The sequence below is a fragment of the Thalia democratica genome, chromosome 4 (assembly GCF_965202585.1).
Source record: "Thalia democratica chromosome 4, ktThaDemo2.hap1.1, whole genome shotgun sequence".
NCBI classification, from domain to species: domain Eukaryota; kingdom Metazoa; phylum Chordata; class Thaliacea; order Salpida; family Salpidae; genus Thalia; species Thalia democratica.
The window spans coordinates 48,113,850-48,185,938 of record NC_139168.1 but is presented as its reverse complement, the minus strand read 5'-3'; the positions used below and the strand labels follow the sequence as shown (position 1 = coordinate 48,185,938).

The window sequence follows — 72,089 nt, the reverse complement described above, 5'->3', positions numbered from 1 at the left end:
GAGAGTAATAAAAACAGGTACATAGATTTGATTAAAAAAAATATGATAATAAATAAATAAAATATAAATTATTCTTGTAATAAAAACTTTATTAAGAGAATAGTAAAAAAAAAATTAAAGTTTCAAGTTATATCTTGACAAAAAGTTTGAATTTCAAAAAAAGAAAAATGCACACATAGGTCTGATTATTATAATAATGATGGTAAAAAAAAAATCAAAATAAATCAACAATTGAGTTTTGATTTATAAATCAGAATTTAAATAGTCGGAATTTGAATTGTCTGAATTTGAATGTAATGTTTAAATCGTATAATTCTTAATAAACTTTCATAATCATGACGTAAATAATCTACTCAAATCAAGGTAAAAAAGATACTTAAATTTCTATTAGAAACTCAGAAATAGAAAATAGAACTTTTGTTTTAATAGATACTGACTGTTTTTTTTATATAATTAAATTTATATTTAGAAATAACTTTTTCTTTTTCTTTAAAAAAATTTCTCAATTATTTTAATCAATAGTTTTCTAGCATTTGTACTGAGAAAAACTTAGATTCTTAAATTTTTAACTAAAAAAACTGACTTAGCCTGATGTTTTTCAACTTTTACCAAAAAAACTGATTTAGCCTGATGCGCACGAACCCTGAAGTAATACAAAAAAGTGTCTAGTAGTAAGTCTGTGCTATTTTAGATGCATTTACTAGTTGTTTTAATTTTATTGTTGTTGTTAGATTATTATTATTGTATTATTTACAATTAAAGAAAACATCAATGAGAGTCTAACAGAGTCAACGCGTGGTATTACATATACCGTGAGACAAGCTCAAATTAACATTTAAGACTAGTTTAAATGACAAAATATCATTCTTAAAAAAATTGTAAATAAAATGTTATTTCTTAAAGGTTTTTTTTTAGAGCAAAAAAACAAACCGAACTGGTTTATAACATAGTTTGTATTAAATATTTTTATTGAAACTTTAAAAAAATAACTGAAATAGCTTTTTCTCTATATTGGTAAATGTTAAATCAAAAAACTATATAGAGTTGTTTAATAACTTTTAAAAATAAATTACTGAGTTTATAAATTTTAATGAACTTAAATATACAATTTTTCGACAGATAAGCTTTTGAAGAAGTAGTTTTGTTTTGTTAGTTGTAGATAAATCTGCGTTTGTTATCAAAAAATAAAATTTGTAAATAGTTAACAAATGATATAATTTAGTTACATACAATAGTCATCCAATCAAACTTGAATGAATCAAACTATGAATCTACATAAAAATATTTATTTATATACGTAATACTGCTTAAGAAAATACTTGTGTATTGTATAAATAAAGGTTTTTTTATATTTTTTAACTCAAGTTATACTTACTTACTTTTTTAATTTATTTTTTAAAATGTTTTAAAAATTCATGCGTACTATTTTTAAACAATTTCATATATACAGATAATTGTTTATAAATATATGTTTTAATTCATTCATATGAAAATATATGTTTTAAGCAAGTTATCGTAAAGTAAGATTTTTCGTACTTTTCAATTACATTTAACTACTTGAAAAGTGTAAATGCTATTATTTTTGAAAAAATTCACTGCGAACAGCTTTTATATCAAAATAAACAAAATGAAGCACCAGTAGTTATAACTACAGTTAGTTTGAAGTTAAACTAAAAAGTTCTAAAAAAAAATTAAAAACAATATTCAAACGTGTTTCTATGACCAAAAAAAAAGTAAAAATTTAGTGAACCACATAAGTACATAAACGTAATGAAATTAACAATGATAATTTTATAAATAGATAAAGGAAAACTTTATGCTATCCAGTTTTATATATATATCTTAAAAATATTCTCAAACTGTTGATAACATTATAATAATCTCATTACATTTAGTGTTTCAAAATTGATATAAAGTTTTTGTATTAACTTTATCAAAATTTTAAATGAGTTAATTTCAATTCTTTCAAAAATAGATTTATTAAACATTCTTGCAATATCTGTGCACTACTAATTTTATTACTAATTTCATTAAAATTCAAATCCGTTGTAACAATTTTTTTAGAAAATAATTGAAGATGCTTTTTTGGTTTCATCTCACCTAGATAGACATTTAAAGTATGGTTCTTGTAGAATTACTATATATGCAAGTCTAAAATAAATTCATAAGTACAACTCGTCGCTAAAATTTATAATGTTTTTATCTCAGCCTTCATTCAGTTTAGTAATAGTTCAGAATAGTAAATAGATTTAGTTTTTTTAGTTAACAAAAATTATTTCCTGGTTATTTTCGATACTTTCATCTTTGTTAACTTTTTTAATTGGTTTGTAAGCAATAGGAGCCGAAGCTGCAGGTGTTGACGAACGTGTCATAGTTGAAACGTAGTCAACATTGTTGTCTATTTCATCAATAGTTGAATTTAGTTTCCAAGGCCACAGTCTCTTGTTCCAATTAGCAAACGATCCGTTAATAAAAACTATGTTTAAGATCAAGTCAGTATCATAAATGTAATTGATAACAATTGATTTTGTTATCAAATCTGATGGTATCACCATAGATACTATGAAAGATAATGTATCAGTTGCCACACATAAAGCTGTAGATATAACACATCTTCGTACTAATTTCTTTAACCGGTTATCTTTACCTTTACTGCATAACAAAACTTTATTTTTATTTTTTTGATGCATAAGTTATACTTTTAAATATATATTTGACTGAGTATTTTAAATATACATTAAAAAAAAATTACATTAAAAATTACTAAGTAAGCTGTAAAATATATACAGTACAAAAATGAAATGCCGGTTTAAAGTACAATATGATAAAACTCACATTCCATCGGAAATATTTAAATTTTTTGGTGCGAAAGAAATATGGTGTTTGAGAGGTTTGAGAAATAAAGTTAAAAGAACAGAGTGCATTACTACCGATGCCACGTACATAACAATTATAGGCGTTTGAGAGTGAGAAGTTTCCAAGCATCCTTCTAGACTTGTTTCAAAATCCCAGACTGTACAAGTCAAAATAATCCCTGATAATGATTATATGTTAACAACTTAGATGAGCTAAGTTTTTAAATGAGTAAAAACTTTGAATAAAACAAAATATTTAAACTAACTATATACAATAATTAACCCTTAATAAAAGTTAATTTATATATCTGAATTATTTTTAGTGTTTATTTTTGTTTATCAATAAGCAATTCAAAATTAAATATTTTTTTTAAACAATGAGTCCCGATCCGGACCAATGGGAACGCGTGAAGTTTTTGTTAGGGGTGCCAAAAATTCACAAGTATTAAAAAAAAACCTAGTTTGATATTTTGTAAAACTAGTTTAGCAAGATAAAAGTACTATAACAAATCGTTTGTATACAAAATTTTATTTAAAGCATAAAATATTTTTCAATTTTAAAACATTGTGATAATTTTTAAGTATCTTTTAGGTAGAGCATCTACTCCAATGCTCCACTTCACGCGACACCCTTGATCCGGACTAAAACTAGTTAATTAAATAGTTTTTATTTTTTCAGACAAAAGTTCTATAAAGTTTTGTTGACGTTTGTACTAATATATAGAAACATAGAAATGGAATTAAGTAGCTGTAAATAAAATTAAAAGAAGCCTACTAGATTTTTGTAAATATGTACTTTATATATTTTAATAGAAATTACTACAAGTTAAACCAGTATGATACTACCTACAGTTTTTAGGGCAATGTAGATAGGTAATACAAATTTGCTTAGTAAGTTGGTAAGACGACTTTGCAAAACACGTAGTGATCTGTTTCTATAACAAGCTCGCTGCCTCAACCACAAAAATATGTACAAAGAAAGAGTTCCCAAAGAATACAAAAATGTTGATGCTCCCTATGCAGTTTTTGAATAATTTCTAAGCTTATAAAATAAAAATGCTTTAGTGCATTTTAGTTTCAATCGTTTTATCTTTTCTCATAATTTATCGATTTAAAATTGTTTATAAAGATAACTGCATATGCTATAATATCATGTACTATATATATGTAATTTAAATATTTTTTTAATTTAATACTTTACAAAAAAAAAGTTCGTACATTTTGAGAAAAAACGATTGGTAATATTTATAAAGCGTTTGTGTTATAACCTTAAAAAAGTTATTGTGCATGTCGTCGTGTGAAAAACAAAAACGCAACTTAAAGTTAGTTATAGAAAAAATACTTTGCGGTATAATTTAAATTGATGCTTCATTTTTTATTTTAATAATCAAGATAACAAAAAGTTACAACACATACGTTTTTGATTCGATAAAACTTTTAAAATAAAAAAGTATTTAAAATTATTAACGAGCCATTTTCTTAGCAAAAAAAAAATATATCAAGAATAGAATTGTAAAGTACTATATTTCTAAAAATATCAATTCTTATATTTAATCAAAAAAAAGTTAAGCATGCCATTATTATTACTAATTTGTTTTTAGTTAGTAATCACGTGTTTTACAACATAATCTTTTAACTAACTTGTAAAATTTTGCAAGCCAAATTTGATGTTTTATTTAAAGAGGCAATCGGTGAATCCATCATACTCGTAAGAAATCCGAAAAAACATGTCAATAGACAAAACTCATTCAGTTTCCATTTTAGAGCTGTTTTGTTTCATGTTTATAATTCAAGTTGTAATAATAAAACACACATTAGTTAGGTAAGTTCAAAAGCAGCAAATTTTTGATTTTTTTAAAGTCAAAAGTTGTCCAAAAATGTTGCATTTTTTAACATTAAAATTAGCATGTGATTTAAAACTACACAAAATTAGGTAAACTACCTTACAGAAAATAAATAGTTTATTGCCTTTTTTAATGGTAGAGAGCTACTGAAAAGTCAGAAAATTAGTATGAGAACACTAGAACTGAAATATTTTTATTTTCAACTTGTGTAATTTTTGTTTATTAGATCTAGCTAGAGTGCTTTTAAGACAATTCAAGTGTGTATTGACATTAGAGTAATTAAAAAACTAAACCAAAATCTCACTTTTTTTCCCAGGCTAGAACACATACAGTAAACTACTAATAACATACTTAAATAAGTTTCTTTGGATGAAAAAAAAAGTGTTTTGAGGTTTTTGTAAGCAATTTTTTATGTCTTGAGATCGACACGTTTTAAACTCGAGGTTAGAAAATATCAGTGTTTATCAAAATTTAGTAATATTGGTCATTTAAAGAGGGAAAGTTTGAAAGCTGCAAAAGCTGTTCTTTGTAGGACTGTAAAAAATTAAACAAAAATAATTCTTGAAAAAATTGATCCATCAGGCCTTCGTGGAAATTCTACAATAAGAAATGCGGTCAAAAATCAACGACACTAATAGGTACTTGCTAAACATAGTTTCGGTCATGGTTTGAGAGAAAACTAAGGTTACATGTATCTGAGCTACACCGATTGTGAAAAAAATAGTAGTGATTAAATTGTTTCAGAAAAACTCTTTATATGAAAAATGTAAAGACTGTATTGATAGACAGTGGGATAAAACAACGTTAGTGTCATTAAGAGTTTGTACAGACTAATATGCACTAGTTTAAAAAGGTTACTCTTTGTAGAGTTTTTGCAGTTTAAAAAAATCGATTAGCGATAAACTTTATAAAAAATCATAAACACTGGTTTGTATAAGCTTAAACTAATTTGTACTGTTTTTTTCTAATTTTGTTTATTTCAAATTCAAATTTTACAATTATAAAAACTTAATATGTCATATTTTAATTCTTTAAAGCATATTTTAAATATTTGATTTAAATTGTTAAATATATGTTTATATTTCATTGTTTTTTTTATAAAATTTAATTTCGTTTTTTTTGACTTTAACTATTTTAAGAATTAGAAATATTCTATTATATAGCTCAAAAAAGTGTTTTTGTAATCACTAAACTACTCGTAATGTCAAGTTTTTAGAGTAGTACTACTTTTACATACAACATGTCTTAAAAATTAGTAAAATTTTAAGCGCGGTGGAAGCAACTTTCTTATCCAAATGCAAGTGTACAAACATAAGACTCATATAAATCCAAAAGTAGAACAAGTTAGAATTTTCAACATAACAAACAAATCCTGCTTAGTTAGTAACAGTTATTTCACTGAAAATTCTGTTGTGATACTTTCTATGTAGACTAAATTTAACTTTCCGCTTGAATTTTATTTTCTGCCAATTTTTTAGTATCGATCATTGTAACTAGTGTAAGTAAAATTTATTCGCATACACGTACACGAATAAAAATTTACAAAGTTTTAATAATGAAAAAAACTTGTTAGAACTGAAAACTTTTTTTTAAGTATAAAACTTTTGTACATTAAATAATTAATAATATTTTAAGACTTTGTGTAGGCAAGTAGGTGTTTTTAATTATAAACTTTTATATATATTTATTTAAAACTAACAAAAAACGAAGATGCTCAAAAAATTTTTAGTCCAAAGACCTGGGTGTACGAAAAAACCTCTCAGTCATCGAGTGATACACCACCGTATAAGTAGATAGGTCATTGTTATTAACAGACAAATTATCAAATTGAAGAACTCTGACAAGTGATACAGAAAAAATAGAATATTAAAGTAAAAAGTTGGGTGAAAGTTTATAATACTCGTTGTATAAATATTAATTTTTAAAGTAGCTTAATGAGCAAAAAGTTGAAAAAGTACTATTCTAATAGGTAAATACTACGGCAAACAATGTATAAAAAAAGTTAATAATATTTAAATAGTAAAATGGAAACGGGTCAAAATTGCACGAAGACAAAACTGCACGAGGTTATTAAGTTGCACATTAGGACTAAATTGCACGAAAACAAAATTGTACGATTGCACAAAATTGCACGAAGATACCTTTGCACGAAGACAAATTTGCACGAAGCACAAAATTGCACGAAGACAATTTTGGACCAAAGGTCAATTTTGCACGTGTTACATTTTTGCACGAGAGTAAAAAAAACAGAAATAAAAAGTAATATAAACAGAAAAAAATAACTATAAGATAAACTAAAAAAAAAAAGTTAGACCTTGACCGAGGGTAAGGGTTAGAGGTAATAATGATAGTAAAAATAAAAGTTAAATTAAATTAACAAATTTAATAAAAAAAAGGCTACCGACCGAGGATAAGGGTTAGGGGTAACAGTTATAGTAAAAAAAATAGTAATAAAAATAGAAAATTTAATTTAAAAAAAAAATTATTGATCTATGGTAAGGAGTAACAGTGATAAAAAAAAAAGAAAAAAAAATATTGGAAAAAAAACTATGTATATATTAAAAAAAATTAACCCGTGTAAAAATATCTCCGTGCAAAATTGTTTGCTTGTGCTTCGTGCAATTTTGTGCGCTAGTGCAAATTCGACAGTAGTGATTTGTTAGTTACACTGAGAAATATTCCGTGACTGAACTCAGTTGGTATTGTGGTTTTATATTAAAACTTATTTTGTTTGACTTGTTGTTTTTTTGATATATAGGTCGAGTTATTTTTGGAGTCTAATTTTATGCTATTATTAGTTTTTACTTGATCTTTAACTTTAATTGATATCATTATAGCTATTAAATTATTAAACGACAAAAAAAAAAAACGCTCAAAATGTTTGGTCCTAGGACCTGGTGCACGAAGAACCTTTCGTTTATCGATTCATACACAATGGATACCTTTCAATGTCTTGTCCAGGACAATTATAGCTTTTATTTTTACATAATTAACCTTTTTTAAGCAACTATTACTAGTTTTTTGTGTGTGCCATGATTAAACTTTGTTTAAAGTTTTTTAATCTATACCTCAATCAAGTATAAAGGGCAGCACGATTTTATTATAAGTGCTAACAACAATATATTGTCGCGTAACTACGCACTTTACAATATTTTTTTAAAACTAAGTACAAGGTGACTCTAATCTTTTATTTTTATTTTTGACACTTAATGTTATATTTTGTAAAAAATTGTAAACTTTGATTACCTGTTACTTGACTATATAAGTAATAACTTTCAAATTTAACATAGTTAAGTTAATTTCAAAAATCTATGGTATAAATTTTATGGAAGTAAGTCAATTAAAAAGTTAAAAACAAAAATATAAAAACGAAAGTTACAACATAGATTTAACAAATAGTGAATTTATAAGAACATCATAGTGTAATCAACTTGTTTTTTAGAAAAAATTAAAATAAAAAACAAAAGATCTAAATAAGTTTCACTAAAAAATAAAAATAAAAATAAAAATAAAGTTTTTGTAACAATGTGAACTGTTCAATGATAAATTAGATTTTAATTGTAAATATTTTATCTAGTATATAGTTTATTTTGGTATGATTGACTTTTGATAAACATTTTATTGCAGATATAAAGTTTCGCTTAAGTGAAGCTTTAATTTTCATATAGTTGATATTGATTTATAAACGTTACCTTTTTTAAATCTAGAGTCGCTTTTCTTTGATATTTTTCTTTGTGATTTGGTTTCATTTTTGTTTGTAATATATTGAAAGTAAGCCATTGCAGTAAGTAAATACATAGAACAAATTTTTAAAACAAATCCGTATGTGTACAGAAATATTCTAACATCGTTGTTTTTCTCAATTAAACTTACATTTTCATTGTCTATAAAAGTTTGTAGCTTGTTCAAAAATATCTTACAGTATATTTAAAAATAAGAACAAAAAATTTTCAACATAAACGAAAGTATAATACTTATAACAAAATATTTGATTTCTAAAATTAGCTTGAAAGTAGGCTTTTAAATTTGGATCACATGGTTACCATAATTTATTAAACAAAAAAAAAACGCTCAAAATATTTGGTCCTAGGACCTGGTGAACGAAGAAACTTTTAGTTATCGAGTCGCACACCACGGATACCTTTTTACGTCTTGTCCAGGACAAGAAAATGCATCTGAACAGAATATTATCATAATAAACTATCAAAATACACTCCAATAACACTTTTATCTTGACCAATAGTTTTACTTAAAAATGTTCTTGAATTAAATATTATCAATAAATTATTAATATTATATGTTTTGGTTTTAAGAAAACAAATAAAGAGATCTCAACTACTTGGATAAGAATTATTTAAGCACTGACGAGGTCTTTGACTGAAACTTAGTTTGTAAAATAATTTCTTGAGAGAATAAATTCATGAATTATTAATAAAATAAAGTTAATTTTGAAAAAGAACATCATTAAATACATCATTTGAATATAACAAAACTACTTTTAAAAGTTACTATATCTTAAACAGATTGCCATAAAATGACTATAAAAATATTTAGTATTATACTAAAGAGCTTATACTTACTTAAAATATAGTCTTTATCAATATAAGTTTATACTAGGGTATTTTAAAATTAAGTTACAACAATATTAGTTAAGAACAAATTATTAAATAAAACAAACAAAACTCACTATTCTGAAGAGTTGTAAAAAAGCCTAAACTGTTTGTGCTTTCGTTTGTCATCAATAAATTATTGCTGTTATTAAAGAAAGTATTTAAACTGTTTTGAAAAGTAAAGCTTTAATAAAGACAAAACGCTTCACATTTCTTGTTCATTTAATAGCTTGTAATAATTGTTTGTGTACATCTGATTTGTAAAAGGTTTACTTTGAATTGAGAAACATTTAAAAGTTAGATAACGTCACAGTAAGTTATTTATTAACATTTAGTGACATGATAAGTAAAAGTAAATAAAACTTTTTACAGTTATCTCTCGTTTCTTTTAGGTTGTAACTTTTTACTTGCAAATTTTAAAAAAATTCGGTCTTGTAAGATGCTGTTGAAGTTTCAGGATGAAAATAGTTACAATTGATAGTGAAAGTAAACTAGAGAACTTTGAAGATTTTGTTATAATTAAAACATATGTATACCAATCTTATATTTTAGTATATTTCTTATATACAAAACCATATGGTGTTAAAGTTTTCATATTGATATTGTTTGTATATGCCAATCAAACTGCATTAAATAAAGTATACGTTTAGTTTGGTTAAAAGATACAAAAAGTAAAAACTAAACATTTTTTTTACTATAATCATTTTATTTTTTGTTTAGAAAATCTAAACTTTAAAATTAATTTTATCACAACCTTACATTGTTATTAATCAACAAGATTTAGTTTTAACTAATGTTTAATACTTATTTATTTAATTTTATGCAGAAAATATATTGCAACACTTTACTCGTGCCATAAAAAAAATAAACTTTTTCACTATTATTTATGTGAAATCTTTGACTTAATTCACAATGCATCTTTAAATAGGCCTATAAATTTAAAAACAGTTTAATACTCAGGAGATTTGATGATAATGAATTAACATAAAATATTTTTGTAATGACCATGAACTCATTTAAAACTATAGACTTATGTCGCACTGGTTGACTTAAACTATAATAATTAATGTTTTTTGTTTAGTCAACAAAAGTATTTGCAAACATTGGGTCAAATAGTTTATTTATGTTTACTAATTGTTGATGGTTTTAAAACATTATGCAACCATTATCTTTTTTCGTTTAAAGCAACCGTTCTTAACCTTTTTTTCATGTTTTACCCCTTTTTGGAAGGTTGTTACCAAATTTACTCCCAGTATACAAAAGAGTGTTTTTTTTTTGAGGAAAAAACTAGATTTCTTAGACTTTAAGCTTATCAAACATAAAAATTCGTAAAATTTAAAGTTTTTATTTAACTTTAGAAAAATTAAAGTCAAATATTGACTTGTAAATTAAAAAGACAATTAATAAACATTAATTTACATAACTTGTAATTAAGAAAATTTACCCCTAAAACAAAGGAATTTACCTTTGTTAAGAGTCGCTGGTTTAAAGCTTTGATTTAAACAAAAAAAATTTTGATCAGAACTATTACTCTACTTTTGTCAATTATTTAAAAATCTGCTACTTAAAATCAAATTTACTTTTATCAGTTAAACTTATTGTATAATGACGTGGTTTATTTTCACAATATACTTTTTTAAGTCATTAGTTTGCATCTTCAATGAGAGGTTACAGTTATTGTGTATTTTTTTAGGAGTTCTTATCATGCGTATATCATCCTAGTTAAATCAACATATTTAATAAATAATTCATGGCAGAATTGTCATAGAAGATATCAAAAAGTAAATGAACTTAAATTTTTCAAAAAAGTATTTATTTTGTTATAGTTATTTTCTATAATAGTAAGTATATTGTTTATTAAACGACAAAAATAAAATCACTCAAAATATTTGGTCCTAAGACCTGATGAACGAAAAAACCTTTCGGTTATCGAGTCGCACACCACTTGGATACCTTTTAACGTCTTGTCCAGGACAGCCTGTTTTAATTGATTTATATTATAGGACAGCCAGTTTTTATTTGTCTCTTTTAACTTATAGCAAACTTTTGTTTAAAATAGTACACATTAAACTTTAAGTTCATCATAGAACTTTAAACTATTACAAACTAAAAAATTGTTCCAGAGTTTTTTTTTTAACATGAACTCTACACAGAACAATCGCATAGAATAGAATATACATAAATAAAAATTTATGAAAATAAGAAATAAATACAACTACTGTCCAGCACCCTAGTTGTAATGATAAACTAAAAAAAATTCAACTTGTAAACTAATTTTAAAATAAGTAACATTTTTATTTATCTAGCTAAAAGTTAAACTAAATACTATTTTGAAAATTTATTTTAGTTTAACTATTTTGGGTTAAAAGCTCAAAATATCTTTACGGCGCTAGTTTTATATTGAAATATTGTTAGTTCAACATACGTCTAAGAACTCTTAAAAATTAATTACTTTATTTAATAAACTTGTTTTTTTTTTCATTTTAGTAAAACTTTTTCAAAATAAAAATTATTAAAAAGCTTAAGGTCTTATTTAGCTAATTTAAACACCAATGGTTGTCGTCAAGTAAGTAAGTTTGAAAACTAACCCACATAAATTGTTAATATTCATCTTTATATTTTAGCTTATTTTTAACAGATTTATCTTTTTAGTAACCGAGAACCGAAAGGTATTGCACCAGGTCTTAGGACCAAACACTTTAAGCGCTATTATTTGTCGTTTAATAAACAATGTTATATAACTATTTTTAGTTTTATGAACTTCCAAAGTACAATAGTTAAGATGTTACAGTTTTCATTAAAAAGTAGTTCGTCGTACAGATACTTTAAAATATACTTTTTTATGTATAATAAATAATGTCGTAAACTTGATAAAACTTATTTTCAGCAAATTGATAGTCCATATTTAGCAATTAGTTTTCCAATTTTTTACTTTGCTTCAAAAACAAAGTTCAGACAAACTAGTTTTTTTGTTGCGCAATAGAAAACAATTAAATTTTTACAAAAAAAAAATGTCCGTATATTTAATTTTTATGTTTAAATAATTAGAATTTTTTTACTAAGGTTTAGAAAATAAAAACACTTTTAATCTTAAAATTTAAACAGTTTATATATTTACCTAATACTGTTAGAATAAACTAATCCAATCAAAAATTTTTGTAACGCTAAAACATTTTTTTGTTACTAACAATGTTTAAAGTTTTTACATTAAAAATGATAACAAACTTTTCGTATAAATACAACAGTTTGGGTATTAAAAACTTGAAAACTTTAAAAACAAGAGTTTATCGAACTTAAAGTAATTATTAATAGAATAACGTTAACAGCAAAAGTGTTTTAACAAAAACGTGCAATGTTTTTGATAGTGTTTTATTAGTTATTATAAACCAAAGCAAACATATAGCACTAAATTTTTTATTTGCTGTTTGTTAAACAAAAACTATTTTTGCTAAAAAAGTGTTTCTTTAGAAACTTTTATGGACTTGAGTTTTTTTCACGTTGTATTAGTAAACTAAAATCACTGTTTGTTTTGACTTGTTTTTTGTATAATTTTTAAAGCAAACAATGTTTAAGTTATATATGAACACTATATTAAGAAATAAAGTTTAATTATAAACTTACCTTGTTTCGCTTTATTAATTTAACTATTATTCATTTAAGGAAAATTAATAAAAGTTGTGTTCAAACTAACGTGATTATAATTTAATCTGGAAACTTTTTGTTAATACGAAGAGAGACAGAGAACCTACTGCATAGAGTAAAAAAAAAGTGAACATTTATTAAAAAAGTATTATATATACTTTTACCATTGGTGCTGGATCAGGACGGTTTAAATTCTAACAATTAAACTAATGGCGTTTAAAATAATGGCGGTTCTGTATTATTTATTGTAGTTATATCATTTAATTTGTATAAAAAACATTTTTACCATAATTTTTGATTAATTAGACTTTTTAGTACAATTTAAAAAATATAAATTTTTTTTAGAGTTATAATACTTAACAATTTTTCATTTAGATTTATGTAATTATAATATTATAATATTTTCGGAGTCTGAATAAATTTTAATACTTTAAAGCATTTAAACACGAAAAGTTAATTTGTAATCTTAAAATAACAGTTTTAAATCTTTTATGTTATAATTTTACAACAAATAAAACTAGTGAAGTTAGTTATATTTAGTAATCCAAAAAATATTTCTTCTTAAGTTTAGTTTATTGAACAAAAAAAAAATTGACATATGAATATTTTGCTGGAAAGAAAGCCCGTTCGGTCATCAGACTACACATCACTTAACTACTCTTTTTAGTTAGAGCTTAAAAAAAAAAAGAAAAAAAAAAGAAAATGTACATTTTATCATATCAAGTTTGTATTCAAAATACATCAAAATGTAAAAAAAAAACATATATTTAAAGAAAAACAAAACGCAATATGAGCATAAATTATTTAAAAAAAAAATTCAAATATAAAATAAGTTTTTGCCTATATAATAATCTAAAGCCTGTTGACTTGTTTTAAATTGTAAAATAGTTATAATCTAATAAAGGGTTTATCGTACCTGTGGATAGTTTGCCTGTGGATGACTGACCATTGCTGCTTGGGGTTGTTCTTCCTCCTGGTTACCTCCTGACTGATGCATTACTGCGTTCATGTCAATCTCGGCACTGGTTTCTATACATTCTGTCTCAGACTCAATTAAAGCATGATCAATGTTACTTGGGTCACCATATAGTACTTTCGAGGACGATACTTGTCCAGTGGGACAAGACCAGTCACGAAGTGCAGAGCATTGCGGGTCAATAGGCCGGGGCTCGACGCCTTGGTCTCGCAGTCGGTTACTAACTCCTCTTGTAAAGTTAAGCTCACTCTCATTACTAGTGGTATTACTCGCCATGATGGAAGTTATTTAGAGAATAGGGGTGCTAAAGCCACACTATTGAATTACACTGATGATATTATTTAAATAGGGTATAGGGGTGCTAAGCCACACTATTGAACTGCTGATATCAAATTTATATAAATTAGTTTGATAGAAAAATGTTAACAAGTGAGAGAGACTGCTTGCAAATTATATATTAAAACCACAATGATTTACACTTATGAATAATGGTAGCAAAAACTAAAACTTATTTACTTATAGCAACAACCAAATATAAATAAATTAACGGTTGGTTATTAGGATATTTTACTCAAATAATTCAATCATTTTAAAACTACTAGAATTAATCTTGACTGAGATAACTTTTAAGAGAAGCAAACTGTTTACAAATCTTATTAAATCTATAGCAAAAAACTTTTAACTAGTAATGTGAATGTAGCAACCACAATGTATAAACAAATCAAAGAATTCATTATAACACGAAATTACTGCAAAAAAAAAAAACCAATATTAAACATACTCACTACGTTTTATAGTCCACTTCTATGTAAAATTCTTTCAAAAAAATCCAATCAGGAAAAAACCAGACTATTCAGTAAAATTATACATTCTCAACTTTTGTTTGTTTGGCGGCAAAACAATATAAAAAACCCCTAATGTTTGCAATATTGAAAAGTTTATTTTATTTAGCCAGAGGCGTTACAGGTTGATCATGCCAATTCGATCATAAGGCCACAAGCTTCGGTAGACTGAGACCGGTTTCGTCCTCATTAGGACTCATCAGTCAGTCACAACCGAAAACCTTGCAGTCGTCAATCTAAAAACAAGCGTACCAGATGTCTTGCCTAGTGGACAATGTTTTAAACGTTGCACGGCAAATGAGAATGCGGACGTCACTGATCATTGTCAGCAAATGGTTGCTTTATATGAAAGCGTGATAAACCATTTGTAGATTGACAATTGCAAGTTTTTCGGTTGTGACTAACTGATGAGTCCTAATGAGCTTGTGGTCTGATGATCGAATTAGCATGATCAATACTTTTTTAAACTTAAGCTTGTCTCACGGCAAACCAAGTCCAGGCTTCTGTTCTGTAATGATCTATGTACTTCAAGAATTTTTATTCCTTTTTTAAACTATTTAATTTCATAAACATTAATCTACATTTGGTCGTTGCATTCCAACGAACTTGTTTTATTAGGTTCAAAAACACTATTACGAAGTAGTATTTTTCATCATTTTTACATCTAAAGCTTCCTTAAAATAACAACTACCACGTAATATAACTGCTCAAACCTTTCTGATTGACTTATTTTGTTACTTTTTATTTCATCTGTAGTTAAATTTTAATCAAAAAAACTCAATTTTTAAAAAATCTTGTCTGTTCGATTAGTGTAAATTATAAAAAAACTACTGTGGCGACCGTGAGTCACTGAAAAAAAAATATTTTCACTATAGATCTTTCAGCTGTTATTCTAAGGCGCTACTAATTAGCTAATATTCTACTTAACAAAAGTTTTTTTTTTGATTTAAAAAAACTTTTAGGTAAAGTCGGTTATGTAATTTCATTGTTAGGGATTGTTAAAGTTTCATTGTTAGGGATAGGGTCTTGCTAGAATCTATCTGTCATTAAATTACTTCTGTTTTATTATTTCACCTCGTTTGGATAATGTTATAAATTTTTTTTTTCAAAATCTTACAATTGCAGCTATAGACAGTCACCATATTGTTTTTAAAAGTCCCACATTTGAAAGTAGTACTATAGTGTTTACTTTCTATTGATACCTTAATTGCTGTTGTTTGGAAGCAATGCTAAGCTAAGAGCTCAAACCTATATACAAATAAAAGGATATGTTGAAATATAATTTTTATTCTTTAATAAACAGGCTTGCCAAAAAACCTGTAATTTTTAACAATTTTAACATGTTCAGTAGTAAAATTTCAATTTGACACAAAAAATCTATCATATAGATAAACATTTTTCTCATTGTCAAACATTTTTTTATTGACAACACATTTAAAGTAGCTTAACAGTATCTTTTCAATGTTTTTATACTATTTGACACTAACGTTTTTGTACTAATTTCTTACCTTTAACTTACTTTAAACTAAAAATAGACCTAAAAATGCGTACTCTTAAAAACCTGAAGGAAATTTCGAAAACCTGAAGAAAATTTTCCAAAAACGTTTGGCAATCTTGAATAAAAATCTTAATCAAAATTTTTATATTCAAAGCAAATTTTGCATTTCCAAATAATATAATTTAGCATTACACCCTTGGTTTCAGATTGATATAAAATAGAAGCATAAGTATAAGAAAGTTAAATATTATATTAAATAAAATGTAAGACGATTCAGGAGTGTTTTCAAATCTTTTAAGCCTTGAAATTATGTTTTAGACATAAAATATTTGGTAATTACCTAGCTCGATGTCATACCAATATTGAGCTGAAATTTTATAGTTAGCCTTATATTAATACTTTTATTCAATGTCTTATTTAACCATAATTTTAGGCTAAAAATTGATTTTAGCCGCCTAATATGTTAAGTTTATAACTATATATTCATTAACATACAAAATATGATTTTTCATTTAATGTTCAATTGTTATAAGAATAAGCTTAATACATAAAACTTAAAGCTATATAATTGAATTATATTGTTAAATAAAGCAATTAAGTATTTAAGTTTTATTTGTTTGTGATAAATAATCTTACTTTTTTGTATATTTGTTTAGCTTGTTTAAAACAAAGTATCTTTTTTTTTCATAAATGTCTTTTGGTTATATGAAAAAAGTTGTTTAAAAATTTGAAGAAAAAATAAAAGTAAAGGTATCTGCTGATAAGTGTAATCTAGACTAGGGTAATGTTGAATAAATGTTTAACTTTTACTACAAAACTAGTAAAGTAGTTTTTAAACTTTTGAATAAAAAGCTCATTGAAATATTTAGTAATTAATGTTGTTTTCATAAATAGTATACATAAAAATAAACACAATTGGGTATCTATTAATCATATTAAAATTGAAACAATTTTTTATTTGAGAAAGGAAATAAAACATTAAACATAAATTTTTTAACAGTTACTTCAGTTTTAGGTACTGAGTTTTAAATACCGTATAATATTTAGATAAGTCTTGGAATTTTTATCTTAAAATCACTTTTTAAAGTAAATATATGCTTCAACTTATACAACAAATATATAAAAAGTGCAGGTAATTTTAAGTTAGTGAACTTTAGATACAAAATTTAAAGAAACCTTTAAATATTAAAACTTTGTTTTATTTATATAATTAAAAAAAAAAATCAGATGAAGTAAACTACAGTTTGTGTTATTTCTGTGCAATAAGCTTTAAAAAAAAGCAATGTATTTTTTTTGGTTAGAAAAACATGATTAGTTCGAATGTTTTCTTATTCTAAAATAGAAAGCTATAATTTTATCCAAAATTGTGATTGATTAAAATTAACATAAGAACTTAGTTTTGAATAATTTTATTTATATTTATTTTAATTTTACAGGAACTCTTATAAATTATAACAAAATGACAACAAAAATAGGTAAGCTTCATTTTAGACATTGTGTTACTTAAAACTATATTAAAAAATATTTATTTACTATATTGTGAACAAATCATATAGTTAGTTTAAAAATCTTAATAGCTTTACTATAATTACTAGTTTTTTTAATAAATTTTCTTAATTGGATGACAGTTTATACTTTTAACTAAAACTTTACTACTGGCAAAGTTACTAAACATATAGTTGCAAAAACTTGTGTATTTACTCTGAAGACCTTTGTGTTAAGTTATTTAAGTATCAAGTCAATTGACTCCAGTGTAGTCCTCAATGGCCTATGGTAGGAACTACCTTTAACTAGGGAAAGTCCCCTTTTTTGTGCTAAACAGCTTTGAGCGTTTAGCTCTTAAGGCTTTTTACTCATTAGGTTTAACTTAGTAATTAATAAGCATTTAATAAACTTAATATAAATATAATATCTTTAATAAAGTGATATTTTATTAAACAAGTGATGTTAAAGTGAAAAATAGAATCAGAAGTGATAAAGCAGCCAATTTATCAGTAGAATAAAACTGCAAAAATAAACACAACAAATAAACACAACATTTTAAAAATTAAAATGTTCTTAATAATGTTCTTAAAATTTCTGAATGTCACAATCTTAAAATACAAAAATAGGTCTTACTAGTAACTCATAGTATTTAATTGTTATGTGCTTCTTGCACAATCTTATGGCTTATCTAAGCACAATATAATACAATAATGCAAATGAACATCAAGATCTTAAAAATGAAAATAATAGAAAGTTCTTATAACCAATTAGTGTGCTTCTCGCACAGTCTTATGGCTTAACTGAGCACAATACAGTAATACAAATAAACATATAGTTCTTATAAAATGAGAATCATATAAAAGTTCTAAAACTCAATCAGTGTCTTAAGTTCTTAAAATTGGTGTGTTTTCTGCATGATCTTATGGCTATATAAGCCAAATTGAGCTGCGCGTAGTGCGCGAGCTAGAGGCTAATGAGCGCAATAACAAACATTGTTAAAGTTTTATTGTGTGTTATTTGATAAACAATTGTCTAACGCCCCCTGGCGGTCATTTAAAATACAACAAAATGCATATTTTGTTACACCAGTAATTATGATGTCATAAAAATAAAGATTGACACAATAGTTTATTTTGATAAATGAAATTTAAATTTTATCAATATAACAAAATTGTCGTCAGTAGTATAAATACGAATTTTTGTAGCTATGTGTGCAGTAACTTTGCTAAATATAAGGTTCTTGGTCAGAACTGCCCAGTAAGAAGTCTATGCAGTTAGTTTTTATTGTAAAAACTTTAGACCTATTTTTACTCACAAGTAAGCTTATTTTACCTAAAAAGGATAAGTATTTAAAATTAAACATAAATTTATTTTTTCTATTATTAGTATGAACAACAACTGTCTTGTACAAATTGAGTTTAATCAATTAAATGGTTTAATGTAAAGCAGTATTATGTTCAACAATGTTTAGTTTGTAAAAAGTCAGTTAGTTGATATTTATCACTCAATCAATATATCATTTTCTAAGAACATAGGATATACTAACTTATATGTTCTTCTTGAACAGGGTTTCTCAAAGAAGCCAATTCAGAAGTTTCAATAAAAATTACACTACACTAAAAGATTGTAGGTAAATATTAGAAAAAAAAAACTGAAACTTAAACTATACTTTTGAGTGTGTAATGAGGGCAATCATTTTTAATTTTCTGGAAAAGAGGCAATTGTGAAAAAGAGTTTAGAAAACCCTGTTCTAGAAGTTATCTGTATATATTAAAAATGAACAAATATATTTATATAAATTACATGACAAAAGACAAGGACAATTACAAACTAAACATGATGTAGCTAATGTAAGTTATGTCTACCTACATATTGGTTTACTATCCTTTATGATAACTTAAACTCAATGATATTAAACTTGATCATTTTAAAATATATTTTTTCAAATCGTTAATGTAATACTTGATAATTTTGAACCAAATCTTTTAAAACTTTTTTTTTGTTTTATGATTTTTTTTGTTCTTTCAAAAATATTAAAACTTTTTTTGATTTTTTTTTTGATAATTTTTGACAGTAATTCTAAAATTTCAAGTCATGATTAAACCTGTTTGCTTGGTATGGTTTGAATAATTTTTTAAATGTTGTCTGTGTAAAGACTTGTATAAGTGTATAAATGAAAACATTTTTTACCTTTTTTTTTGAAGTACAGTTACTTGCTACTTGAGTATACACTTTGAATACCACACCAAAGTGTGTACTCTAAATAGTCTTTATGTTCTATTGGTGTTTATAATAGTAGACCTGCAACTCTGCTAAAAAGTCATTGGAGAAATTAACTGATAAAACCATCAAAAATGCTTTTCCGAAAACTAACTTGTGAAAAAGTTTAAATAGCGTTGTTACCAAGATCTTTGACAGAATCAGCTTTTTAAGAATTTAAACATTAATGCCACACATTAAGATATTGATGAATTTGTAGGAATTGATGGTGAAATTAGTCTAATTATTTAATAACATATATTAGGGCAATCAGTAAATGAAACAGATATTATTACATCAGACAAAGATGAGCTAATGTTGGAAGCAATAGTGAGAATTTACAAGCTACTAATGTTCTTGATAATTTTACACAAAGTCTGTGGTTCTAGAAGAGATCTATCTTCAGCACAAATGCGAGTAGCTGCAGGTAAAAACAATTATGGAAAGCTACAATCAGCTTTCAAAAGACTTAAAAAATTTTTAGAAAGAATTTACAAACAAAAAAGTGTCTGCTAGACCCAAACAAAAAGTTACACTAACATACATGTTTTCAAGTGCACCTAGTTCTAAATAAATTTCAATTTTGTTGTTCATTGTTTTTGTTAAATATCAAAATTGTAATATAGATTTTTTATACTTTTTTACATATATGTTTAAATCATGGGGTATGAAAATTTCAACTGCACTATTTGTTATTAAGTTAGATAAATAAACTTTTATATGTCTGTTATAAATATTTGATTGATATATGATTTGTTAGTTTGTAACTTTTTTTTCTGATTTCTCTAGTTTTGTATTATTTAAATTTAATACAAGAAAGTTTATTTCCAAATTATTAGTACATCAGCTAAAATATAACTTAATAAAAACACATAAGTAAATGTACATAAAATGATCAATCACAAAAGCTTATAAAGAAATAGTTGTAATATTTTTAAGTTTATAATAAACTAATTTAGCTGTGTTAAAAACTAGCTACATTTTGGTTATTTTTTAAAATCTGTGATGTTTTTTCTTCTTTTTCTTGAGTACATTGTTAAACTATCAACAACAACAATCCAGGCAACATTCTGCAACCTAGGTTTGAACTCAATAAGACTCATAAGGCAGACATAATATCAATGAATTGCTGTATCAGTCTAAATAAACGTGATTAAGTTCATTGGTACTTAAGTCATGTTTGTAATAAGTTTAAAAAATTAATGCTACCAATTTTATCTATGTTTTAGACTTTTTTTTACCTTTTTTACAGCTACTATTAACGTTAGCAACTACAACCATGCACATTACTACCATGTAAATGAAACATCAATTGGAGTTTAATTAGCCTTATTTATTATATTCATTCAATTCTTTTTAATATCATATTCTAAATGCATTTGTTGATATTGGTCAAGCATCTTGATATGTACTTTCAACCAAGAATCTATCTCTGGTAGCAATTGGTGACTACTTTTATTAAATAATTAAGCAAAAGCTATTTTCAAGTTTACTGGTTTATTGAAACTTTTATATATAAGGTAAATCATCTGACCTTCCTTGTTTGGACAAAAGCTGTAAAACGTTTTTAAACAGTGCATAAGTTGATGTAGAAATGTGCCTATGTACCTGATACTTAGTATCAGTTCTGCAAAAATTGAACTAGACAAATAGTCAACGAATATTATAAACAAATATTAGATCTATTAACTAAACCTATTAAAGTTAAAAAGTGACTAAACACAGTATTAAAATTATGGGATTTATTAAAGTATGAATGTTAGTCAATTTTGATTAAGAACAATTAAAATTAATTAGTGTGATCTCAAAATAACTGTTATCACTTTCTAAACAGGATGTTTCATATGGCAATTCAATCCTTTTATATCCCAATTAGTGACTTTAAGTTATATTTTCACTGCTACCAGGTATCTTAGCAAACTATTAGGAAAATTCAGTGGTTTTTAATTGCAAAGTGGGTATTGACGGCTAGGACCATCTTAAAGGTTTTTGTTAGCAGATATCTTGTTTTTTTGCTAATTGAAAATCATTTGTATTTAAGTATAAAATACATTGTTCCTGATGCAACTTAGAAAAACAATTTCTTTTTTTTTTATAACTGGCTTGCAGTCAATTTACTACTTATTGGAACACATGTTGTAGACTTGGCTTTGAGTAATTAAAGAACTTCATTCATAGCTAATTTGTATTAGAATTTACTTCTTATTGGTCCACAAGTTGTAAACTTGGCTTTGAGTAGTAAAAGCAGTTCACTTATAACTAATTGGGTTTGAATTTGCTGCTTATTGGAAAACAAATTTTGTATTTGGCTTTGAGTAGTGGAGGCAGTTGACTTATAACTAACTTGATTTTATTGTGCTCCTTAGTGGAACACAAGTTGTACACTTGGCTTTGAGTAGTTAAAGCAGTTAACTTATAACTAATTTGATTTGAATTTGCTGCATATTGGAACTCAAGTTCTGTATTTGGTTTTAAGTAGTGGAAGCAGTTCACTTATAAATAATTTGATTTGAATTTGCTACGAGCGTTAAGTTAGCTCGATTAGCATTTTTTTTGCAATTTTTAAGAAATGTTAAAACTTTAGATCCAACTATTTTCTTTATCTATAGAGCTGACTAAGATTTTTTTAATTTTAGAGACTGTTCCTTTGCCTTTAATTTAAAAAAAATCCATTGGATTGGGGTTTGAATTTTTGAGTGGGGTCCCTTTGAAAAAAAAGTTTTTTTTGGATATTTTTACTCCAACCCATGTTTTAGCCAGAAAATAATATTATTATATTTTTTTTGTACATTCTTACTTTGCTGTGTTTTCAAGAGTTGGTGTTTTTTTTTTGTTAATTACTAATTTTTTTAATAATATATACAAATATTTCCGATTGTAAATTTCAAAGACCCTCAATTTTCCAACAATCACTGCAGAAAAAAAAAAAAAAAACGTTTTTTAATACACTTAATTATGACTATTTTAAATGGTTAACACTTTTTTTTATCTAAACTATTTTTATGTAAGACAAAATCTATGCACATTTTAATAAAATTGCCATTGTTAAATCATAAAATCTCTCATATTGGCTTTGAATAGTTGAATTGGAACCCAGCAATTTGTTTCTAGTTCAAATAACATAACATTTTGAACTGCTGATAAATACAATTCAATTATGGCTTGTATTAATTAAAACTATTGCACTGCTAAGTTTTATATTTGACTAATTTGCTAATTTTCTAGATTTGTATTTATTTATTTGTATTGATTTAAGAGCTTAATAAATTTATTATTTAACATTGCCTTGTCTTGATTATATTTATTGATTGAATTTATCATAGACTCAAAGTTTAACCTAACATGGACCCTAATTATAAACCCCCCTTCAGTCTAGATGTAGCAAAGCTACCTTTTAGAAAACCTTCACCGCGGTTTAGCATCTGAGAAATTCCCCGCGTAGATTTCAATGTTAATAATGAAATATCCGAATAAACCTGTTTTGCAACATAAAACTATTAACATATAAAACTAACTTGTTTTTTTATTTAACTTATAACCCTACTGAATCCTTAAACTAGTAAAATGTTTTGATTTTTAAATTGCTTTCAGCTATAATTTTTTTTTAGATGCTGATATTATTGTGGTAGGATCATGTAATATGGATCTTATAACTTATGTTGATCGACTTCCTAAAGCTGGTGAAACTATACAGGGTAACAAGTAAGTTAAAAATCATAATTGGTTATAATTCTAAAGTGGGCCAAAAATAGTAGTCAAGCAGCCAATGACTATTTTTTGACTAGAAAATCAAACCAAGTGATATAGATATTCGCATAGAACTGAGTTTTTTATCTTCAACACTGGTTTTGTTTCTTTTCAAATATTTCAGAAGTTATTTAAATTATATTCAACCAAATTTTGTTTGCTTTTCTATTTAAATTGGAAAATACTCAAAATTATTCATAAATTTGTTAAAACTTGGCCTGCAGAAAACTACAAAAAATACCTGAAATAATTTTTTTAAACTCTCTTTTACTATTTTTCTTAAATATAATAAATCTTGACTTATATACCATAGAAACTGCATGTAACTTGCTGATACTGGAGCTAAAGCACTTACCCATGCAAACTTGTTTGTGCCATGTCTAGCAATCTTGACTGATGCACGAGGATGATCAGTTGTTGCCTTGGCTTTACGCAAGGACTTCTTGCTGAATATGGTGTTATTCAACATGATTCTTTTACTTGCGTGTAGTGACATTATCTGGGTATCTTGTTGCATAAAATCAGAATGATCAGCTTGAATTTGAAAAGCATTAATTTTTTTGATCAACTACGCCAACAAGATAAACAATATCTGAAAGGCTTTTTGTTTTGGTTACCTTTTTTGTTGAAAGGATAGAAAAGCTTTTTACAGTTCTGGCAAGGAACATGTTGGGACTTATCTCCTATGTTGACACGTCCCTTCTTCTGACGTTGAAAGGAAGAGACTGCAGATATAGTCCGCGAATTCTCAGTTGCATGGCGTCCCATTTTGTTACTTTCAATAAAGGAAATTATATCAAATGATGAACTGGATAAGATAACTTCTCTTCTTATGTCATCGTCCCCAACGCCAGCAAAAATCACGTCTTTTATTGCTTCTTCTGCGTAGCTCGTCACATTGCTTTTCCCACAGTCACACTCACTGACTGTAGTGAAATTGCAGGTTTTTGCTTTGCTTTGTACACATGTGGCAAACGTTCTAAACGGTTCATCATGGTCCTGATGTAGGTTCATAAGTTCTGCTCTCTTTACACCAATAGCAACTTTTATGACTGCAATCGATTCCATCATTTTAGCAACGTAACTTTCTGATTTGGCCATCAGTCAAGGATCACTTGCTAACATAAGATCGCCAAGCTTGTCCTAAGCACACTGAAAAAGCTGTATGCTTGCATTTTGGTTGCTTATATTCGAACCAATCTTGAATGCCTCCCACCTCTCAATGAAAGCAAGCCATGTCTCTTGGCTGATCCCCCGGTCAACCCTTGGTTGAATCAATTGAGGTGCATTTGGCATTACTCCATTATTGGATAACCCAGAATCTTGCTGATGCTCCACTTTGTGGAGGTTGAGAAGGCTACTCACTACATCACTGGATAGATCTGGCGTCTGGAACTCGCATCCACGGATTGGGCACTTTACTACAACCATTTTACTTTTCTCAGATTGTTAATAAGATTTTACATGAAGAATAACTCCTTGTCATTTTAGTTTAATAATTTATTAACAATGTAAAATCTGAAACGAAAACAAGTATAAATATAAACACTAAAATGAGCTATAGTCTAATTATTCTACAGAGAGCAGTGAAATGCCATTAGTCGGAATAAAGTTTTAATACAAAAACATATGTGGTAGGGTTATTTATTTCTGTTATTAAAATAAATTAACATATCTTTTAAACACAAAAAATTTAACATGTTTTGTCAGATTTTATATTTTTGTGTAACTTAAAAAATAATTTATGTATATTAATTAGTATGCATTTCATTTTTATTTATTTGTTGTTAAGTAATTTCAACTAAGGCTTACCAAAACAGTATCTTAGTAAGAATAAACTGAAATATAAGTATATTGAAATCAAAATACAAAAAAATAGAGAATGGCCTATATCAAAAGTAAATGAAGAAATTAAAATTAACTAAGAGTTAATGGTACAAAAATATTAGTGTTACTAGATTTAAACTTATAGTAAAGCAAACCAATGGTAAAAACTTACAATAATAACATAACAATTTTAAGTATTTAAGAAAACTATTACTATAGTGCTACTTAACATAAAGACTTAAGAAGTCTAGTCTGAAACACAAAGTTTAGAATTAACTATTTTTCTATGATTGGAAAAAATTTAATTGACAATCATAAGTGCCAGTGTCTACAAGGTCAATTTTAAAAGGTCTGATTAGACAAATTCAATCATCATACCACAAATACTCGGTAGAATAAGACCCGGTTTCGTTCTTATTTAAACTCGTCAGTCAGCTGCAACTAAAAAAATTGCGGTTATCAGTTCAATAAGAACGAATCCCGGGTCTCAGTAACTACAAGTAGGAGAACTTTTGTATTCTAATGCGAGATGAAAACTCTTTTCAGCTACATATTCTGGAAGCTCTATATATTCAAATTTTAAAGCCTTGTTTATATATGTAAGCAGAAAAAGTTCGTTTAATGGATAAGAATTTTGAAATATATTAAGTAACTTTATATTAATTGTTTTTTCATATTTAAAAAGTTTAGTTTTATTATGGTAAATTTTTACCTTAGTTCACCTTGGTATGATTTTTAGTATTTTAAATAGTAATATTTTTCTAGCATTAACACTTAATTAATTTTAAGTTCCAATTCTACTATCGCTTATTACTTTATTCTATATTTTATAAAATTTCTATACTTAATATTGATTTCAATTTACTTTTATTTCAGTTTGTTCTTACTAAGATACTGTTTTGATGAGCCTTAGCTGAAGTACTTAATAAAAAAAAATATTAAATGTGAGTTGTTAAATGTTTTAATAAAGCTATGCACTAGAAAAAAATTATTAAAAGTAAAGTCTCAATATTTTTTTTTTTAGTTTCGTTGTTATTTACTATCATAAAATTTAACAAGATTTGTAATTTAACATTGTACAAAAACTAAAAAAACTAATTGCATCAGTAAAGTTGTAGAAAAATTGCAATCTTATACTAGTTGATGTCTTTAGTGTTGTAATGTTTTTTTTAAATAGTGTTATAGATCAATGGTTATTAACATTTTCAAAAGCTATGAACCAGATCTATGAAGAAATGATTAAAACTATCACTAATAAACTAAATATGTCTTTTCTGATGAAACTTGCTTTATTAGAGTATAATTTTATAAAATTTAATAAAGCTAAGAAAAACAATAATTAGCTTTCTAAATCAAATTAAGATACATTTGAAGCTATTTTCTAAAATAGTTTTGTAACGCCTCAAAATTTCAGTTCACTAGTTAATAATAATTAAACATGCATATAGAAAAACTACTTTACATATACACTCTAATTTTGGGATGGGCAATGTGTTACCGCCCAACCAAAATCTCTGGCCAACGACAAATTTTTAAGCTTGAAAAAGAATTTGTGCAAAATGAATAAAATTAAATTTTCCAGAAAAAGTATTTTGAACTATGCTATTAATTTGTTTTTATTTTACATATTATTTTATTTTTATATTATGCTATTATTTGCCTATTAAATGATAGTTTCATTACAATATTTCTTTTAAAGAAGTTTCCATGATTTTATAGTACAGTTTTTCAATGTTATGCAGTCTACAAATTTTTTTCAACACATGCTGCCTGCAAATATTTTTTTGTAGTATTGCCCAGCTATAAAAGTTGCCAACATCTAATCGAATTAAACTATTTTTTACTTTTGATATTTTTATAACCACATTGTAATAGCTGCAATTCTTAATTAGCATAATTGCTTTTCTGAGTATTTTATTGTTTAATAAGAAGATCATAAAACAGATTTGAGTCTGGTTTTGGAGGTAAGGGAGCAAATCAGTGCGTTGCAGCTTCAAAATTAGGTGGGAAAGCTTGCATGGTGTCCAAAGTTGGAACTGATGAATATGGAACGCAGTATATTGAAAACTTTAAAAATTTGGGTATAAATACAAGTAATTTAAATTAATACCATTTTATTTGTGATTAAAATTATTTGAATGGTTTTTAATCATTGATTTAAAAATACTTCAATCAATAACAAAGTTTTTACCAAAAATTGGAATTTGATTTATGGAGTAGTTTGAGATCAATTATAAAATGATGAAATATTAAACTTTAATGTATAAATTTTATACTGATAATTAAAACAGTTTATTTATTAATAAGAAGTATTTTAGTATATTTTACTTCTTAAAGTTTGCTAGTTTTGTTTTGGGTTATAAACTTTATTTTGAACAGTTCATGTGTTGAGAACATCTGAAAGTACAACTGGAGTTGCACCAATAATGGTTGCTGATGATGGAATGAATTCAATAGTTATTATTCCTGGTGCTAATATGCTTTTAACCTCTGATGAAGTTCAAACTGCATTTACTGCTGTTGTGAAACCAAAAGTCAGTAGAAAAATTGTGTAGAACTTAAATGACTATTTTATTTTTATTATTAGCTTCTTGTGTTAAGCAATAGACTGCATTGCATGACCATCAACAACAGTCCCGTTGTCTTAGAGACATTCTATGACCAGTTGTGATTGTGCAGTCTAGTGTTTATTAAATGATGAGGAAGCTATTTAGCTTGGTTAAAATTAGCAGTTTAATATATTTAATAAGTCTATAGTTTCTTTAAGAAGGAAAAAAAGTACTTTGAAAACTAATATTTTAAAAAACATTTATACAAGAAAGTTTATGTAACAAATTTGATTTGTATGGTTTTAACCTTATTAGTTTTTAAATCAGGTAATGGTCTGCCAATTGGAAATTAATAGACAAACCACATTATCAGCATTAAAGATTGCAAAAGATAATGGAGTTGTTACCATCTTTAATCCAGCTCCAGCCCCTGAACAAGAACCTTTGTCAAGTGATTTTTATAAATATTCTGATGTTATTTGTCCAAATGAAACTGAAGTTGGTTTTTACTTTGAATTTGCTATTTCTAGATCATTTGAATTTGTTATAATTGTAAATTTTATTCTATTTATTAAAAACTTAATAACTTCTTATTTTATCTTAAAAAATATTTTGTTCATAGTTTTTCAAATGGATAAATTATACCACTCTGTTATTTTGTTTGCACTACAATTAAGATGTAAATAATTTTGTTTCAGTATATTAGTTTAAATTATTCAGAATTTGAAAATGATTTTCTTGATTTAATGTATCAATTAAAGTTCTCGATATTTTAAGACAGTCATTTTAACCAAGTGTCAACTTTTTTTAACTCTAAATTCTCAATTAAAATAGATCTTTATTATATCACCTTGTAAATAAACTTGAGCTTCGTTATAACCAACTTATTTAAAAATCATATGCAGGGTTGCTAAAAGGTCAAGAAATCAGGAAAAGTCCGGAGAAACTAAAAAAAAATGACAAAAGTTAGGAAAAGTCAGGAAAAAATGGGGATTTTTGAAAAAAAGTCAGGAAAAGTCAGGAAATTTGACAAAAAAAGTCAGATTTTGTCAGTCTAAATTTACCAAATTCCATATTTTTCAAAGCCTTCAAATGGTAAAAAAATAATTAAAAATCCTTAAAGTCAGACTAAAATTGCAAAATATCCTATAAATTTACATTTTAAAAAATTTATAATGCCTTCATCTAGTATAAGTTATAGTTAATAATAGTAATAGTTAATAATTTATTCTTTATAAAACTGAAAAGTTTTTCTATTAACATATTGAACAACTACCCTAATTGAACAAGCAGTTTTTGTAAGCTTTTTAGTATTGATGATCTGTAGCAAGGACAACTTCATAGTAAAACTGTGATAAATACACAAACGTTTATCTAGCATAATTTTAGAGTCAAAGTGTTTTTGTTTGAGTAAATAATTGAGTACATTATAACTAAAGTTAGTTTAGTATTTAATGTAACAAGTTGATGTGTATTATTACCTCTTTATTATTTTTTTAATGTTGTTTAAGTTAGTAAAATAAGTTATAAGAGAGGTATAGGTGTATGCCATGATTAAGTTTACTTACTTGTATTTTTTTAGAATAACTTTAGTTTTTAAAATAAATAAGAGTATATTTGTATTTTTTGTAGAATAACTTAAGTTTTTAAAATAAATAAGAGTAGATTTATTTGTTACAAATTATATACTAAATAATTAGAGGAAATATTTTATACAACATATATATAATATATAATTTCCTTTTTTACCACAGATGTTCTTGTGCTAAAACTTTATTTCAACTAACGGCGTTTCACTGCTTTAAATAAATTTAAGAACAGATCTACGGAGTCTCAAAAAGCTCTAAGAAAAGCTCACTCTAATTTCCTTTTTTATGTATTTTAGTTGTAAAAGCTCCTTATATGCTGTTTCGTTTATTTAGATACCTTTATGTTAGAAAATGCGAGAAATTGTGTCTTTTTTTAGAAAAGCTGTGTTTATAAAGTAATAGTACAAGTGTTTTTCTGATAGAGCTGTTTATTGCAATAACATCAATCATACACAGATGGTTCAAGTGATGTAATGGAAGTTTGATGATTGAATTCAGCAAAAAAAATTGTTGTTTTAACCTGTATAAAAATAAGATTAAAAGCTTTATATAGTTTCAAGTGTTAGATTTTGTATTTTAGAATAAGTTTTAATTAATAGTTTAATTTTAAAAAGTCAGGAAAATTTTAGTAGAAAGTCAGAAAAAGTCAGGAATTTTTTCTCACTTGATCTGTGGCAACCTGCACATGTCTGAAAAATTCTTAGCTGAAATTTTTAATTTAAATAATACAAAAAATACCAGCTTAGTTTAGTTTCAGATACGTTTTTAATTGACATTACTCTGTAATAAGGTCATTCTTTTCTAAGCCCTGACTTATTAGTTTCTAAACATTTTCATTATTTGTAAGTTTTCCGATAATTGGCTTCCTTTTGTCTGCCTCTCTCATTTTTTTATCAAAACACAAAATCAGAACAAATTGATTCGGGCGCTTTGGCGTCAGTACTTACTGTTTCATTTTTACCTTTTCGTTGTTGTAACACAGTTTTTTATACTGATTAGCTATGTTTCTGGTGTATAATAAACACCATAATTTGTAGATATTATGATGCGTTTTGTATAATTTAGAATCATCAATTTCAATCAACCAATTTATAAGTATACTTTCTTTAACTAATGGATATATTAAGTAGATAATTAAACTATAAATATAGTTTAGGTTTTTTAATATTAAATAGCAGCCTTAGATTTAAGTCCTCTCAAATCTTAGGTTTGTTACAACTCTTTTTAACTATTTTTGTATTTTACTACTTTTTTCTACATAAAAACAACTATAGTCGACTCTATTTAATTCTAACACTTTGTTTTAAAATTATACTATTTTTTAAAAGTGTGTCATTAAATTAAACAATTTATATAATTTAAGATTTAAAGTTGTTAAGTTCTAATGAGTGTTGCAGACAAAAATATTTTTTGCAGGCCTCTTTAATGACTGGTATCGATGTGAGTGATGTAGAGTCCGGAAAATTAGCTGCTAAAAAGTTGAAAGATAGATACAATGCTAATACTGTGGTAATTACGATGGGAAAATTAGGATGTGTGTTTACTAAAGATAATGGTAATTGTGAACATGTAGACATCCCCAAAGTAGAAAAAGTTGTCGATACAACTGTTAGTATTTGTAAAACTATTTTGAGTTTTTATTTAAAAAGCAGTGACTTGTTGTTTTGAAAGTGGTAAGCTGATTGTGAAATATATGTTTGAATAAAACCTTATTAATTTCGAAACTAAGAGCTTGACTAATTTTATTTAACATAAGTAACAATTTAGAGTTTCGTTAAAAAGTCTACATTATTATGAAAATAAAATATTGGTTGCAATCATAACAAAAATTGCTTGTAATTGTAGTACAATGGTGAATATGGTATAATGTATTTCAGGGGGCAGGCGATTCATTTGCAGGATCTTTAGCATATTACCACGCTTACTACCCACATTTATGTTTAAAAGAAAAAATAAAAAGATCTTGCCAAATAGCAAGTTACAGTGTTCAAAGAAAAGGTAGCCAAAAGAGTTATGCATACAAAAAAGACTTGCCCACTGAACTATTTCAATGAAGCTCAATTATTTAAGTTGCATTGTAAAAGTTTTTTTAACTGGTGTACTGGTTTAAAAAAACTGCTAGATGGATAAATTATTTATACCTAAACGATACGTTTACAGCTTGTATTTGTTTTCATTAAAAATTTCAAATTAAAGAGTATTTATTAATTCAAGTTTATAAGAAGTTTCTAAGTTCTTTTATTACATTAATTAAACTCAAAGAACTGTATTAAAGTGTTTTATTTCTCACGTCAGATTTTTAATAAATAAAAAGAAACTTTTTTGTAAGTCTATAGGTGAAAATCGACAAAGTTGACTTTTTTACATTTTTTTCGGACAACACAGCTTTGAGTAATATATATGCAATGTTTATCAAAATCCTTTAAGCCATTTCTGTTTTTTTTTGATAAATTTTGTGCCTAATCAATCGATCAAACTTTTAAAAGTGTTTTATGCAATTAGTATTTATCTATTTGTTTTGCCAAAGAAAATATTCTGGCTTATTTTTATTCATTATTAAACATTGTATTGATCTATCAATTAAACTTCATCATCTAAAAAAATCAAATTTTTTACAACTAGAGTTTTACTACAGTTTTTAAAACTTTATATTTATTTTTATTAAAACTCGTGTTGCTTATTCTTTTTTTTCAGCGATTTTAGACATTAAACTTAATGCATGTCTTGTGTGATTCTTTGTGTGGAAAACGGTTTGATCATAGACTAGTTTTTAGTATTTTTCTAGTTAAGTACTAGGGTTTTGTTTAACTTTAATTAATTTCAAAAAACAAACTTAGTTTAAGTTCAAGCTAAAATTATTAAAACTCATATACTTCTGAAAATATTTAAATACAATTTAAAGTAGTATTTTTAAAATTTTTACTTAAGCTTAGATTTATAAAACTGTTAGTGGTTGTAAGATAATAATAAGTTGCTTATCATGAAATACTTATAGTAGTAAAACAATATTTAGCTTAAAACTAATTTAAATTTTAACATATATAGAACATTAAGCTGTTAACATACGCTTGATGTTGTGTTGATTAACTTTTTGTAATCTTTGGAAAACTATAACTGTACATAACAGATGAAAATATTGTTACTGATATTTTTTTACTAAAAAAGTACTTTAAGTTTACGACGATGATAATTTTTGAAAATTGCTTTAGAAAGTAATGTCAAATTTAATTTGAAAGAGTTTTTATAAATAAATATATATATTTAAAAACGTTATTTATTTTTTGTATGAATAAGCTTTAATTTTGTAAGGTTAATAAACTAGTTTTTAACGTTCATAAAGTTTTTATTTTATAAGTGAAATAAAAAATTTCAAGCTAAAATTTTCTAGTAAAAGGGTTTAAATCTCAAAAAAGTCTTAAGTTATTTAAAAAAATTAACTTTAGCTTTACCTAGATAAGTTAATTACAAATTTAAATGAATGAGCAACTTGAGACAAAACGGTCGATGTTAAAAGAAGTAAGTAGAATTGTTGGTCAGATTACAGTTGAACCACTGTTATTTGGAGGAAGCTTGTTTATTTTGCTTTATGCCATCGTTGTAGATCAGTTCATATTTCACGAGACAGCAGTGAAGTATGATTACAACTCAACTGAACCAAAGTGTGGTGAAAACAGTTCAGATTTACTTTACAACAAGGTAAGCAACTTAGTTAAGTTAAAATGTTGTGTGATTTATTTTGAATTTTTTTTTTCATCTAGCAATTTTATTTTAAATTATGCATTTATTTAGTATTAGTTTTTGCAGTTTTGACTTAGAAAAATTAATTAAGAGTAATTTGATTTGAAATTTAACATTAATAAAGTTTTTAATTTAACAACAAAATACGAATCGTCAGGTGACCAAAGAAAGCAGCAAATGGTTGCTGTACTGCAACATCGCAGGCTTTTCAACTTCCTTTATTTTTACTCCGATCATCACGTCTTGGGGCGATAGAGTAGGAAGAAAGCCACCTCTAGTTTTTGTATTCATTGGATTTTTCTTCTTTATTTCCATTACAATCGTAACTGTTTCGATGAAACTGCCTTTGTATTGGTTAATTGTTGCAAGGTTTGTATGTCTAATATTCTTGAAGCTTAAGTTTTTTGAATGATTTTTACTTCTCCGATTACTTTTTTAAGTATAATATTAAATGTTGAGGTACAAGAAAACTTTTCTATTTATAGTAACAGTACAAGTAAAAGTTTATGTGATATATACCCATAAAAATATAATCTACTTTAGAAAGTTTACTTGTATTTTGCTTTATTAAAAACAATTCTTTCATCGCCAATTATACAAAGTTCTTGTTTGTATACTTTGTAATAAAACTTGTTACAGATTAGTTTGCGGCCTAGGCGGTGACTTTTCAGCCTTGCTAGCTTGTTGTTATGCTTACCTTAGTGACGTTAGTACACGTCATAACAGGACGATGCGACTAATGGTAGGAGAAGCATTTATGGGACTGGGTGGAATAATCGGTAACATGATAAGTGGCCCATGGATTAACAGTGAGGTAGATATTGAAGTTAGGTAGTTTAAATGGTGATCTTTCGACAATTTCAGATTGTAACATAAAGTTTTACTTAAAGTTATTACCATTTAAGTTACTCTTTTAAATTAAAACCTAGTTGATGACTTAACAAAACTTCTGTTAGAATTTAAAAGGCCTATAGACAATATTTAGTATATTAAAAACGAAAGTTTTGTAATTCTAGATTATATTTGAGAAATGTGGTTACTTAAATTAGTTATTATACTGTATTAGTTGTATTGAACTAAATTACCGTAAAGAGTAAAAAAATATATGCTTAAGTATATAAAACTAGTTAAATTTGTTATAGTAGTGTTTTATGAAAAACATGTTTTTTTTTTTAAAGTTTATTTAATAACAATAACAGTTTATTTTAAATACTTGATTTAACGTACTTATATTATTCGAAATCTTTGAAATACACAATTTCTTAATTTTTGTTTAAAGTTTACTAATCTAAAGAGTTTTAAAAGTATAACTTTAATTTTGATAACTGGCTTTTTATATCTAAAGATACTTTATAAAAATCATTCTTTTTACAATGAGTAATTTGATTTTATAAGAAGTATTATTCTAAACTTTTGAAAATTAATGATAATTTCCTTTTATGTCTATTATACATTTTAATTATATTTCTTAAACCATTTTAGTTTTAAATGCCATAATGTTTTACTAGCAGTACATACATTTATAAGTTAAAAAAACAGTTAAGGTTTAAAGCATAATAAACTTTTCACAAACAATTAATAGATACTTTCTACTATAAAATATTTTAAATAAAAAATTATAATAATTTTCTCGAGCACTTAGAAAACATAGCAAAAAAAAAAAATATATTTTATAATCTTACAATTTCGTTGGTCTTTAAACTAAAAATAAATCATAAACTACTAAAAACTAGACTACTAGTTTTGTTTTTTAAATAACTGAGTGTTGTAAACAGGGTTTTGAAAGTCCTCTGTGGTTATTACTAGCACTAACAGTCGTTTCTTTACTATACATTACAACTTTATTGAATGAATCTACTAATTTAGGGCATAGCAAAGGAGTAATCGAAAATACAAAGTATGAAATGTTCTGTAATTTTAAAACCAAAAATATTTTTAAATGTAATTATAATTTTACAAATTAAAACAAATAATATTTATGCTTTTAAACCAATAATAGTTTCTGCTAGTATTTACGTAGATTTGTAAAAATGTTTTAATATACCAATAGGAGCTTCTTAAATTGCCAGTCTTTTAGAAACGTGCATTCACTGCTAAGTAACAGTGAAAACAAAGTGTTAGCTGGTATATTTGTTTGTATGTTTCTGCAAACTGTAACTTATGACGGGGTGCTTGACGTGATGACCATCTACCAGAAGTCTCCACCACTCTGCTGGACAACATCACTTGTTGGGTTAATTTTATACTTGTCATTTTGATTTACATACGAGTTTTCATTCGAAAGCCTAAGTAAAGTGGAGCGTTTTTTATTTAGTCCGAACAAATAACTACTTTAGTTACGAAAATTCGTATGAGCTCATTTACAATTTAGTACATTAATTATGGTCGATTGTCCCGTTTTTTAACTAACACAATATTGTTAGATACTCACAATCAATATTAGTAAGCACATCCTTGGTGGGTCTAGTTGTGATGAAGCTCACAAAAGATAAATTGTCGCAATTTACCTTGTTCACAATAGGAATTATGAGCCAAGTTACCGTTATGCTGTTCTTTGCTATAACTACTGTGACCTGGTTGCTTTTTCTTGGTTTGATTAAAGTTCATGTTATTAAAAAATTCAAGTATTTAAGACATTTTTTTTTAAGTTCTATTGTTCTGTTTTATTTAAATTCTTTTATAAAAATAGAATATACTGTGCTTGTTTAAAAAATTTAGAGAAAATATCAGAAAAAGTCATCAGAGCCAGGGTCTGGTCTTTGATTTGCTATGAGATTAGTTTAAAGTTTGTTAACAGTTAAATTTTATTAAAATAAAGTTATGATCATACCACTATATCATTAGACAACAAGCTCTCAGTAGATTAATACTTAAGTTTCGATCTAGTTGATTTATATAAGTTGTACGATCAAAACTTGTTGTTAATTAAGCTTTAATAAAAATGTTATTTATGCATCATCAGCACTTGTGTTTAATATTATCTAATTTATTTTTATCTTGATTAAATATGTATTAAGTTAAAAATGCAAAAAGTAACATAATAAATTATTAGTGTTTTGTGAATTATGGAAAAATTTTACTCATAAAAACATTTAGGTTTAGTCTTGGGAAGTTTAACTTCATTAGTGATCGTAATTATGCGCAGTGTCTTGTCAATACAAACAACAAAGGAAAATCATGGTACAGTTTTTGCTCTTAACTCAATGATCACCTCTGTAGCTTCATTAGTTGCTTCCTTTCTCTTTAATGGTCTTCTAACAGTTGTAACGTCATACAAGCAAATAGTTTTTCTTTTAGCCGCTCTGATGTACTCAATGGTCTTTATTGTATATTGGTTTGTTTTCTTTGAAAAAAAGTATAAAATTAGTAAGCAGAAAGTTAAACTAGTACAACATTTGATTTTAGTTATTTTTTTACGATAATAATTAGCAGCAGTAAATCTTCAGAAAATATCTAAGGTTTTGTTTTATATGCTACATATTTAAGAGTTACTGTAAAACTAATAAAATAAATTTGAAAAAATGCTATATTGAGGACAAAGATTCGGTACTTATCTTACTTTGTTATTATACAAATATTAAAATATTAAAAAAGTTTAAATTGAGTAAAAAACTTAAATATGATGTAATTATTTTTCAGTTAGATTTTCTTCTTATTTTGAATATAAAGCCGTTTTATAATACTAGTTTGTTTATTATAATATTCAAATTAATTTATTATTAATTAAAACATATATCTAGAATCAACGCTAGTAAAATATAAGATCGTAAAACTAATATGAAAGGTAAGACATACTTAAAAAGAACTAACAGATAAAAAAATTATGATTTTTAATATGAAAAAATGTATAAAATATACTTTTAAATCAGTAGTTTTTTTCAATTTTGATAAGTTGTGTAAATTACTGAAGAAAAAATCTGTGCAAATTACTCATTTTTTTAACTATTTAAACTATTTTTATTTCTGTTAAAATGTTTTGTTTTTGTTTAATTGTTATTGTTTTTTAATAGTATGAAAAGCTACCCAATTTCAATTAAACGATAATCTAAGACCTGTTAGTTTGATTTTTTTTAATACTAAGCATCAAAATTTAGGGCACAATATTGTATTTGAAAAAAAAATTGCTATAAACAGTATTTTTTAGGTTTTAAGTATTTTTTCTACAACTAATTGAATAGGTTGCATATAAATTGTTTTCTTTTTGTGTTTACAATAGTTTTTGACTAGTGTATGATTGATTAGTTTAAACCGTAGTATTGTTTTTAAAAACAGTATAAATGAAAAAAACACTAAAACAAAAAATATTAGGATCTTTAAAAAAAAACTGAATAAAAATTAATAAGTGTATGTGTTATTAAGTTTACCCAATTTTGTATTATTGAACCCTGAGTTAAGTTCCAATAATAATATTATCGCAATATGTGTATCAAATTTTTGGTACAACCCAGGGACGTAGCTAGCTCAAAAAAGTTACGAATCTGCAAAAACTAAAACATCTGAAATAACACGTCCTAGCGGGAACACAGCAATTTAAACTACCTCTAATATTATTGAATTTATTCTGAAAATATGCAGTTATGTTAATACATCAAAAATTGAATGTTGAAGTACGAGTCATAACTGTATACAAGGCAATTTATTTTGCTCCACACCCCATATGACTTTCTATGTCATGCCACTTGTGTAAACCAAGAAAACATTCATTAAAAAACATAACAATTTAACTTAAAAATATTAATATTGTTTTCATTCAAACATTTAAACGTATAAAATCAAACACTTAACGTAGTCAATAGTAACAAAAAGTTATACAAATTTTTGTAACATAAAATTGTATGATTTTGATTTTTGAACCTACAGCTTCCAATAGGTTTAATTTTGCATTGTAGCTTTTTGACAAAACAAAGCTTTAACGCGCTAAATGTTACAATTTGGATGTATTTAATTCGTTCAATTTTTTTACGACACTAAAAATGCTAAAGAGTACATATATGTCAAAATTATCTCTCAGGAGTGCATAACTAAGCATAAATTAATACTAGAAGCTAAGAAAGCAGAGTTTTTTCAAGCTGAAATAAAAGCAAGTTTTTTCGCATTTAAGTATACGTTTCTGTAGATTTGCAGAAATGTACCAAGCCACGTCCCTGGTACAACCTAACACCTACAAAATGTATATTTTTTGATTATTATTTCAGCATTATTTTATTGTAAGCAACTTTTTTTCTTTATAAAGTACTTACATGTACTTAGTTTAAGAAGTTTGTAATATAATACTATCAAACAAAGTATTTTTTTAATGATAATAGTTATTATATGCAAAGAATTATTATTAACGTTTATAAAACTGTTTTATATCTTTTTACTTTAAGTATTTTACTGTAAAAGTTTTTTCAATTTAAGCTATAATTCAATACAGTTATTCTTCTACAGGATTTTGAAGAAAAATACTAATATGGACAAAATAAATCAAACAGAAGTCTATGATAACTTGTTTGAACAAGTAGATGAATAGTCCAGTTAAGGAGACATTTGCAGCGCTTTTTTCAAACAGTTTGAATTTTAATTTCAGCGAAACTATGTTTTCTTGTTTTGTTATTACAAAAAAAAAGGATATAAGCTTAAACTTTCAGCAATTTACTGTAATGTTGAAAATGTTTAAAAAGTTGTTATAGGAATAAAATCATTATTTCATCTGTATTTTAATCATGCAAATTTTAAGACATTTAAAATACAACTGTTTAAATAAGGTGAGTTATACAATATAAACAAAACATAAATAAGTCAGTTCTTTTTAACAAAATGATTTAAATAGTAATCTACCAGAGCTATTAATTGGACAAAGCAAGAGTCATTTAAATTTCTTTAATTAAATAATAATAATCAGCTAAATTTTTACAAAAGTTCCATAAACTATCACAAGCTCTAAGCCAGGGGTTGGCGCGTTGCGGCCTGCGAGATACTTTTTAGCTAGAAGTATACTTTTTTTAAACGATAAATTGCGTTATTGCTGTAAAAAATTACAATTAGGCTATTAATTTAATAACTAGTATTTAATAATGCTCTTTATTACTTTAATATGTTTTGGTTAAAATTAGCATATTTTTATTACATTTATTTTTAAATAATTAAGGCTAGCGGAAAAATTTTTTTTAATATACAATTTGGCCTGTGAACATATTTTGTAGGAAAATTAACCAGTTACTCTTGGAAGATTGCTATAAGCGTGCATAAGTAAATCCACAGAACTAGATACTTTTACAAATAATGGGACTAGTATTTAATAGGTTTACAAAAACTCCCAAAATTTTTAAATAAAAATTCTAATATAAATTTTAAACTTTCTTTTTGTTAGTAAGTATTTTGTTTAATGAAAAGAAAAAGCGCTTAAAAGCTTTGTTTAAGGACCTGATGTACGAAAAAATATTTCGGTTATCGAGTTGTACACCACATGCTTTTACATAGTGGTTTTCCATGCTAAGTATTATGAGTTAAGAATAATTAATTTCAAAAATTCAAAGCTTTAAACTTAAACAAATGATGAAAAGAAAACTAAACGAAAATTTATAAGTATTAGATATACTTAGAAAAGTTGTATTCAAAATGTACGCAAAAACTTCTCACAAATAAAAACAAACTTTAAGCCTAAGGCTTTGAAAACTTAGAAGTATAAAACATTTTTAGAACTAAAACATTTACTTAAAAAGAAATAAACGACTTTAGTAGCAAACATGAAAATACTTGAAAGATAGGTTTTAACTTCTTTAAAAATGGTAAAAATGCAATAAACTAAAATGTTTTTATCTAAAAATTTATCAGTGTTTCATCTTGACAGTTTTACTATCAACTTTTTCAAATAAAACTATTGAAACAACTAATTTTTTTTTATCTTAATGATAGTTTTTTTTAATATCTTTTAAAGATGTGAATTCCAACATATACTTAGTTTAACTTTTATAAATAGAAAAAACAAAATACTAATATAAAAATAAGTACTGTAACACTTATTTACTTTGCATTTAATAAGAAATAATCATAAAAGTATTTATCATAACAACAATGTTATTACTATTTTATATTTTTAATACTTTTTAGGTGTGAGTTTGTAACTATAAAAAAAACTTAGTATTCCTTTAAAAAAGCAAGTTAAGTTGTTATAAGTTTATTTGAAACAGTAATCTCAGCATTTATTATTTGTACATTTAACTTTTTGTTAAATGAACGGTATACTTGAAATTCCCTATTGCGATCAATTTCACTCGCATAATTCCCACCCAAATACTTTGATTGTATTTATTTTTTACTATCAATGTTACCCTTAGTCGGCATTAGGTTCTCGGATTTTATCAGGTGGGAATTGTGCGGGCTGGAACTAAGCGATTACCAAAATAAACACACTGTAGCTAAATTTTAACACCAAAAAAAAATTGTAAACGTTCTGAAGTTAAATGAAAACAGTATCATTACGCAAATAATCTAAAGAACAGTCTAATAAAAATGCTTAAATTTCGACTGAAGCACTGTTATTGAAACCCAATAAATTAACTTTTAAAATAAAAATTTTTGGTACATAAAAAAAATTAAACAAAAGTAAATAAAAGAGTAGCAGTAATCACTTATGACCTTGATAACTACTATTTAATAAACTATTTCAAAAATTGTCCTGGAACATTTTAAAATGACTTATCTATTTTAATTAAAGCTCTGTCCATAGTTCTACCTTGGTAGGCTAGTGATATAAGTCATTTACAAATCGAATCATTGTCAACTCGAATCAGACCGCATATGCTGGAAATACAACTTTGCAAGCTGCTCTTAAGTAAAAAAAATCATAAAGAGCTGTAGTAATTATGAAAACTTTTACTCATATTTTTTTCTCTTAAATAACTAACTGCATTTAATAAGATAAATAAATAAAATAAATAACTTGACTAAATGATCGATCCATAACCATTTTAATCGAGAAAGTTTTAATATTACTTATTGAAAATAAACTTATTGGAGTATTAATTTAAGTTTTCCAAATGTTGTAAAAGTTTATTATATATATACTCTAAAGTTTAGATAATTAAAGCTCTAGAGTCTAGAGCAGGGTTTTCCAAAATATTTTTTCAACTTGCCCCCTTTGAAGAAATTAAAAAGGCTATTGCCCCTTCCAACAAGGCTACCATTTAAAACACCTAAGAATTTTTTTATTCCAGCCATCTGCAACTCTAGAATATCTAGGGTAATTTTCAAAATTACTAATAAATACACCTAAAACCTTTTTTTTTACTCTTCATCTGCAACACTAGAATATTTAGTGTAAGTTTCAAAATTGCTAATAAATACACCTAGGATATTTTTTTTGCTCTTCATCTGCAACTCAAGAATATCTAGTGTAAGTTTCAAAATTTTAAAATTACTCCCCCTCTTTCGCTCCTTTACTAATTATTGCCCAACAACCTACTAAAATCGCCCCAGGGGGCAGTACCGCCCACTTTGGTAAACCCTGGTCTAGAGCAATGTTTTGAAAAGACAGCTTTAAGCAAATTTTGTTTATGGCTAGCCTTGATCCTAACACTATATGGAAACAAAAAATTATTTTATCACAAAATTATTAATTTTTCCTGGATGTTGTAGAAAACGTACATTAATAATTTGCAAATTACAAACAAAAGTTTGAAAAAAGTTAAAAATTTGTGTTTAAAAGTTTTAAATGTTCACAGAGATTTTTTGTTATTTTATGTTCTGAGATTAATTGCGCTATTTATGAACTTACTAACAGTTATAAAGAATTAAAAAAAACCTGTGAACTTTAATTATATATTAAATGATAGAACTTAAACTTCTTTAGTAATTTAAAATCAAAAATATGCATGGACATGAAAGTTAATGTTCAACTCAAAAAAGAAGTAAACTTGACAAATCTGAAGATAAAACCTCTCTTAAAGTATTACTTAAAACTTACAGATTTGCATCTATGTATTTTACTTAAAAAATAAGTAAAACTTTAAAAAATGAAAGTGAATATTCTACTCGAAAAAGAAGTAAATTTGACAAGTCTCAAGATAAAATTTCTCTTAGAGTACTACCTAAAACTAAAACTTACAGATTTGCATCTATATATTCTACTTAAAAAAAAGTTTCTAAACTTGAAGATGAATTTTCTGCTAAAAAACAAGTGAAATTAAAGATACTACTACCAAGTGTAGTAAAGACCATAAAGAAAAACAAGGGGAAGCCTGAAACTTTGATTAATGATTAATTTGAAGTATTGTCGGTCTATCTTTGTTTTAAAATTAACAAAATTTTACAAGCATTTCATTTGAATAAGGTAGAAAACAATTTTTACGTTAACAAGTATAAACTAAGTCTCGTTGATTTGTATTGTTTTAATCAAAAACAGAAGTGCACTTCATCGAAATAATTTATAAAAGCTTATTACTTTTTTTTTGTTTAAACAAACAGTTTCTAGATATTTCTATATATTGAAATCGGTTATTCATAAAATACTATAAAAAATATGAAGTTTAATTAAAATTTAGTGTCTGTTATTGAAATCTAATGCTGTTAATCGAAGTATTTATGACAATAAGTACAAGGTTATTGTTACAAATTTTGATCAAGGTGTACATCTAGTACATTGTAAATGAAATTAATTATTTAGAGTTCTGTTTTTTAAATTTTCTAAAACTAGTTATAAAAGGTTTTAAATATGACATATAACAATATAAAGTGATAAAAAGACACCCTTCTAATGCTTTGATCTTTTTTGATAAGTAACCATATTGATAGTTGCTAGTTGTAAAACTATTCAATTATTATGACTTGTAGTAGTTGATTACCCATTTGTGCAAAATGTTTTCAGTAATAGTAACAAAAAATATAAAATAATAAAAACTTACTTCAATTTATTTATTTACAAATTCTTAAAATTTTCTCCAACGTTTGCTTTTTATTAACAAAATGTAGCTATTTAGTCATATATGCACGGTACCCTGTTGAGCTGTCTGCTAAGCTGATCCGAATTTCTTAATAACTACTAATTATTAGCAGTTTTCAACACTAAAAAAATTAGACGATTATTGTACAAATAGTCAAATATCAGTGCTTAAGATTAATTTATTTATAAACATATAAGTTATAACTATTTTAAAATAAAGTATTCAAATGTTTTAAGTGTTTTGTTTTAAATTTTAAATTTTGTTATGTTTTACTTATTAACTTAAAATTAGATAGTTCTATTTTGTAACAAAAAATAATTTACGACAATTAATTTCTACGTATTTGATTTTAAAAAATCATTGATAAATAATGCTTAGTCACTACAAACTAGCTATATATTTTATTTTATCAAAAGCTCATTAGGCAAGCTTAGGTTTGCTAAAAAGCTTGTCAGTACTTAAGATCAAGTTTTCTAATTAAAATAGCTTTTTAAAACGTAGCTATTCACAATCTTAAGTTATAAAATAACACTCCTTTAGACGTGTTTCGACTTGATGCTTTATTAACAAAGTCTTCCTCAAAGTAAAATAAAACTTCGTGCATAAAGCATCAAGTCCGAAGCAATTGTAAAATGGTATATGTTTTATACAACTTATATGTTGCTCTACTTTGCCTAACAAGCATAGAACAAAATATAACATTTAAAAATAAAACAACAAAACAAGTATAATCTCAAGTGTTTATTATAATATTGAAAATAAGTTGACTCATTAAATCTTGTACCAAGAGAACTTATCAAAAGTACCTTGCTTTTCAATAAAACTTAATATTTCAAATAAAGTTTTTTAATAACTAATAAAAAACTAGATGCGATTCACAAATAAGTTATCCAAACAAACTTAAACTCCTTGAAATATGTATGCAAAAATATAAACTACGGTTGTTTTTAAAAGAAAAAAGTTAAAGTTTTACGAAAAAACTAGTTTATTGGTTAATTTTTTTTTTGGTTTTAACTGTTATGTCAAAAAATTTGTAAGAAAAATTATTATAAAATAAAAAGATAAATGTATAAAACAAAAAAAATAATAGTTTCCTATTTTAACATAAACTTATTTATTGTTTAAGTTTTAAGAGTTTGTTCTGGTTGTTTACTTAATTCATATGTTATTAATTATTTTTATTGAACGACAAGAAAAAGTGCTCAAAATAATTGATTCCAGGACCTAGTGTACGAAAAAAGCCTTTCGGTCATCCAATCGTACACTACTTGGAAACTGATAAACGTCTTGTCTAGGATAGGCTTAATAAGTAACTACTTTAGTTTGAAACCAGTTGGTTTTAATTTAGTTTTTATGTTTATCGTTATCGTTTTTGATAATAATTTAAAAGGTATTTCAAAATCAAATAAAATTGTTAAACGTTTTTTGTTTTATCAATGGCTTTAAAATAAATAAGAGTTGTAGACAATGCATCAATACACTTAGTTAGAGGTTTTGTAAAGTTTACTCATGAAATTACATCAAAGGTATAAAAAACTTATGCTATAATTTTTGGAGCGTACTATTAATGCTTATTGCATAATTTCAGTCAAAGTTTTAAAACAATTTTACATTAGAAGAAACTTAAGTATTACCTTGGCTTTATAGGTCAAAAATTAATTGAAATGAAGTTTTATAAAAAGATTAATTTTTAAGTGGCATTGCAATATTTTTGGTTGTATGATTTAAAAAGTACAGAAACAAAACACAAAATAAAAAATAATGGAATAAAAAATACTAAATTCCAAAAAAACGCATTTAAAAATTTTACGTTTGAAAGCGTTAAAATTTCTTTTAGGAGTTATAAACTAAAATTGAAATTGTCTTAAAATCACCAGAATGATTGATTATTCTACCAATAAAAAAAATTTTAAACGCTTTCTAAACACGAGATTTTTTTTACAAATTATAAGGTTATTTATAAACTTAGTCAATTACTATTATTATTTATTATTTTTTTAATTTTTTCAATAATTTTCATAAAACATTGTGTTGTTCATTCAAAATAAAATTATTACCTTTTAAGTATAAAACTGAGTTGTAATGAGGTAAAGAAAATATTTTTGTTTAGCTAAACTTAAAGCATAAGTTGACTTAGTATAGTTAATTTATTAAACAATTTACAATACTCTTAAAATTGGCTTAACGTTGTTTAAAATTGTTAATTATAACATATATAAGACTTGCTCAAATTTTAAACCGTAATACTTTATTAAACTGTTTAAGATTTAAATTAAATTCTGCAAAGTTTATAATTGCATACGTTGGGTCGATATACTTATTCTATTAAAAAGTAGTTATTAAAATCTGAGGTTTAGAATTTTTCGGATCCAAAGTACAAGTATAAAATACGAGATTTAAAGGTTTTTTTTGAATACTTAAGTAATTTAACAATCGGTCCACATGTAAAATCAAGCACTACAAGCTTTTTTTTTCCTGCTCACAAAAACCTTATTAGTTTAAAAAACAAAGCATTAATTCATGTTTAGTAATACTTAAACAAACTAAAAACTGAAAGGTATCCATGGTGTGCGACTCGATAACCAAAAGGTTCTTTGTGCACCAGGTCCCAGGACCAAATATTTTGAGCGTATTTTTTGTCGTTCAATAAACTATGACTATTTGATAAAAAATAAATTTAAGCTTTTAATGCAACTGAGAACTATTTAAATAACTACTGTATCAAAAATTTATAAATAATTTTTAGGCTTAAACTAGAAATAACTTTTTTTTATACATTTCAATATGATTTAGGTACCATAAAATCAACTATGTTAGCTAAAGCTGAAATAATATTTTCAATTAAAAACTATACACTCACATTAGTCTAAAACTTGTAAAAGAAACTTTAGTTTAGAATAATTATAATTACTGTAAAAAAACTTTAGATTCAGGTAATGATAGTAATGTTTTTTGTAAAGCAACAATTAAAATAAAAACAACAATTAAATTAGTATTGAGTTTGAAAGCTTAGTTAAAATTATCAAAAATTTAACTTTTTTTTATATGATTTGAATTGCTTGTTAGCTTTAAAAATCGATAGCTATGTTTTGTTTAGAGAAATAAATTTTGACTTACAATCTTAGTACTTAAGTTAAAGAAAAATCTTCTTATTTATCAAACAAAATTTAAAAACCATCTCAAACCCCTGGGATGCTGCCTTGCATCAACTAGGGGTGCCAGCAAGTAGCAACCCTGAATGGGAAACCCTGCTCTAAACTGAACTAGACAGATTTTCTAAATTTATTCTTTTAAATTATTTTGTTTTCAAAAGTAAGAAGTCGTTAGAAAAATATACTTTAAATAAAGTTTTTTTTTTATTGAAACTAAAAGTTTCACTTCATTTTAAAATAAATTAATGTAAATTTAAGTTTTTATATGTCAAACTTGTTTTCTTCATCTGCTATAATTTTTATTCGCTAAATGTCTAAAACCAAGCGTTTTTTTCTCAATTTTTTTGCTTGTTTCCACATGTTTTGCTCAAAGATACTGCATTGTCATCAAGCATCAGCAAATATTAGTTAACATAAAAAGTCTTTACACCTGAACTGCAACTTCTTTAAAATTTTTCAGAAAGTAGTAATTTTTATTAGGGGGTTCTTTGGTTTTTCAAAAGCTACTATATTTTACAAATTAAAGTTTAACAGTAGGTAAAGTAAATTATAAAAATATAAAAATTGTCCTTTCTTAAATACTAAAGTCTTTCTGTTGTAAGCTATATAATTTTCTTTAATTAAAAATACCAAGTAATATAGCTGTAGAAAAAAAACATTTGAATTCAATATTAAGTTGTTGATTTATATAGTTAGTGTGTTGTTAGGTAATTAATTCTAAATGAAATGATTTAGATTTTGGATGCTTTAAAATGAAAGTTATCAATAGGACATATACAAGCTTTTACGACTGTATGTACAGTAAAATTAGAAATTGTTAGGTATTTATCTTGAAATATTTGTGCTTAAGTGATATTGCTTACTGTTTGTAGGTGAATTTTTGGTATGATAATTTTTTGTTGTAGTGCCAGTGAACATTTGCTCAGGATTTGAGCTTCAAGATTTTCCCACACTTTGTGGTTATTTTTATTGAGATTTTAGTCTTGTGAGTTTTCTCAAGATGGCGTGTCACCAAGGTTGTTTTTGTTTGTTATAAGGACAACTAAGAGTTAAATTTTCATGTAACAAGTAGAATTTCATATGTTGTACACACTTGCTATTGCCAAGAAGTTGTTTATTGCTGCAAAGGGTAAAGTTATATCAATTTTTTTTATTATTATTAAAAGTAGGAAAGTATAAATGAACAAACAATAAAATACCTAGCTAAAAACACTCTTCTTTGTTACATAATAAACTGAGTATCTACTTTAAGTTTAAATGCTGTGAAATTTAAGTCCTTCATAGTTGTAAGTTCAAGTTTATTTTGAAAAAATAAACTTGCAATAATAAGATAACAAAAGTTTTCTAAAATGTCTGTTTTTGTTTATCAAAAGGTGATAATATTTTTGTTTAGTTTATAGTTTATTTCAGTTAAAAAATAAACTTTAATTGATAAAACCTAATTATGCTTAAATATTTTAATTCTTTTTAGTTCTAGTTTTATCGTTGGAAAAAAAACATGATTTCTTATTTTAAATTACTTGCAATTTTTATATGCTTTTATTTCTTTTCTATAAATTGTTTATTTCTATAATGAAGTTATTAATATTCTATAAAAATAAAATATTAAAAAATCTAGTATACAATTTTATGTATTATTGCCAGTAAACAATAGTAAATAATTTTAATGCTTTACTAAGTTAACTATGAAAATTACATAAAAATGCTATTATAAATTCATTAAAAAAATATATCAACAGAAAAAAGAAAGCGTATATTACTAAAAATAATAATGATATTACAACACATAATCGATACTTTAAAAGAAGATGACATTCAAATTCTTGCTGAAAATGGTTGTGATTTTGCTTGTTCTAATGGAATAGTAATGAAAGATAAAAATAGCTTGCCTGTTAATGTTAGTATTATAAATGAAAAAATATTTAAAAAATTTAAAGTAAAGCTAAAGCTATTTAGACATTTTAATTTTTAACTTTGTTGTCTATTTTATATTTATAATTTTATTTTGATATGTTCGATGTTATGATATTTAAAAGGATGGTTAATAATTTTATCAGTCTTTTTATGTTTAGAAATATAAAAATTTTTAATTAAATATAGCGTTACCACTTTCAATAAAAGTAATAATATGTAAATTAAAATGTTTTTATTAAATTTCTATAGATTTATGTAACTGTTCAAAATATAGTTTTAATTGTTTGCTAACAAAAGATCCTAGTGAAGTAACTTCACTGGAATATAAATAAAAACAAATTATACAGTAATCTTCCTTTATTCTACCAACATATGTTTCTGTGTGTCAACGAATCAACACACTTCAACTGGGTTCTGTAAAAAAATAATTACTGTAATGAGAGAGTAGAAGCATAGAATAAAGTAGGTGTATACATGTTTTCATTAAAATAAGATATTTTCTACAGATAATAGTTATTAATAGGTAAAATATTTAATATTAAATCCGACTGTTATAAAACTATATAATATTTATGATTATTAAGTCTAAAATAAGTAAAGTAAGCTAAATTACACAACAAAAAAACAAATTATAATATAAACAAACAACTCACGTTAATGGGAAAGATAACTGATTCAAAATTTATGGTCGTTAACTAATGAAAAATACATTCATTGCAACTAATAATTACGTCACAATGTAAACAAGGTTATTTAAACTATTTAATTAAACTTGGAACTTTACCCTCCAACTATAATTCTTCACACCTTTATATGTTAAGTTCCAAGTTTAATTGGAAGCCTGTATTCAAATCACAGATAAACCGTGCTTTTTTACCTACTACGTCCAAGAGAGCTAGTAGGTCTTTTACTGCAGGTTTATACTTAGCATATGACTACCTTGTTGTTTTACATTTTAACTTTCATATATAACACAACTTACTTATTAAATATTTAAAATATCTGTATGAGATATTTAAATTAAACAGCCGACTCCTACTTTACCAACTAATTATTTTATTAATTATAAAATACAATATATATTTAATTTAGTTCATTATGATTTTATGTATGTCGTTGTAAATTAGTTATCGGTCAGTAAATTGTAAGCCCAATAAAAATTTTTGTTTTTTTTCTGTTTTGGCTTTTTCTTAAAGTTTAATTTTTTCATTTTTGATTTTTACATTTGAACTAAATCTGCTTCTTAATTCTATATAACCTTGATTCAATCATTACAAACATTCAATATATAATATACTTGTTACATCGAGTTTCTGTGACTTTTATTGCCTTCACCGTCGTTAAGTTTTATTAAATTTAATTGATTCTCTATCTAATGGTTAATGTTTTATTTTTGTTCATAATAGATTACATAAAAACTAAATTAATGATCTTTGCAATACAAATTAAATAGTTTAAATAACCTCGTTTACATTGTGACGTAATTATTAGTTGCAATGAATGTATTTTTTATTAGTTAACGGCCATAAATTTTGAATCAGTTATCTTTCCCATTAACGTTAGTTGTTTGTTTATATTATAATTTGTTGTTTTGTTGTGTAATTTAGCTTACTTTACTTATTTTAGACTTAATAATCATAAATATTATATAGTTTTATAACAGTCGGATTTGATATTAAATATTTTACCTATTAATAACTATTATCTGTAGAAAATATCTTATTTTAATGAAAACATGTATACACCTACTTTATTCTATGCTTCTATTCTCTCATTACAGTAATTATTTTTTTACAGAACCCAGTTGAAGTGTGTTGATTCGTTGACACACAGAAACATATGTTGGTAGAATAAAGGAAGATTACTGTATAATTTGTTTTTATAAAAAACTTAAAAATTTACAATAGGACATATACAAGCTTTTACGACTGTATGTACAGTAAAATTAGAAATTGTTAGGTATTTATCTTGAAATATTTGTGCTTAAGTGATATTGCTTACTGTTTGTAGGTGAATTTTTGGTATGATAATTTCTATGATATGATTTCTACAAAATTTGACCTTGGAGATGCCATTGACTACTAAGCAAAAATTATTAATAGTTGAGGATAATTTTTGGCAATTTGGAGAATGTTACTAATAGTACTTAGTGTACTTACAGAGCCAAAAAGCTCATATGTAGCACATTTTTAAAGTTTAAATAAACTAAACAATTTTTTGTGGTATAAACTTCAATGTTTTAGGCTTTTTACAACATAGCTTGTTTCTTTTTTTTAAATAAGATTTTGCGATAGTTTAAATAGAGCTTAGGAAATACTTGAACTTTAATGATTAGCGTATTGTGGATTGAATTGTTTAAAAAACAAGCATTAAGTATAAAAAGCTTTTGCTCAGTAGACCATGGAATCTTAAAGATCAAGTTTTGTAGACTTTCTAAGTTACTATTTATCTAAACATGATCTATATATAAATCATATAAATATACAGATTTATTAAACTAACTTAAATTTTATTCAACTGTAGGTAATGATGTTTTTTGTGTAACTCTGTATATGGGTAGGTGTTAAAAATGCACAAAGAGTCACTTCTGCATAAAGACACTTTTGCCCTAGTTGAAAATTTATATAAGTATATATATTAGAGTTTTACTATCTCTGTTACCCCTAACCCTTACCCTTGGTTAGTAACAATTTTTTTTTCTTCTAATTATCTTTTTCCTTTTTTTCCTATCACTGTTACCCCTAACCCGTACCCTTAGTTGGTATTTAAAAATAATATTTTTTTACTGTCCTGCAAAATTGTCACTTTTGAAAAATTGACCCGTTGTGTAAAATTGTCTTCGCGCAAAATGACTTGTCTCCCTGCGTATACTGATTAATGTTTTTAGTAGTACCAACATTTTTTCAAAACTTAAGATATTTTTTCAGTTTGATCTTTGTTCTTATGTTTTTTTTTCCAATTAACCTTAGATTGTACAGTTTTTGTGATCAGCTTGTGTTTGTTTCTTTTGTCATTTATAATAGATGTGAAATTTGGTTATAATTTTAATATTTTTTATTATAGTATTTAATTTTAATATTGTAACAGACAAAAACATAACTTACTTTTAGAGGTTGAATCATATTCCGTTTACAATTTTACCATCTCCCATCCCAAAAAAGAGCTTTGAGCAGGTGGTTAACATACAATCTGACATAAATTTGCTAATGCACAAGCTTAGCTGTGATTTCCAATTTCTTTCTGACTCTATTGAAAGGTTTGATCATTGTACTTAATTAAGACTATTTTTGCCAGAATTTAAAAATTTTTTATGTACGATTTAAAATTAATAATTTGATAATAGAAAATAAAAAATTGAAAATTTTATGACAAAAATAAACAAAAAGTATATTGATTTTTTGTCAATTTTTTTTTAAATTCTTAAATTGTCACAACAGGTTTTTATAAATATTGCAAGAAAAATTTATATAAAATTTTAAAATTTCTCAAAAAAAGATAGAAGATAGTTTTTAGTAATTTCTATTCATTTACCATTTTAGTTTTCTCCTCCAATAAGGAGCCTATTGTACTTTAAGACTTTAATCTGCTATATCTCATAAATTATTTTAATTTCTAAAATTCAGTAACAAATAACTTGTAGCTTAGTTAAAACTCTTCCAAATAAGATCAAGTTGTGAAAAAAGTGGTTACTCCTTTATGACCTTAATCAATCTCCTCTTAATGAAAATTTATTTTTGTCTTAAATGAGCAAAAGAGTATGTAGAATTATTTAACACATAGCTCATTATAGTTTATTTTTATTTATATATGTGTTTTAAAAAATTAATCATTGTTAGTAAATAAGTAAACAAATGTTAAGGAATTACTCTTTTGTATTGATGTACTATTACTTCTCAAATTTTTACCTTAATCTAGCAGCTGACCGAGAATGCTAAGTAATTTAAAATAAATTAAAAATTCTAAAGTTGAAAAGCTTAGTATGTATAATAAGGTTATTCAAACTGTATATCAAAAAGCAACTTATATACTGATCAAAATTATTTAAAACTAGAGTATTCTGGTTAGTTAATATTTTAAGTATACGGTTTGTTTTGTTTTTTATTATTTTCTAAAACTTCAAATATTTAGTTTTTAAATTTGTACTTTAACTTGCTCATTTTTAGTGTAGTGAAGGCTGATGATTTCATGGCAAAGCTTTTCAAAATTTACATGGAAACACAACCGTTTCAAAAACAAGTTAGTATTTTGTATTATAATTATCCTCCAGTATGTTTTTTATATTTTTTTTAGATAATAATACAACTCCAGATTTACTATTCTTTCTATTACCAGTTTTCAGTGGGAACAATTCTGACCCTATCAAACACTAATTAAATATTTTTTACAAAAAGTATTTATACTTAAAGTTTATAAATTTCCTACAGTACAACTGTTTATTATTAAGTTATAATTTGATAAAAAAAAATTGAGAAGAATAACTAAAAAACTATAGGAACTAACGGAAAGGATATATTGTAATGAAATAATGTTGTATCTTTTTAAATTTGTGCTTCTATGAAGAGCCTAATAAACTAGTAAACTCTTTGATTTTTTATTCTTATATAAAAAAAAACATAGAACGTTAAACAGCAGTAAACAGCTACTACTACTAAAATTAAAGATCTTTTTTGTTATATCAACTTGTAAAAAAAGTGATTTTCTTCCGTAGAGAAATAAAATTGAATTAAGTATATTTATATACCATTTGCAACTTACTATTAATATAATATTCATTTTGTTTTATATTTTATTACACAAAGCTTTTCAAAACTATACGAGTTTCATTCTCAAGTGATAAATGCTAAATGAAGTTCGAAAAAATTTTGGTAAGTGAACAGCTTAAAAAAAAACTTTAACTTATGACGTATGAATAAATTAAAATAAATACAAAATTTAGAGATTTAGAAAGTAAAACTAAAGTAAAGGTATGTTTTTTAATAGATTGTTAATAATTTTTCTTTTCCATTTAATGCTATTTTCGTATTTAAATTAGGTCGCCCTTCCTCAATTAATATATATCTTTACTTTAGTTTAACTTGCTAAATCTCTAAATTTTGTATTTTTTGAATTTATTCATACGTCATAATTTAAAGTTATTTTTTAAGCTGTTCACTTACCAAAATTTTTTCAAATATAATTTAACATTTATCACTTGAGAATGAAACTCGTATAGTTTTGAAAAGCTTTGTGTAATAGAATATAAAACAAAATGAATAATCTATTACTAATAAGTTGCAAATCGTATATAAATACGTTCAAAAACCTTCCTTTAATAGTAATTAAGTATATATTTTTGCATTTTTATCTTTCTTTAAAAACTGTTAACAGTTATTTGATGTTTTATAAATGTAGCTTTTCTTTGAATTACAGAAAAAGTTATAAGTTAAATTGATATGTAGTATAATAGCTCCACTTATTTAGATATGTATTAATTTTAATTTTTAAATAAATTTACAAAAACAGATGATTACACTGGGAATATTTCGGACTGATTATATGTTAGATTCTGTAACTGATCAGTTCAAGCAAGTCGAAATAAACACAATAGCATCCAGTTTTAGTGGAGTAGGCACAAGAAAGACTAAGCAGCTATACCACAACATTCTCAAAAAGCAACCATTGAAGTCTCTTGCTGAAAAAATACCATCTAATAAAGCTTTGGAAAACATAGGTATATTTATAGTTTGCTAAAATAAACTTTTTTAGTTGACTAAACTTAATACTTTGCAGTTTAATTAAAGTGAGTTGAATTTTCAATCAACATTTTGTTTATTTTCTATAGTTTTATTAAATTATATGTTTATTCACACTGGGAACAGGTCATATATTAATGAAGACACTTTTGTTCAAAGGGTCAAATATCCACGAAGAGACACTTTTGCATGAGAGTACTAAAAAAAATATACATTAAAAAAAAAGTTACCGACCAAGGGTAAAGGTTAGGGGTAACAGTGATAGTAAAAATAAATTAGAAAAAATTAAAAATGCAGAAAAACTATTAATAAACAGTTACCTAACTAGGGTAAGGGTTAGGGGTAACAGTGTTAGAAAAAAAAACCTAATAAAAAAAACAAAAAAAATAAAAAAGAAATGAAAATTAAATTATAAAAAAAAAAAAAAACTTACCTACCGAGGGTGGTTAGGGGTAATGGTAATAGTAAAAAAAAAAAGATAATTACATTTTTTTTCAGCCTGTGCAAAAGTGTCTTCATGCAAAATTAACCCTTTGTCCAAAGTGTCTTTGTGCATATTTGACCCTTTGTGCATGTTAGAATCCTACCCATTTACACTAAATAGTAGCTAACAATATGATTTATAAATTGTAGGAAAAGGCCTAGTTGACGCATGGAAAGCTTATGGCAATACAGAAGCGTGTATAGTTTTTTTTGTTGGCGAGGGAGAGAGTAATGTTTTTGATCAAAGAGCTCTGGAATATGAAATTTATGAGTATAATTCAGATATTGAAGTCAGACGAGTAGTTTTTAACAAAGCAACTGATCATCTGTCTCTAAGCAACGATCGCAGATTATTTCTGTAAGCTTTTTTTGTTTTTGTAAGTGTAAATTGGTTTTTCAAAGTCATATGAATTAAAACTGAATTAACTTAATTAATTGTAGTTTATTAAATGTACAGAGTATTTATTTAACTTTAACTTATAGGTATAGAAATAAATGTTTAATTAATATGTTTAATGTACACATTTTTTTTAGAAGTAATATCTAAATTTAAGTACCACTTGCATCTTAAAATTATTAAACAAAATCTACAACAACAGTTTAAGTAGTATTCAGTTTATTAATAACTATCTACGTTTTCTATGCTATAAGTAGCACATTTCTATTGAGTTTTGAAAATATATAAGTACTTAAAAAGATTAGAAGATAATTTTTAGAAATAAACATGTGTTTTCTATAAACATAAACAGGATTTATATAAAAAAAGTATTTAATGACCATTATAGCAAGTATAAATAAATACCTACTTTATAGAGTGTTAATTTACAAAATATAATTAGTAGTTTAACTACGTTTTTTACAAATTTTGAAGCTTTAATTTTTCAGATCTTGATAATTTTTAGCATAGAATAGTTAATACTTTTAAATAATGTGCACTTTCTAAAAATGTTGTTGTTATTTTTGTAATTAGTTTTTGGTTAAATAAACAATGTTTCACTGCTAAGTACTTGAGGCCGCTTTGTTAGACTAATAAGTGGTTTATTGTAACTATGTCTGCCTTATTAGTCTCGTACGAAACATCGTAGATTGTCTCAGAAACTTTTTGATGATCTTGCGGAGCAGTCTAGTGAATATTGAAAGAATGCAAAAACATATTAGCTTTGCTGAAGATAGCAATACATTTTTACTAATTATTTTAAGTTGCACTTGGTATTTAATTTAAATACTACACAAAACTTTCTTACAATTTTATATGTCAAAATATTTTTTCTTAAAAGTTTTCAAAATTTATTTATATTCTATAATTTTTATTTACTTAGTAATGGAACTGAGGTTGCAGTTACTTACTTTAGATGCGGTTATATGCCAGAGCATTTTCCTGAACAAAAGGTTAGTTTTCCGTTTTTTTAAGAGTTCACTTATAAAATAATTATTAATTTTTAAATTGGTCTTGGAATTACTTAATTTTTTTTTTGGATTTAAGTTACTAATTTAAAAAAAGTATTCTATGGGTTGTAACTCCCTCATGCTGACTGAGGTTAGTATTAAGATATGCAGATAACTGTAACCAGCTTCAACTAATTTGAAACTTTGTTGAAAAATACTGGGTTAGCTCTAAACAGTTTAGGTTTAAATTAAATGAGTTTTGTTTAGATCAATCAAAAATGTTAGTTTTTTTTTTAATAACATTTTAAGTCTATAATAAGTTTACATAACAATCTAGCTTAAAATAGTTATAGATTTACTTTTTCCACAAACTTAGAATGACTCAGGTTATTTTAATTCTTGTTAAGCTAGAGTAAGTTAAGTGGACTAGCTATTTTAAAAATAAAATGTTATTAAGATGAAAATTTTAATGCCATAATACTACTATTAGTATATCGTTTCTTTTACAATAACTTGAAGTTTTTGTTGATTTTACTTAATTTTAAATGCTGTAATAAGTTTAACGATTACAAGAATTGAAGTTTTAAATGTCATTTTGACAAACGTGTTGTGACAAAGTTTATGTTTTTTTTTCGATTGTTATGAATTTAAAAGAATTTATTTTTTAATTGTATTTTCAATTTATATGTTATCATATAATGTTTTATAATTAATAGAATAAGCTATAAGTTCTTTTTGTAAACTATTAAAGTAAGTTTCTATAATTATTGCACCTTTAAATATTTTAGGTTTTCAAGTTTAAAAAACTTTTATTTTGTAAGAATGAGATATTGTTGAATTTTTTAACTGACTTTTTTTTGTGTTTAAATGGATTTTTATACTACTTGTTTGCTAAATATAATATGCTGGTTACTAGTAAGCTTATCTAAATTGTTTTTTAACTAGTAATATATTTCAATTAGCCAATCTAAAGTATTCTAAAACTTTAACAAGTAAACTGACATTAAAAATAATTATTTTTTATTACAAAATTAATTTAGTTCAAAAGTACTAAGTTGTGATTTATGATGACGAAATACTTTAGCGGTAGCAAAACTATAGTTTACTATGATCCGTTTTATGAAGTTAAAAATTTATTATTCTAAATAAACTTACTACATTTATTTGGAATGATATTTTTAAGGCTGTAGAGTTATTTAGTAATAAGATATTACTTTGTTAAAGCTTCTACTAATTTAGCATCAATTTTACAACATTATCAAAGTTAATATTTGTAAGTAGTTATGTTGCACAACAGCACTGGGATATGAGGCTTCTCATTGAAAAAAGCAGAGCAGTTAAGTCTCCAAGTGTGGGGCATCAGCTGGTTGGCAGTAAGAAAGTTCAGCAGGTGCTCACCCAAGAAGGTGTTATTGAGAAGTATATCAGTGACAGCAAGGTAGCAAATGAAATCAGAAGCACCTTTGTAAAGTTGTACTCGCTTGATATGGTTAGTTTTATATTCAAACTGTATTAAAAGTGTCTTTTTTTAAACTAAAAGCAGGATTTCCGAAACTAGGCAATGTTGTCTCTTTAGAAGCGATTAATACGAGGTGGCATTAATTGGTAAAGCGGCTAAAGAGTAAGTGGGTAGGTAATAAGTAAATGAGCTATATCATGAAAAATCAGGTGGATTGTATTTTAAGTTTCCGCCAAGAGGGCGTCTATAAGAATAAGTTTCGGAAACCGTGTTTTAAAGCGCTTATTTTATTTAGATCCTAATGTTTTAGAATTCAATACTAAAATTTTTAAATGAAGTATAAAACAGTATTACTATAATTCCTTTATTGTACTAACATATGTTTCTGTGTGTTAACGAATCAACACACTTCAACTGGGTTCTGTAAAAAATAATTACTGTAACGTTAGAATAGAAGCATAGAATAAAGTAGGTGTATACGTGTTTAGATTAAAATTAAATAAAATAATTTCTACAGATTTTTACAGGTTAATAGTTAATAATAGATAAAATACTTAATGTTAAATCCGACTGTTATTTTACATTAAGTATTTTACCTATTATTAACTATTAACCTGTAGAATTTTTAGAAATTATTTTATTTTAATTTTAATGAAAAAATGTATACACCTACTTTTTTCTATGCTTCTGTACTTTCGTTACAGTAATAATTTTTTTACAGAACCCAGTTGAAGTGTGTTAATCCGTTAACACACAGAAACATATGTCGGTACAATAAAAAAAGTATACTGTATAATTTGTTTTTATTTATATTCCAGTGAACTTGTTTCACTAGGATTTTTTGGCAAACGTTAGCAAACGACAAAATCTATATTTCAACAGTTATAAGTAATAATATATAAGAATATAAGTAATAATATGTTTATAAAATTTAGCCTTATCTAAAATTATTTAATCTACTTAAGGTTGTGTGAGGGGAAACAAACTTTTTTCTTTCAGTTACTTTGTCTTTATCATTTTGTAGATCTTTAACAAAGCTATATGTTATTTTTTACAAATTTTTAAGTTTTAAAGTTACTATTGAGATATAAACAGATCAAACTAAAAAAGTTTGATAAGTTTCTTGTGAAACCAATAAATTAAAACAGCAAATACAGTTTCAATAAAAATATGTCTTATGCAACAGTTTTTTAACAATCATTTTATTTTATGTCTTTCAGTTTTCTAATTGATAAATAGTTTCCGAATGGGTTTTCTAAATTTATAAACTAAAGTTTTTTATTTCCAAAAAAGTTTTATTTTTAGTCATATTTTGTTTTAATTTCATTTATAATTTCTTACGAGAGAGTGTTTACAATCATGCCAAAAATATTTTCTGAAAAATTAAGGTCCCTAACCTTGAAATACTTAAATAAAATATTTGTAGTAAAACTTTAAATTGTAATAGAAAACTAAACATATTTTTTTTTTCGCCGTACACTTTTATCGGCAACCTTACAAAACTTACAACAGTCATTTCTCGCTAATCTACGCACTCTCGTTTAGTTACGCATTTTAGAATTCTCGAAAAATACAAAAAGTTTAAGTAAATAATTTGAAAAACATAAGGTGAGATAGATTTTTAGTAAAACTAAAAATTTTTATTTTTAGTTTGTATCTTCTATAAGGAACCTATTCAACTTAAAAGTTAATGAGTATTTTAATTTCTATATTTTTTTATTTATAGTTTATTCATTAATCTTTTAAACAGAGTTAAATAATAAAACAAAAATCTTATACTATCCTCTGACATTTAGATTACGTTGAAAAAAAGATTTTGTTATTCTATGTATTTTTTTACGACTATTCAAAACCGAGTTTATTAAACCAGTATGACATTTTAAAACTAAAAAAAGGAAACTCTAGATTTAAGTATTTTTTTATAATACATAAGTTGCTTTTTCGTTTCAATTTTTGTATCTTCTTAGAACGAACAAGGAGAAAAAGCAGTCAAAATGGCGATTGAAAATCCTGAAAATTTTGTATTGAAACCACAAAGAGAAGGTGGAGGTAGGATATAATTAAACTAATTCATATTCAAAATTCAACCGTTTTTGTAGCTAATTTTATTACAGTTTGAAACTTTGTATTATACTTTAATAACTTGTTAATTTTTTACTTAAAATGTTTTTACAAACTAATTAAAATATAATAAAGAGTTACTTTAAAAACAATACTTTTTATGTTTAAGTTATTTATAGATAGTGCGTTTTACTTGTCAATAGTTACTATCAGTATATAAACAAACATTTTTAAATAAAGAAATTACAAGTATTACTACGCATTACTAAGTATTACTAAGTATTAATTTACTACAGGTAGGCCAATAGATATATCTTCAAATTATTGAAATAAAAAATTGAAAAATGTTAATTATATTTTAAACTAACAAAAAAATTATTAAAATCTTCGTGTTTTTGACTGTAATATAAATTTTATTATTTTTTCCAAAATAAAAAGTGAGTAGTAAAATTTTCTCAATTTAAGTAGTTATGAAAATATAAAATCGAATTATAATATGTTTATAAACAAAAACTTTATACACTCTAGAGTTAAAATATATAAACAATCTCATTTTGATTAAATAAAAATTTACAAGGTTTTAGCATAAGTTTAACATTGCTATTGTTTCAGTAGGAGTTTAGTATGTATAATAGCAATTTTCAAACACTTTTTTAATTAAAATATTTCAAAACTTTTTTAAATGTTACAGATACTAAAATTTCTCAACACCTTAAACCTTAATTTTAGTAGCTTTTAACTTTTGTTTTTCAATAAAGAGTTAAGCTAATTTTAACTGTATTTTCATATTTTATTCTTTATTTTTTAGGAAATTACATTTGTATTTTTTAGAGCTTACCTAATACTGGTTATCTTAGTGCAAAACATTTTTGATCTAAAAATTTGAGATTTTATTTTAAATTGCTATTTTAATTTAAAGTAGTAATCTACTGGATCCAAAAATTAGGATCCGGTCGGGTTAATTTATATCTTATCTTTCTTAGTTTTAAATTTATAACTTTATATTATATAGTAAACCACATGTGTATTTTTTTTTTTCAAATTTTCAATAGCGTTTTTACAAAAAACTAAAAAATACTCAGGTAACAATTTATACGATGATGAGTTAAGGACTAGGTTAGAAGAAATAGGAAAAGATGAACGTAGGTGTGCTTACGTAATAATGGACAAGATTCGTCCGGCATCTACGAAAAATTACATCGTCAGAGACCACAGTCCAAAAATTTCTGACGTTATAAGCGAGCTTGGAATTTTCGGAGTTTTTATCTCGTTAGTTTTTATACTACTAAAGTAATGACAAGCACTTGTCATTCATACTTAAAAAATAGAATTTTGTACAAACATTTTATTTATGTAATTAAAGTTAAGCAAGGAATAAGACTCATTAACTACATGACTACAAAGGGATAAATAACTTGTTATTTAAAATTTGGTTGACCAAAAAACAAAAATACCATAAAATATTCAATATAATGAAAACAAGTGTAGTACTACTAGTGTAGGTCCTTTGAATCATAGTTGTGCAAGAGTTCTGTTTTTTTTTTTGCGTACTGTTTTATATTTTTTTTATATAATTGCGTTTTGTTTTATTATTATATTGTTAGTAAGTCCTATTTTTTCTCTTCCATATAATTCAGATAATAAAAATTTAATTTCTTAACTACTTTTGAGTTTATTTAAAGAAAAAGGTAATCTTATTAAAGTCATAATAAATATTTGAATAGTTATACTATATTTAATCAAGTTAGAATATCCAATTGCCTGTAAAACCACAGATGTTATAATAAAAAGTCATTTAATGTTCTTTTAAATGGTTACCTTTATAAACTAAGTTATCAAAAGTTCATTCAACGATTGTTGCTTAGCTAACACTGTTTTACCTAAAATGATTTGAGCTTTAAATAAGAATACAATAAATGAACCACACAAATATGGGTAGCTGTCAAATTTGCACGAGCGTTTAAAATTGAACGAGGGGACAAAATTGCACGAGTGCACAAAATTGCACAAAGACACTTTTGCACAAGCAGACAATTTCGCAAAGGTTGAATTTTTTATTAATTTAATTTTATTTTTTTTATTTTTTTAAATTTTTTTTTGTTATACTTTTACCCTCACCCTCGGTCGGTAATTTGTTTTTATATTTATTTTTTTTTTTACTTTTACTGTTACCCCTAACTTTTACCCTCCTCGGTCAATAACTTTTTTTCTTTTTGTTTTTTTATTAATTTATATTTTATTTAATTTTTTTCCGTTTTTTTTTTACATTCGTGCAAAACTGTCTTCGTGCAATTTTGTTCCCTCGTGCAATTTTGTGCCCTCGTGCAAATTTGTCTTCGTGCAAAAGTATCTTTGTAAACTTGTGCAGTTTTGTTCTCGTACAATTTAGTAACCTCGTGCTTTTTTGTCTTCGTTCAATTTTGACCTGTTCCCCACAAATATATATACTTAGTTATAAAGGTTCGTGCGCGTCAGGCTAAATCAGGCTAAGTCAGGCTAAATCAGTTTTTTTTTAAAAAGTTTAAAAACGTCAGGCTAAACCAGTTTTTTTATTAAAAATTTGAGAATCTCAGTTTTTCCCAGTTCAAATGCTTCAAAATTTTGATAAAAAAAAAATTAAGAAATATTTTTAAGACCAAATTGAGATGTGAATTTATTTTTCTAAACAAAATTTAGTTATTAAAGATAAAATCAGTCAGTATTTGTAAAAATAAATGCTTAAAACGTTTTGTTGAATCTCTAAAAAAATTTAAGAATCTTCATTTTTTATTTTGAGTAGATTTTATACGTCATAATTATGAAAATTCATAAAAAAATACAGTTTAAACATTACAGTTTAGTTTAACAACTTAGATCTTTGTTTGAATTCGTTTACATCAGCTATGTATTCCATAGCTTAGTTGGTTGAACTGTTTTAATTTCTAATTTAAAGGCTTTATACCAAATACTTTTTAGATTAAAACTCTTAGCAGTTTATTTATATATTTTACTGTTTGTTTAAAGTTATTAGAGATATTCATAAGACTAAAACCAAGCTTTAAGATATAAGTATTAAGTTTTGTAGGTGTACAAATTTTAGGTAAAATTAATTTTTCTTTACAAGAACAAAATTTTGAAGGTTTCTTTTCAATTTAAGTGTAAGCTTTTTAAATCTGATATGACATAAACAATCACTGTATTTATTTAGAGTTTAGGATTTATAATTATGTATCAATTTTAAGTATTAGTCAAAATGCTATAATAAACTTTTTTTACTTATTTTAATACTCGTATAAGCGTTTCATTTTAAACTTCAATAAAACACGACAATGCAAGTCGTTTTATTATAAATCTTCTGGTTATAATGTTTTTACTTTGTGCTTAATTAAATTGCACACTTGTGTTTAGTAATATATATTAAGTTTTTATACTAGTAATAGATTAGATATAATACTTATTTTAAAACTTGTCACTGAATTTGTTATGTTAAGGGCATAGGGGAAGGGTCAATCACCTTTTTGACAATTTAGTCTTATTTTGTTGAGTTGTAACTAAGCTATGAGTTGATTTTTGCAGATTTTTAAAGCTCAATAAGTAAATAAAATAAGTTAATAAAATAAAACTTAGGGTGGTGTAATAAATATAAAAGAAATTACAACAATAATTAATAAATTAGAATTAACAAGATCTAAAATGGGGGCACATAAAAGTAACTCTTTTCTTATATTAAGTTTTTCAATTCTATCTGCTTCAGTAATAGCCATTCTTTCTAGATTGCAAATTAAACAATTATCTGCCTTTCTATGTACTGAGCAGTTGATTTATATAACACTTGCCATTTAATTTCAGAGAACTCAGTGTTATTTGTTATAGCAAATTTAGCCAGGGCTGTTGCATGTTATTTCTTGAAAATGCTATACTTGTGCTATTGCCATCTTGTTTTGAAAGAAACTCCCGTTGAACCAATATATTCCTCATCCCTGACTGTGGCTTTGTTTACAGCCTTTAAAAAGGTATTAACCATTAAAACCGCCAGACCAAAACTAAATTATGTAAACTCACGTAGTTTTCAGTCATTCATAGGATTTATAAACTCTGCACATGCGTTTTCCGTTTTAAAATCGCTGGTGCTTATAATATTGTTTAAACAATAATATGCTCGATAAATCAACCAGTACATCGTATCTCATTTGCCATAATTTAGAGGTCTTTCGTGAACTAGCATGTAATTTACATAAGCGCAAACAAAAAAGCTCTAAATCCAGGAAACTATGCTAATTTGTACCATTGATTTATTTTAAAAGTTTTGTATGGTGAACATTTTAAAGTTTTGAAAGTTTAATACAGTTCATTTTTATTAATTTAGTATCTTTTTGAAAAGAAAAGTTTTAAGGAAACAAATTGTAATTAGATTTAGTTTCAAGGTTTTTCGTTATAGTCTATCTGTTCATAGTTTTTACCTTACTGTTAACTTTTTTTTTCACGCACCTATATATATATATATATATATTCTTAAATAATGTTTTTATTATGTGTTTACAGTTTAATACAAGTATTAGTTTATGGTAGCTTTATTCAAAAAAAGTCACTTAAGCAATTAAATTGAATTATTAAACAAACTTAATAATTGTTGTTGTACTACAGTTAAGTAATTAAAATAGTACTAGTTTCATCGGAATATTTTTTGAAACTTTGTTACTATTAACAACTTTTAACATAAATTAAGAATGCACACGTAAAGTTTTATTAATATAATAAAAACATATGAAAATAAATTAAGCGCGTAGAAATATAGTTGTATTATTAACTTGGTTACTACAACAAAACCTTTTTGTATTTGTAAGTAGACCAAGTTTTAACTATATTAAAGCCATTAGATTTTTTTTTAAGACCTTTTAATTCAATTTTTTCTTTTATTTTTAAAGTAGACTGAGACTTTGTTAAAATAACTTAAGCTATAAAGTTTCTTTATCATCTACACAAAGCATAAATAAAATGAATATTGCTTTAGAATAAAAAATTAGAAGTCACTTTTCACATAAACTGACTTTTTTTAAAAAGTAATAGTTAAGATAAAAAACTTAAGATCAATTATAATCTAAACAACATTTATTCCTTTCAATATACTTAAAACTAATTAACTAATCTAAGCTGCCTTTGATTTTACAAAATACATTTGGCTCTACTTTACCCTTAGAAGTATGTACAAGATTAATGTAATTAATTTTAATTCTTTTTGACGCACTTAGTAGTATTAAAGTTTTTCTGCATATTTTAAACTTTTGTGCTGTTTAAAAAATCGCAAATGGTGTAAAATATTAAAACAATAATTAAATTTACTCAACGCAATCAGTTTTATGTTTAAATATTAGCTGTTTAGGTTATGATCAGATAGTAAAACTTTGCAACATTAAAGTATGTAATGTAAACTTTAGTTTTTTGTTATAAGTAGGTAATAATTTAAAGATAATTTGTTATAATTTTGTTATACTGTATTTATTATCTTACAAACAGTATGTATTTTATAGTTGTATGTACATTAGACGCTTTAAGTTTCAATAGTAACTAAAAATTATAGGTTAAAATCTAATAGTTGATATTGCATACAAAGGCCGAATTAATCCTATAGTTTTTAGTTACTATTGAGACTTAAAGTTAATTTCTGTGTTATTTTAAAAAATAAAAACATATAGCAAATCGTATGAGTTAAATAATATACCTAAAATATAAAAGTAAGTTTTATAAACTTAAGTAGAAGTATAAAAACAGTCTTACTATAATTAAGCCTTGAAATAGTCTTAATTTTTTTTTTATATCTTAAAAATTAACTTTTCTCTTTTTTATTTATCACAAAAAAGTGTGTTTTAGTTTTCTTACTACAAGCACTTTATTTATTATTTTTTATTTATTGTTTTTCAATGTTTTAAAAAGATACAACTAAACTTACCTTTTTCCGTAGTTTATGTTTGTGAATAAAAAAACTACAAATATATTTTTTTTATCATAAGAATTTAATAAAAAAAGATTTAGATCTTTTTAATATAGCTTATACAAAAGTACATAATTAAGAAAGCAAGCGTCCAGAACAAATGTGTTTTACACTCGTGCATAAGTATTTTGTATTTATTAAATATAATTATAAGCTAATAGTTTAATTTTTATACTTAAAAGGTAAATAACTAAGTATAAAACAATTTTTATAAAATATCTACATATTTTTTTTTGCATGTTAATAGCTTGTACTTTCGATTACATACTTTATAAACTAATAACTACAGAACTAAAAATATTTTGAACTTAAACTAATAATAAACTCTATAATGAAACAAATAATTATTTTTTTAAGTGATTTTAGTTCTACAGTTATTAGTTTATAAGAAGATGTAATCAAAAGTACTTAAAATTTATTGTCGACTTTTCTATTTAATTAATCTTATTATTAGTTATTTTAAGGTAAAGCCTAGAAAATTACAATAAAGCATTTAATCGTGCCCTTGACCAACTTTCAAAAAATTGCATACAAAAATTACATTTTATATTTTGTTTTTTTGAAAAAAAAAAAAGAAATATCTCAACTTCTAGAGGAGCAATAATATATTCTATTCTTTCAAGACTTTGTTATGCAAACTAAGTTTCGATCAAAGACCTCGTAAGTCATGGAAAATAGTACTTAAATAAATAAAAACAAATTTTTACTTTAAAAACAAAACAAATTGAATTCTAGTTTTAAGGTTGAGTGTATGGTAAAGTTTTTTTTTTATAGCTACGTCACAATTCGAATTAGCCACATTAGAATGCATTTTAACTTAAATCTATTTTACTACTAATAATAACAACTTTATTTAAACAATGTTTATTTTGAAAACTTACAATAAGAAAAAAATAAGCCTACATCTAGGTTCTTATAAGCATTTTGTTATTATCATTTTGAATTTGAAACTTAACCAAAATTTAAACTTAATCATACATTCAACCCTAAGATTAAAATTTAATTTGTTTTGTTTTTAAGTAAAGATTTTCATTTGTTTAAGTACTATTTTTCATGACTGTTACATATCTTTCTAGATTTTTTATATAAGCACTAACGAGGTCTTTGACTGAAACTTAGTTTGCATAATAAAGTCTTGAAAGAATATAGTATACAAAAAATTATTTAAAAATTGTACTTATGTATGATTTATTAAAAAAATTAAAACATACAGCCTTAAATTTGAACTTTCTTTATATATAACTATTTTATTTTCTATCTAACTATTTCAAGCTTTTTTTTGATAGTATTACAGTACTTTTTCAAAGCAGATGCATCAAGTTACAATAAATAAGATAAAAAATACATTTTTATTTTTAAGACCTTTAAATATTTTATAGTTAAACTTGTTATAATTTAAAGAGGTTTCTTTTAAAGTTGCTATTAACATTAATTTTCACTAAAAAATTCACAACCGAAAGTTTTAATTCTCATAAAACTATCTTTTTATTGCTTTCTGACGAGTATTTCAATTAACAAAACTTCTTTTATAGAAAAGGGGAGAATTTGGTATCTAACAAGCAACAATCAGGACACTTGCTCAGGTCCAAATCAAGTGTTCACAAAGACGGTGGCGTATGCGCTGGAGTTGCTGTCCTTGACTCGCCATATTTGACATAAAATGACTAAACAAAAATTTTATATGCAAAATTGTACTGAACTTTAAATACTGCAATCTTATAATTTTTTGAAAATATTTATGTTACTGTTTTCCACATACAGTTTTTACTAAGCATTTTTCCCTTTTAACTGTATTTAAACTAATTTTGCACTTACATTTATAACTATTTATTTACAAGTTAAATTCACCAAGTATGTTATGCTACCTGTTCATTATAAAAAGTATACATCACAAATTGTTTTAACCAAAAATTAGTTCTTTAACTTTTTTATTATCATGCGCATTTACTGAATCAAAAACTAAAGTGCATTATATAGTTACTTATCAATTCATTGTAATTTTTTAAAATGAAGAGTCTAAGTCGATGTAAAAGTCTTCAGCAAAAGTCTTCAGCATGGTTTAAATTAATTAGTGTATTTATTTAAGCTCAGTATATTTTTTTTTATGTAATTACATTGTTAGTCCAATCATTTAAAAACTCTAATATAATTGTTTAACTGTTAGAAATTTAGTTTTTTTTTACTTTAATTTTTTTTTTTTAACTATTATTTGAGGTATAAACATAAAAAGCGTTCAGTTTACTTTTTGTGTATTTCTCTGTTTTTATTGACTTATATACGTATATATATTTTTTAATATAATGTTTTACAAATGGTTGTTATAAACTGACAAAAAAGTATTTGATATCTAATAAACATAATAAGTTGTTAAGGATCATGCTATTCCTTGTAGTTTTTTTTTATTTTCTTAATTTTTTTTGTACTTTGAGTATTTGACGAAATGTCAAAAAAAAAAAATTACATAGTTTAGTTATCGAGCTTAAATTTAAAGTAGTCAACTCTGATAGCAATCAAAATTTGTGCAACTCACAATAAATGTTGGTTAAAGGTGTGTAAAGTTTAGATTTTTTTCTGAAAATTTCTATTTAAAAGAAGATCATATATATATAATTTTTGATAGTACTTTTTGACATTTTGATTTTTTTCTACAATTTTTAACATAAACTTTCCAGCTACTTTACAAATAAGATTACGCACAGTGGGCTGAAAAAGGGGGTTACAAGCGGCCATTGACTATAAAAAAATATTTTGCTGAATAGATAATCAAACTAAGTGTTTAACGTAATAAGATAGAAGTTGATTTCTTTATCTAAAAATTGATTTTGTTACTTTTCTCAGGGTTACCAAAAAACCTGGAATTTTTAAATGTTAAGTAGTAAAATTCGGTTTGACTCAAAAAAATCTATCGTATAAATGATTTTATTTTGTCATCATCAAACATTTTTTATATTAAAAAACACATTTAAAGTAGCTTTAGACTTTTAGAGTATCTTTTTAATGTTTTTATTCTATTTAACACAGCTTCTTATCTTAAACTTAACTTTAAATTAAAAATAGACTCAAAAGTGTGTACTTTTAAAAACTTGGAGGAAAGCTTTAAAATCTGGAGAAAATGAACCAAAAACATTTGCTAACTTTGCTTTCTGGTTAGATTATTTAAGAAGTTATGTAAGTTTAAATACAACCAGTTTTTGCCCGTTTGAGTAGCAATAGTACTCAAAAGTTCTTCAAAGTTTTCGTCAAAATTTGCTTGCCTGAAATACTTATTTATAAAAAAAATTTTAGCTTTTCGAAAATAAAAATTTAAGCATTTTTTAACAAAGATCCGAGCGAAACAAGTACACTGGAATAAGTTATAATAACAAATTAAACAGTATTCTTTATTTATTACACTAACTCATGTTTCTGTGTGTTAACGGATTAACACACTTCAATGGAGTTCCGTAAAATATAAATACTGTAAGGAAAGAATCGAAGCTAAAGTAGGTATATATATATATATGTGTGTGTGTATTAAAAATAAATACTATATACTATTGTAGACTATATATTATAAATCTTTATAACAGTGGGATTTCACAATATGTATAGTATCTATTATTAACCATCACTTACAATAGTATTTATTTTTTATACACACATATATATATATACCTACTTAAGCTTCTATTATTTCCTTAAAAAATTTATATTTTACGGAGCGGGGTTGAAGTGTGATAACACACAGAAAAATGTGTAATAAATAAAGAATATTGTGTAATTTTGTATTGTTATAAACTTTTTTACTATTTTTATTAAAAACAGTATAATGTATGTCGAAAAATAAGTTAGGTTATTTAAAAACTGAAATTTTTAAGATAATTGATAATTCATCAAAATATCACTTGTAAAAATCTTACATTAATAGTTATATTCCCATTAATAATAAGAAAATTTTCACAGTACTCTTTCTTTATTAAACTATTATTTGTTTCTGTGCATTAATAAGTCAACACACTTCAAAGGAGTTCTGTAAAAAATAAATACTGTAAGAAAAGTATAGAGACTAAACTAGGTGTACATGTGTGTTTACGAAAGATAAGCATAATTACTTTAAATTAATAGTTAATAAAAGAAAGAAAACTTGATGTTAAAACCGACAGCTATCAAATCATAATAAAAGTAAAGTAATTTACATTTTTAACTACCAAAATATAAACTACTTACATTCAATTCCAAGAGATACTGAAGCACAAAACTAAGACGGTTGTTAAGTATTTGAATTTTATACTAATAATTATGTTAAAATGTCGTGTTCAAAAACATTAACAATCTCACTCACAATGTAAAGTATATGCATTTTTACTCGTATTGTTTTTGAATTTACTATTAGTTTTGGCATATGTTATTCAAAATTTGATTAAAATACAATTATGTAAAACAAATATTTTGTCGAAAAAAGTTTTTATATAAACGTTTTAAACACACAAGTTTTATAAGAAAACGTTCCCTAAAAAACAAAAGTAAACTATCGAGCTTAAACAAATTCACAGTATCAGTACTTTTAAAAATTGTAATATTGTAGGTATACAAATATTTGTTTATGTTTTCTCATTGCTATTTAATAAAATATTTCATGAAAAAGACATAGGTAAACTTTCTATTTGCTCTTTATTTGTAAACCAAAGCATGGTTGTATCAATAAAAGCATGTTGATTGATTAATTCAAAGTAATTGTGATTCTTTCCTTGCATGACAAACCAATACTTTTTTATATTTGTTTTTTTTTGTATAACTAAATAAATCAGTTTTAGTTTACTTTTTAAACATTTTATGATAAGGTTAGGCGACTTCTTTAATCGGTGGACAGGGTTTTTACATAACAGGCGAGACTTATTTCAAAACGATTTTTTTGGGACGCTTTACTTTATAAGCGATTTATTTCAAGAGAAAGCTCTACTAATAGGATTAAAAAGGTAACAAAGTATATTTTTACACTAGAATTTATTAGAACACTCACTGTGTTAAGAGCAGTAGAAATTGTTTATAAAAAGCTGTAAAAAAATTAATATAAAATACTGTTAAAGTTATAAGATAATTTATTATAACAAAACTTAATCATGATATTTTATTTATTTATAACTAATACTTAGTTGTTTAGTATTGATTTGAAAGCGAAATCTAAATCCGACTTTTTTCTCTAAATTCCGAATCTGGCCGAGGCCTATTTTTTAATTGGACTCGGTTTCGGCTTGGTCTTAATTTTATGTGACCGGTAGGTCACTAGCTTATAGTTTTAATATTTATAAGTTTAAATGGCAAATGTAAGTTTAGTTTATAGAAACTTTTAAAGTTAAGTATTTACAGCAATTATGTTTGCTGCTTAATAGATGACCTGAGCAGATATTTTTTATTAAATTTTTAGTTTTTTTACATAGTTGACTGCCTTTTCAAAGTTTATTACTTTCATGATAAAAAACATCAGTCTCATACCTGTGCAACGATAAACGTTTTCTTGGCAAAAGCAAGTGTGTTACCTAAAAGTTTGAGGAAAGAGAAATAGGTCTAAAATTGATTACATATTTTTTATAGTATTATTATAAATTAGCACCACCTCAACAAGTTTAAGAGACTCAAGAAACATTCAATACATTTATCATGGAATTTAAATAGATATGGATAAATGATTTCTGCACTAAGCTTAAAAACGAATACTTACTAGGAACATCGGGTAGCTTCAGATATCCATGTTTATGAAAATTATTTTCGAGTTTCTCAAGCTACACAAAAAAAGTAGTGGAAATCTGAAGCTACCCGGGACATCAGATTTAGAACAAAAAATATCATTTCGAAGTATGTGGCATTGTTAATATTCTTTAAAAGAACTCATGACAACTATAAAAGCATAAGTATCATATTATGTATAATAAAAAACAATAAATTTTATCTAACTCACAAGTTAGTTTAACACCTTTAAGCTTACAGTAATTGTAAGTAAATTAGAATATAAGCATAACGCTGAAAACTGATTAAAAAAGAATTTGTTAGCATTTATAAAACTTTTAAAAGTAAAGCATAATATTTTAAATATTATATAAATACCTTTTTTTATTCTGTTTAAAATTATTGTGATACAAAAATAAAAGGATGTTTTGTTTTTTTTACTCGTTATATAGACTTTACTTATATATGTGTGCAATGTGCATATAGTTGAACAAATATATGTATGCAAAGATTATTTTTAACTGTTCAAATTAACACGGAAATTTAATAAATGGAGTATAAAAAGTACATAAGTGACCTATTGCTTTTTAAGCTTTTTATCTTAAAAGCTAAGTCTTTATCGAAAAGTTAAAGTTATAAGAAAAAATATCAGAAAAAAGTTTATATACGTGTTAATTAAGAACAAACATATGATGTACCCTTTAATAATGCCTTCTACGTGTAACTAAAACTGAATACTTTTACTTCTGTGCCTTTGATTACCACATGCATGCCGACTTTTTCTTTAAACTATTCTATAGTATTCCTACTTTTGATATTATAATTATAATCTAAAATTGAACGATGA

At 25.1% G+C, this 72,089-nt stretch overlaps 3 protein-coding genes across 4 annotated transcripts; all 3 read left to right on the top strand.

Moving 5' to 3' along the window:
* Positions 1–17,318: 17,318 nt before the first annotated feature.
* Positions 17,319–32,566, top strand: LOC145833834 (ribokinase-like). 2 transcript variants are annotated; one of them, XM_082941036.1, is made up of 8 exons: positions 17,319–17,399; positions 17,704–17,742; positions 23,620–23,713; positions 27,530–27,678; positions 27,965–28,119; positions 28,462–28,632; positions 31,140–31,331; positions 31,601–32,566. In XM_082941036.1, exons 2-8 carry the CDS (start codon positions 17,727–17,729, stop codon positions 31,775–31,777), a joined length of 954 nt encoding a protein of 317 aa, XP_082797162.1. In that variant the 5' UTR covers positions 17,319–17,399; positions 17,704–17,726; the 3' UTR covers positions 31,778–32,566. The 2 variants fall into 2 exon arrangements, with proteins under 2 accessions (XP_082797162.1, XP_082797161.1); XM_082941035.1 differs by lacking the exons at positions 17,319–17,399; positions 17,704–17,742 and adding an exon at positions 20,350–20,438.
* Positions 32,567–33,180: 614 nt separating this feature from the next.
* On the top strand, positions 33,181–39,146 carry LOC145834449 (proton-coupled folate transporter-like). The gene is made up of 8 exons (XM_082941883.1): positions 33,181–33,419; positions 33,619–33,830; positions 34,101–34,275; positions 35,237–35,358; positions 35,512–35,694; positions 35,885–36,051; positions 36,558–36,795; positions 38,892–39,146. Exons 1-8 carry the CDS (start codon positions 33,198–33,200, stop codon positions 38,971–38,973), a joined length of 1,401 nt encoding a protein of 466 aa, XP_082798009.1. The 5' UTR covers positions 33,181–33,197; the 3' UTR covers positions 38,974–39,146.
* A 9,134-nt stretch (positions 39,147–48,280) lies between these two features.
* Positions 48,281–67,588, top strand: LOC145833785 (glutathione synthetase-like). The gene is made up of 10 exons (XM_082940965.1): positions 48,281–48,433; positions 51,561–51,706; positions 52,614–52,686; positions 53,953–54,160; positions 54,816–55,023; positions 55,985–56,054; positions 57,349–57,540; positions 59,478–59,559; positions 60,654–60,840; positions 67,072–67,588. The coding sequence occupies exons 1-10, from the start codon at positions 48,308–48,310 to the stop codon at positions 67,196–67,198; spliced, it is 1,419 nt and encodes a 472-aa protein (XP_082797091.1). The 5' UTR covers positions 48,281–48,307; the 3' UTR covers positions 67,199–67,588.
* The last annotated feature ends 4,501 nt before the right edge of the window (positions 67,589–72,089 follow it).

Bases quoted from the DNA above. Each gene is read 5' to 3' on its own strand.
- LOC145833834 (XM_082941035.1), top strand. From the start codon at position 20,363: ATGTTCTTGATAATTTTACACAAAGTCTGTGGTTCTAGAAGAGATCTA. The intron at 20,439-23,619 runs GTAAAAACAATT...ATTTTTTTTTAG, and splicing joins ACAAATGCGAGTAGCTGCAG to ATGCTGATATTATTGTGGTA. The intron at 31,332-31,600 runs GTTAGTATTTGT...AATGTATTTCAG, and splicing joins AAAAAGTTGTCGATACAACT to GGGGCAGGCGATTCATTTGC.
- LOC145833785 (XM_082940965.1), top strand. From the start codon at position 48,308: ATGATATTACAACACATAATCGATACTTTAAAAGAAGATGACATTCAA. The intron at 52,687-53,952 runs GTTAGTATTTTG...TTACAAAAACAG, and splicing joins CACAACCGTTTCAAAAACAA to ATGATTACACTGGGAATATT. The intron at 54,161-54,815 runs GTATATTTATAG...TATAAATTGTAG, and splicing joins TAAAGCTTTGGAAAACATAG to GAAAAGGCCTAGTTGACGCA.
- LOC145834449 (XM_082941883.1), top strand. From the start codon at position 33,198: ATGAATGAGCAACTTGAGACAAAACGGTCGATGTTAAAAGAAGTAAGT. The intron at 33,420-33,618 runs GTAAGCAACTTA...ACGAATCGTCAG, and splicing joins CAGATTTACTTTACAACAAG to GTGACCAAAGAAAGCAGCAA. The intron at 34,276-35,236 runs GTAGATATTGAA...TGTTGTAAACAG, and splicing joins GCCCATGGATTAACAGTGAG to GGTTTTGAAAGTCCTCTGTG.